The 72089-nt window shown below is 38.0% G+C and overlaps 2 protein-coding genes across 2 annotated transcripts; both read right to left on the bottom strand.

Moving 5' to 3' along the window:
• Nucleotides 1-14487: 14487 nt before the first annotated feature.
• LOC117990367 (nose resistant to fluoxetine protein 6-like) lies at nt 14488-36900 on the bottom strand. The gene is made up of 13 exons (XM_034977802.2): nt 36571-36900; nt 35813-36033; nt 26497-26711; nt 25806-25897; nt 25370-25551; nt 24741-24892; nt 23956-24124; nt 22202-22395; nt 17723-17870; nt 16896-17079; nt 16313-16455; nt 15499-15608; nt 14488-14716 (listed from the first exon to the last, which is right to left on the bottom strand). The coding sequence occupies exons 1-13, from the start codon at nt 36875-36877 to the stop codon at nt 14578-14580; spliced, it is 2256 nt and encodes a 751-aa protein (XP_034833693.1). The 5' UTR covers nt 36878-36900; the 3' UTR covers nt 14488-14577.
• Nucleotides 36901-44315: 7415 nt separating this feature from the next.
• Nucleotides 44316-50752, bottom strand: LOC117990496 (MDS1 and EVI1 complex locus protein EVI1-A-like). The gene is made up of 4 exons (XM_034977942.1): nt 50087-50752; nt 47743-47937; nt 45001-45249; nt 44316-44486 (listed from the first exon to the last, which is right to left on the bottom strand). Exons 1-4 carry the CDS (start codon nt 50750-50752, stop codon nt 44316-44318), a joined length of 1281 nt encoding a protein of 426 aa, XP_034833833.1.
• Between the last annotated feature and the right edge of the window lie 21337 nt (nt 50753-72089).

The following is a 72089-nucleotide window of genomic DNA, read 5'->3' as shown; positions in this document are numbered from 1 at the left end:
CTCCGTGCGCCCAGTTTGGCGGCAAACGGAGCGTCCGTGACACGTCGTGGTGTGCGTGAGCTGCGCTAGAGTGAGTGAACCTACAGCCAGCCGCTAGTATGAAGCTTCCCCTCTGCTATATATCTACTCGTGTGCCGGAGTGGCCAAATATCTGCATCTTAGCAATTTATTAAAGTTAACCCCACCCCGCCTGTGCAGTGAACTGTATTTATGAAAATTGTGGTTATCTTCTCTTCTTTTTTAAAAGTCAAAGTCAAAGTCAAATGATTTATTCAAAATAGGTAATAAATTACTCATTTTGATAGTCAGACGTTGGATTTGTTAGATATAGTGGTGATAAATATTACTCAAACTTAAAAGTAAAGCTACGAGAGTTCCAAACGCGCCCAGGTCTGAGAAGAGCCCACAACAAAATCTAAATATATAAAAGGAAAAGGTGACTGACTGATCTATCAATGCACAGCTCAAACTATCAGACGGATCAGGGGCATGCAGATAGCTATTATGACGTAGGCATCCGTTAAGAAAGGATTTTTGAAAATTCAACCCCTATAAGGGGGTGAAATAGGTGTTTGAAATTTGTGTAGTCTACGCGGACGAAGTCGCGTTTCTACCTGTGTCCGTTATAGACTTTGAAACCATCCAACCGATGTGTCCCAGACCTTCATTAGAAAGGCAATAATGCGAAGATGGTTTTAGAGGTTTATTAGCGTACTAGCTTATGCTCGCGACTTCGTCTGCGTGGACTACACAAATTTCAAACCCCTATTTCACCCCCTTAGGGGTTGAATTTTCAAAAATACGTCATAATAGCTATCTGCATGCCAAATTTCAGCCCGATCTGTCCAGTAGTTTAAGCTGTGCGTTGATAGATCAGTCAGACAGTCAGTCAGTCATTCAGTCAGTCAGTCACCTTTTCCTTTTATATATTTAGATTAGCACAGTAGCACACACCGCTAGTAGTAATATAAAGTTACTATTTTTATACTAAGTATATATTAAAATGCGAAAGGGTGACGTCTGCTAGCTTTTCACGGCTCACCCGTTTAAACTTTTTGGCACATAGAAAGCAGATTGCATCCCAAGGACAGACATAGGTTACTTTTTGTCCCGGAAAATCAAAAATTCCGACGGGATTTTAAAAACCTAAATCCACGCGGGTGAAGGTGCGGGCTTCAATTAGTAATACATAACACAAAGTTACTATTTTCAATACTATTGGGTAAATATTTTAGTAAAATTTCATATAGGTATGTAATTAGACATTTTATTGCTACGATTTTGTAGAAACCTGTCACTGTCGTCACTTTATAGTTCATATTACTTCTAAGGTTCGGGAATGCCCTGAGTTGATAAAATAGAACAATAATTGTAGATAAGTTAGTAATTTCGTCTAACTTAAGACTAGCTAAAATATCCGAGATTTTTTCAACAAAATAATATACTTACGTAACGCAGCCAGTCAAAGAGATGGTGAATGAATTCAATGAAGTTATCTTTAACAATACTTTTAGTACGATAACTGGCACAACCTAATTTTAGAGTATTCGCACCCTCTTCTTACTGTAATATGAAAAGGACAGAAGCAGTTTGACATTTCTAAATTTAATTTTTAGATGGTAAACCCGTGATTTTAGCACGCACTCGCGAACCTACTGTTTAAATTTGTATTGTGCACTAAAATTTAGAGTCTTTAAATGTGAAAGTCATGTTCCGTTCCTTTTTTAGCATTAGTAAAAAGAAAAGGATGCAGCTACTCTAAATTTAGTTTAAAAAGAGACTAGAGAATCGGGGCCTAACTACCTACTATTATATTATATTCTAAACTTTTAGTTGTAACTACAATAGGCTACTTGACAATTTTTTTAAGTTGGTCTTAAATGGTTAATATTTGTCCTATTATATCAAAAAAATTAACACTATATTTTTTTGCGCCCTAAAAACCGTAAAACTTTAATTTAAAAAAATATTTTTCTTAGACAGGTGAAAACACTGTCGGCCATGTTTGGCCGATAGATTATCTGTGCTCTGACGTCATGCATTTGTAAACAACAGTATAACCCAGGGTTATACGGTTATACTGTTGTTTACAAATGCATGACGTCAGAGCACAGATAATCTATCGGCCAAATATACTGTTGTTTACAAATGCATGACGTCAGAGCACAGATAATCTATCGGCCAAACATGGCCGACAGTGTTTTCACCTGTCTAAGAAAAATATTTTTTTAAATTAAAGTTTTACGGTTTTTAGGGCGCAAAAAAATATAGTGTTAATTTTTTTGATATAATAGGACAAATATTAACCATTTAAGACCAACTTAAAAAAATTGTCAAGTAGCCTATTTGACTATTTCTTTACCATGTAACTTTTTGTGAAGATTATTACTTACTAGATGTTTACTTACTACATTTACATATTTTGGTTTTAAATTTTAGCTAGCTTATGCTCGCGACTTCGTCCGCGTGGACTACCTACACAAATTTCAAACCCCTATTTCACCCCCTTAGGGATTGAATTTTCAGACATCCTTGCTTAGCGGATCCCTACGTCATAATAGCTATCTGCATGCCAAATTTCAGCCCGATCCGTCCAGTAGTTTGAGCTGTGCGTTGATAGATCAGTCAGTCAGTCAGTCACCTTTTCCTTTTATATATTTAGATAATTCAGGTCAAATTACAAAAACTCCATCCATCCATCGGAACATCCATTTTGGATAGCCCCGGCCACTGAGCGCGGGGATTATATATCGCATTCCTACCAACTTAAGCCCTTACGAGGTTCCATGTCACCATGACGACGGAGAACAAGGGACCGGCAACTCTTCATTCCGCCCACGGGTGTACGCCAAGTAGACCCACCACTACGTGACTACGTGCTCCAAAACACCGCTAGAGGCTTCAGGAACCACAGCATGCCTATCGTCGACCAACTCGAGGACCATACTGTGAGCCACGGACCAACCACATTGCCCTAGTAGATCAACTGAAAGACAATATTGCCTTCCATAAGAATTCAATCAATCAATCAGCCTGTTTGCGTCTACGGGTGGACATAGGCTTTCCCAAGAGAGCACCACCACACACGATCTTCTGCCTTCCTCATCCACCCACTTCCCACTACCTTCTGAAGGTCGTCAGTCCAGCGGGTTGGAGGTCGTCCCACACTGCGCTTGCCGATACGCGGTCTCCACTCCAGAAGACGTCTGCCCCAGCGGCTATCGGTTCTGCGGCAGATGTGGCCCTGGTCTGCCCACTCCCACTTCAGCTGGCTAATTCGTTAAGCTGTGTCAGTCACTTTGGTTCTCTGACGGGTTTCTTCGTTACGGATTTTCTCCCTCAGAGATACACCCAACATAGCCCGCTCCATAGCACTCTGAGCGACTTTGTCGCAAGGACAAGGCCAACTGTCAGTTCTCCACGTCTCAATACGTCATCACAGGTAGGATACACTCCTTCCACTTCCATAAGAGATGAATTGAATGAATGGAATAAATTCAATTGAAGAAATACATGGATTGACCTCTGTGAACGAATCGCTCACCAGCTCTCTACCTAAGTTTCTTACACATGTAAAATCAACGTTCTAACCGGTAACCAGCGCCAGTGTCTCGCAAAAAACAAGCACATGCGGACAAAGCATGAATTCAGAGTTTCGAGGACGCTCACTTATTTGTGGAGTGAGTCAATGCCGCTGTTTCTAGGCGGCTAACACTATGGTCCAAGATCCCACTGCCGCCAGACGTTCCTTATTTTCTGAGAAACAAAATGTGTGGGATAGAGTAGCGCTAGTACCTACCTATGTACTTTTAATGTAAGCATATTTGTTAGCTTGTACCTCAGACCAAATTAAAGTTTTTTTTTTTAAATTTCTTTATTTCAAAAATAATTGTATAATTATTGTAAATAATTGTAAATTAAATAATTGTACATTTTTTCGCTTTACATCCAGAAACTCTCTTGAGTTTATGTGGATGTTGCACATTCCTCTTATAATACTGAACGAAGCTAGATAATAACAAGGTACAATTAATCAAAACTGAACATGAAATCGATGCAATTATAATAATATTAAGTAAGTAAAATGTAGTTCGGTAATTACTTAACGAAATGTTACTGAACAGTGAACACTCGCGATTTACGTCTATCAGTTGCTAAAGTCACGTTACAATATTACTCACTTTCTCTGAGTGTTGATTTTTATGTACATTTCGTGAGTATCATACTTAATATAAAAATTGCGACTCAGAGTATACGTAGGATAAACTATGTTAATTTTTGCGAGCTTTAAGCAGAAATTACCGCTGATAGGAAGTGTCTGGCAGACGGCAGTATTGAATATTAATTATTAACAATGTTTTGTAAAACACATGAAAATCAGCAGTCAGACTTTTAGAGAAGTGAGTTTTTCTAAATAGGTACTTTCAGTATCTGATAAATATAAATTGGCCCACGACACAAGCTAGCAGATATGCGTACGTTAATAGTACCACACATTTAGTTTCTCCGAAAATAAGGAACGTCTGGCGGCAGAGGGATCTTGCTCTACTAGCTACTAAGTATAATTTTTCGAAGCCTTAATCGTTCAGGCCTTGACGTCTATACGAGATTTTGTCTATAATTTTCAGGGTTCCGTACCCTTTACTAGGACTTCCATATTTAGGTACTAACCTAAATATGAAAGTCTGTAAACGTGTGGGCTGTGAACTAGTAGACAGACAGGCAGACAACCTTTCGAATTTATAATGGGTATTAAAGTGAAATAATTTCAAATTCCAAAGAGCGCATCCAATCAATAAAACAACAAATTATTATCACGCGATGTGTGTATCGGATATTAACATAGTTTTCGATTTCATAACATCGATATCGGATAACCAAAACAATTCGACTATCAATCAGTCAATGGCAACCGATTTACTATAATTGTTATTATTTACTAGCTGATGCCCGTGGCTTCACCTGCGTGGATATAGGTTTTGATTTTCCAGGACAAAAAGTACTTAGCCTATCCGTAGTAGCCCGTCCCCGACATGCAAGATATCTCAGTAGGTAAGTACCTACCTACCTATCTAACGATGAACACAATGAAGGGAGCAAATCACTACCCAAGTAGGTACCTACCTACCCATTATTAATGGGAATGTTGTTAGTTGGTTTAGTGGTTTGTTGATTTATTGGTTTGTAGGTTTATTGGTTTGTCTTTCAATCATCATTTCAATGTATTTGTGTATAGACGAGTGACACAAGCTTGACACAAGCTACTTATTATGCCGGAAAATCAAAAGTTAAAAAAAAACTAAATACACGCGGACAAAGTCGCGGGCATCAGCTAGTTAAATAATAATTTACATTTGGATTGCAAGTTTAACCATAGTCAAAGATCAACCCCTAACCCAAGCCATAATTCATCCGAATCATCACATAGCCGGCGACTGAGTGCGTAATACGCTTGCGTACTCCTATCTCATCCCCTATGTAGGTCAGGGGGTGGGGGCGTGGGCGGCATCCACTATATCGACCGTCCCCGGCGTCCCCTTCCGCCCACAGATAAAAAAAATGTTTATTGATGCTTCACGGTAAATGCGAATTGAGAATATGACGGCCATCTTTAGGTATGTGTTGAATGTAGGTACTAAGGGATGCGGGTGACAGGTAGAGGTATTTTTCTAAAGTAAGTAGGTAGGTAGGATTTTATGATTTTTTCAATTGAAAAAATAAACAATAAACTTTGATATTGGTGATTGGTGATCGGTGATAGCCAAGTGGTTAAACGTCCGCCCCCTAATCGGAGGTCGGGGGTTTGATCCCGAGCACGGACCTCTAACTTTTCGGAGTTATGTGCGTTTTAAGTAATTATACTTAAATATAAATAATAAAGAAGGAAAACATCGTGAGGAAACCTGCATGCGTGAGAGTTTTCCATAATGTTCTCAAAGGTGTGTGAAATCAACCAATCCGCACTTGGCCGTCGTGTTAGACTTTGGCCAAACCCCTTCTGGTTTCTCACTTTGAGATGAGATCCGGTCGCTGTAGTGAACTGGCGATGGTTTGAAAAAAAAATCCCCGGCGAACTGCTTGATTTTCCAGGATCAAAAGTAGGCTATGTCCTTTCACACAAACGACTTTCTTGCTTTCTATTGAGATTTGAGAATATCTACTCGTGTGTTTGAGACGGAGCCACATAACTTCCTTCCAGGGGGGTGGGGGGATGCGTAAAGGCATTTTCCAGACAATAGACGCAGGTGTCTATTTTAATTTCTAGTTTGCCTAATATCGAGTACCTAAATCGCCAATTTTTTTTCTTAATTCTGATAAAATATTATAAGCCCTTGACTGCAATCACCTGATGTGATTTAAGTGACGATGCAGTATATAAGATTTTATGTATAGCATAAGTAGGTAAGTATTACTTAGTTTCAGCATAGTAACCTATAGATACCTATCATCCATACCTATGTATGTCTATTGCCTACATATCTGTGGTGTTGTGTTGCGATACGGCCTTCGTCTCGTTACCACTTCCGGATATCAGATGTTATTATCTGCTTATCTGTTAAGTGCACGATGTAGATAGTTTTTGTCGCCATACGTTGCCAATATAGCTAGATACTAGGTACCTTCCCTTCATTAGGTATACATCATCATCATCATGATCAACCAATAGACGTCCACTGCTGGACGTAGGTCTATTATAGGGACTTCCACACGCCAGTCTTGCGCCGCCTGAATCCAGCGGCTCCCTGCGACTCGTCTGATGTCGTCCGTCGATCTAGTGGGGTGTCTTCGCTTCGCCTTCCAGCACCTTGGGACCCCGATGTCTATCGGTTTTTTTGAATCGGTTTGCCAATTCAGCTTCGCAACCCGCTGAGCTATGTCGGTTACTCTGATTCTCCTACCGATCTCTTCGTTTCCGATTTAATTACGTAGACTAGAGAAACTCTTGCATACGGTATACCTCTCTCTATCGCCCGCTGAGTGACATGAGCTTTCTTATGAGGCTCATATAGTTCTCGGATCCAATTATAGGTAGGTATGCCATACTAACATCAGCTCCTCGCGACTTCGCCCAACCAAATTACTTGTAATTTGGTTACTTATCGTCTTATAATATCATCGGCTCAACACTGAGGGTGAAATCTATAAAGCGCACTCTGACGTACTTAGTTAGACTTAAGACAGAGTTAAAACGAGACAGAGCTATATCTCTCACATAAATCTGACTCGTTCTGACTCAATCTTAAGTCTGAGCAAAGTCAAAGTGCGCTCTATAGATCTCGGCCTGAGCACGGGTCTCCTCTTTACTATGGTAGGTATTATTTTCCGTAAATAGACTACAATTTGCTTCACTAATGTCACGTAGCAAAGCACACAATCTATAGAAGATCATTTATTTGTTATTCATACAGTAGTCTTGTTACAATAGTCTCGACTCGAGCCGACTAACCGGTTTACGAATATCATAATATGAACAAAAACACCTACTAATTTTGTAACTCTAATTACTTGTAAGTTATAAGTATCCTACTAGATGATGCCGCGTGGATTTTTGTTAAAAATCAAGTGAGAACTCTTTGATTTCCCAGGATAATAAGTAGCCCACGTCCGTCACCGGAATGCAAGCTTCTTAGTGAGAACATAATCAATCCAAAACCTCAAGATCCTATACTAAACCTATATGCCGGTCTATAATTTTATTGATCAAAATAAAACTTAAATCATTTTTATTTGCTAAAAAATATCAATGGTATTTGTAGGTTGACCATAATTCACAGTTTCATCGGATTTATCCCGTTTCTGACGTTTATCATAAGTCAAATAATTTGTTTTGATTTACCTACAGATTCGTGTAAAATTTTTAATATAGTGTATTTAGAAGTATAATAGTCGTGTTAAAGTTTCTAATTATACTAATTAGTAATTATTAACTAATTCTTATAAGAATAGATACTGCGTACTTTTATCCAATTGAAATATTAACTAATTGGTACTAAAATGAGTTTTCAATGTTTTAGCCTTCACTGAAGACCTAAAAGTTGTAGACAACTGGAAATCCCATTTAAGTAGGTACATTAGTGAACAAAAGAAACATTGTGAAATGTTCGTAGGTATTTAATATTAATGTCAAACGTTGATAATAATAAAAAAATATTCACAACATAGCATACCGTTAATATAATGGAAATATACCTATTATGCATATGTTACCGGCAGTGTGTGTAATTCGGTCATTCTATAGGATATTACCTAGCTATTCCATGAAATACCGGGTTTGTTTTGGCAAAGTATAAAATATGTACTACGAAATATAAAAAAAAATTATACATTTCCTAAATGTTTTAGGTATTCTATACAATACCAGACTATACAGATTGACAGTAACACAAACATCTACAAATTAAGGTAATAAATAAAATAGTTTTCTATTTCATCATGAATCACTTAGGTACGAAATGTATTTGAATACATTGCTATTTATTACTTAATCTTCCCTAAACCTTGAACTTCATTGACAAAGGTTACGTGAGGTGTAAAGCGCCGTTTGCTAGGTATTCCATTTACGTACTTATCTTTAATTCCATTACCAGTGGGTGCCTAGGTTGGTATTAGTAGCACACATTGGTAGTACATAAACAACTAAGAGAAGAGTACTACTTTGTTAAAAAACTCCGCGAAGAACGGTTTTTTTGTATAATTTAAATTAATGATTTTTACTATAAAATCTATGATCAAATATGTAATCAAAGTGATTATATTTATCTCACTTTCCTTTTTAACTTTGCGTAGTTCTAATTGATGTGTCAGCCATATTGGATTTGTCATGACGTCATAAAACCTAAGGCGGCTGTATCGCACTAATACGAAAAGATACTCATTTAAATGTTTGGGAGTACAGGTAATAGATGAATGTACAATCACAAAATATAGGCTGCTAAAACCATAAACTTTCCAGAGTCTGTTAAAAATGCCTAAGCAACAAACAAAATTATGCGCAGCTGGTTGTCAGGGTCGATTTTAACAACTTATGTAACATCCTTGATCCTACCTTCGTTTCGGAGGCTTAGGTCTTTAGCAAAATTGTTATGAAAAATGTATTACCGAGCAGTTTGTTTACGCGATTAGCGCTCGCCGCTGTGGTGACGCGGGCACGTAAAGGTTCGTACGCACCTGAGCGGCGCGGCGCGGCGCTTCAGTCCGACTGCAGAACGCTTCACCTCAGGCCGCTCGACGGTGCCTACCGCACTACAACTTCAGTACGCGGCAGCTCGCGTCACTTGCGCGTCACTTTTACACCCGTTCGCGTACGAGCAACAACGTCGCAAGATGAGCGACAGTGAAGAGGATTTGATTATTATTTCTTTGTTGTGCAGAAGAAGAACGAATTATCGAAGAGAAAAAACCGGCCAAGTGCGAGTCAGGCTCGCGCAATGAGGGTTCCGTACTACAGTCGTATGATTTCGATAATTCAAAAACTATGATGCATAAAAATAAATAAAAATCTGTTTTAGAATGTACAGGTGAAGACCTTTCATATGATACCCCACTTGGTATAGTCACTCACTTCGAAAGTTGAAAATACTAATTATTAGTTCATGACCACAATTTAATTTTTTTTGTGTGATCTAACCCTAAATTCACGGTTTTCAGATTTTTCCCCAAATGTCAGCTATAAGATCTACCTACCTGCCAAATTTCATGATTCTAGGTCAACGGGAAGTACCCTGTAGGTTTCTTGACAGACAGACGGACAGACAGACAGACAGACAGACAGACAGACAGACAGACAGACAGACAGACAACAAAGTGATCCTATAAGAGTTCCGTTTTTCCTTTTGAGGTACGGAACCCTAAAAAAGAAGAAGAAATGGATTGCTGACATACCAAAGTCACGCTATCAAGAAGGATATCACATTTTGTTTCCTCGCCTTCTTAATGACTCTGTACCATTTCACATTTACTTCAGAATGTCGAAGACAAAATTCTATATGCTATTGCCTAATAGTTTTTGTGGAAATTACATTAGAAACAATAGGTATACCACACAGGTCGGTAATATAATCCTACAAGAAACCTATGTCCAGCAGTGGACATATCTATCGGTTGATGATGATGAAGATGATGATAGTTTTTATGGAAATTATAAAAAAATATTTATGCATATCCATACTTATATTATTATCAACGCAAAAGTGTATTTGTCTGTCTATCTACTAGCTTTTCACGGCTCAACAGCTTAACCGAATTTGATGAAATTTGGTACAAAGTTGAATTACATCCCGGGGAAGGACAGGCTACTTTTATCCTGGAAAATGAAAGAATTTCCACAGGATTGTTAAAGGCCCATTTATATGAAGTTTGGACCAGAGGTAGCTTGCATTCCGGGAATTGACAGAGGTAGGCAACTTTTTATCCCGGAAAATCAAAGAGTTCACACGGGATTAAAAATCTAAAAAAAAATGCAACTAGATGATGCCTGCGACTTCGTCCGCGTGGATTTAGATTTTTCTATAGGTGAGCACATTTCCGGGAATTACCTACTAGTACCTATATACCTGAGATAGATTATACCCTGTAGGATAAAAGTAGCCTATGTGTACCTACACATAGGCTAGTTTTATCCCGAAAATCAAAAAGTTTCCACGGGATTTTTAAAAAACCTACATCTACGCGAACGAAGTTGCGGGCATCAGCTAGTCCCTTAGGTTCTGTGGAAATTACATTAGAAAAAGCATTTTCGCAAAATGTCTTTGTTTTATGTGCAATAGAATATATAAAATAGGCAGGTAAACACAGGTACATATTATATCTAAATACCTATATAAAAGAAAAAGGTGACTGACTGACTGATCTATCAACGCACAGCTCAAACTACTTGACGGATCGGGCTGAAATTTGGCATGCTGGCTAGCTAACTAGCTAATATGACGTAGACATCCGCTAAAAAGGGATTTATGAAAATTCAACCCCTAAGGGGGTAAAATAGGGGTTCGAGATTTGTGTAGTCCACGCGGACGACGTCGCGGGCATAAGCTAGTATAATATAATACAAGTACAACAATAGGTAGGCATATTTCCGAAACTATTAATTCTACCTAGATGAAGTAGGTAGGTATAATATGTACATAATATATTATAGTTATTTAATCAGGATTATTTTTACCATTGATGTTTTCTCATAACGCTCGGAGAGACATTTATACATTTAGACACTGGGAAGGGGGGAAGCCGACATCCTAGGGGTTGGGACCTTTGAGGATATACTTCTAAGAGCATGAGGAACACGTCATGTGTCAAAAATTAAACCTACGTTATTTATTTTGAGGTCTATCTTGCCGATTCTTGCCTGTACTTTAAATACCTAACAAGATGCGCGTGTATCTTATTCGAGCGACGTACGCATACTGAAGCGCCGCGCCGCGCCGCTGGGTATGTCGCACTAGCGTCACTGCACTGCGCGTCGCTTCAGTGCGCTTCAAAATATTCTCTCCAGCCGTGCCGCGCGGCAACGCGCGGTGAAGCGCCGCGCCGCGCCGCTCTAGTGCGATATGCGCCATACAAAATGATAGAAATGATATTTTGAAGCTCTGTGCCGCGACGTGAAGCTCACTGAAGCGCCGCGCCGCGCCGCTCAGGTGCGTACGAACCTTAAGACTGACGCAAGGTGAAGCGGCCAATTTTCCTTTCCGTCCGTAGATCTATTTTGCAATTATCGTAAAAAAAAAACATTCCCAAACCAGAAGCGTCTTTGTATCCGCTAATCGATCCACGCTTAATCCGCGAAGGCAGATATGTACCTACCTATAAATAATATATTGATTACAAACATTTCTCCATCCGAAACATATTGAAATCGGACTGGAGGCTATCGAGAGTTATATGATAAATTACCTTTTGCGGATGTGATGGGGTGGTTGTGGGTGCACTCGCGGCGTGAATTGCGCATTTAGCCCTCATAGAAATAGTTTCAATAAAGAGGGCACGCAAGACTTGCCGACGCGGCGGCGCGCGGCAGAATCGCGCGGCCTCGACCTTGGCCGTCAAACCAGCGCATGCGCCCCGCGCCGCCCCGCGTCTCTCCTCCGGCAATTATGTCATTATATTCGCTGCTGTTGTGTTGCCAAACAGAGACGCGCTCCGCTGGACGCTGGATAGATTCCTAACATATTTCATGTAGCGATCTGGCTTCGATACATTTTGATACAATATACTGATTTGATATCTTTACAAATCCAACTTCGTTTACATCAAGAGACATTATAGAGCACGGGTTACGTGCAATGATTAGATGCATCATCCAATATGCAAATATGTAGATAAAAATATATAGGTAAGTAGGTACACTTATGCTTTGTATCTGCCAAGGTCTTCAATGTGTGTTAGGTAGTAGGTAGGTACGGATAGGTACAAAATGTAAGCAGGCAGGTGGTGAATAATATGATGTCAATTGATCATTTATTTATGTTATGAAAGATTTTCCTCAATGGTTTTTTTATATTACTTTATGGTTAATTTATATTACTTTGGATTACATTACTGATTACGTTGATTCTATGTAGATAGATATTCAGAGGAAAATTACGTATCTACTTTTTTAAAGCTTTACTGTTACACAGTTCTAAGCAGCTATATTAATACTATTATGTATTCTGTACTACAGGTTTATCAGTTGTGATTTGTTATGTTGCATTACTTACTCAACATAACAAACCGATTCATATACCTACTTGATTTTGTTTTGAATATACAAACATTTAGTACTTAATATGTATATGGAATATATACACGTGCTTAGCTGTGATACAGTTTTATGTCAACGACATGTAGTTTATTCTAAAGCATATAAAACATTTTTATTTTAACCTTTTGAATAAAAAACAACGCCTGCTTTTTCACAATAATAATTAAGAATTTACGATGAAACCCTTGAAACAATTTGTTCTAAGAACAAATTAACTCCACTAGAATTCCATTGATGAAGTCCCTATCTATGATCTGTGACGTCATCGCCATCGTAGAATTATTCGTATATAAATACATCAAGACATTTGAATAAAATAAAATATAGGTAACTGTTAATTTTCTTATTCAGGAAAGTCTTCAAAATTATGTTATTATGGCAACTCTATCTCTGATCATCTAAGATTATGCCCAACGCCTGTGATTTACATTTTACAACCAAAAAATATATTTATTTAAAAATGTACTTACCTACATATAAATGATAACTAAAACAATAATGTTTATGTACCTACGTCTTTCGTCTATTTATTTTGTGGTAATATTCGCAATGTATTCTAATAATAACGCCAACATCACCCGTGGTCGGTGACGTCATATCGTGCTAATTGTTGATTTACCTGCAAGTTCTACGTAGGTAATAAATTGCATTCTGTCCTAAGACTTTAGTTTCATAATTCCCACTATTGGACTTACCTACCTTTGACCTAGCCTAACAATAGTGTCTCACATTATACCTACTACCTACATGTAAACTCTCATTGTCCTATAAAAAAATTGGATTCCAACTCCTCAACTCTAATAGGTGTACGGGACCTGACCACAAAAATTTATTAGATTCAGAAACTGTCGGTTATAAATTGATATTGGAGGTATCTACCTACCAAGTAAAAACTTTTTTGAACTCAAGGGCCCCACTTGACCCCACTCCTCAGCCCTGGAGCTGTGAGGAATTGCATTCTTAAATCGTGGTGATCAGTGATGCCAAGGATGCGTTTAAATGTTTTTACGAAATTTGGTAATGAGATATCTTGCACCCCGGGGACGGACTACTTACTACGGATAGGCTACTTTTTGTCCTGGAAAATCAAAAGTTCCCACGGGATTTTTAAAAACCTAAGCCAACGCGGGCGAAGCTGCGGGCATCAGCAAGTAAATAATATATTATTTGTAAACACATGACATCTATTGAAATCCACTGTACCTTCGTTCCTTTAGTCCGCCAAAAGTTGTCACAACTTACTACATAAGTAGAAAAGACCCGCATTACATAGCGCATAGCTTTAGCATCGTAGTACAGGTACAGTTACATAGATGGCGCTGTATTTTAATTTCGTTCATGGAATTACGAAATACTTTTTATTTTTTATGACCTATTTTTTATAAGTGAATTTTTAATCTCATGGGCACACTGTTAAAAACTTTTCATTTAAAATAAATAATATCATGTTTTTTACTTATTTTATAAAATTACAATGCTGGAGTTTGCGAAAGGTTTTGAAGATCTAATATAGATATATCTAAATAAGTATATAAAAGGAAAAGGTGACTGACAGACTGTCTGATCTATGAACGCACAGCTCAAACTACTGGACGGATCGGTCTGAAATTTGGCAAGCAGATAGCTATTATGACGTAGGCATCCGCTAAGAAAGGATTTTTGAAAATTCAACCACTTAGGGGGTGAAATAGGGGTTTGAAATTTATCGGACGAAGTCGCGAGCACAAGCTAGTTCAAATATATTTCAATAATTTAAAACATTTTATTAACTTAATATTCTAAATATCTAACAACCTTTAAGTACATTTTTTTTCTAATTTCTATCTTTCATAACTTTATCACATTTTCGAAGATATAACTTGTACAGTTGATGGTAAGTTGTCCTCCAGGTGCCCAGTCTCTGATGTTACCTTATCATTAGTTTTATTTGGACGGTTATTCTCCACATCTGAGTTTCTTCCTTCATGTCGACTTCTTCTGAAAAGTTAAAAAATAAAATATTGTTAAGTTATGTTCAAAAAGGCAACAAATAATATCTTATATAGTTTCACGTAGACCATGAGGCAAGAAAACAGTCCCGGAAAAATCTGAAGGATTAAAAAAAATCTAAAATAATTGATGGCCTGACCCATTTGGTAATACTAAAGGCAATAACATCCAGAAAATCGTTAGGTTATATTAGTCTGTTAGGTCCGTTATAAAATAGACTAGAATAGGAATATTTTAAATTCAAATAAAGTCGTCAAAAGAAATTACCACAGGTTCGAAATGCCATTCCTACCAAGAAAAAACAGCAAGAAACTCGGCTGTTGCTCTTTTCAAATGTTCAATTTTCAATAATAAAATAGATGGCATAAGTAATTGCAGCCCGGCGCATTGCTGGAACGAGTTAAATTCACGCTTTTTTTTATCATTAATTTACATAATCTTCGATTGTAATAAGATGATTTTTTAAAGAGCATGTTACACTTACGTGGAGATTGTAGGTATGACACGTGATTAGCAATTTAGTGATCGACGACTAGCTTATGCTCGCGACTACTCAAATTTGAAACCCCTATTTTACCACCCTAGGGGTTGAATTTTCAAAAATCCTTTTTTCGCGGATTCCTACGTCATATACTTATCTGCATGCCAAATTTCAGCCCGATCCGTCCAGTAGTTTGAGTTGTGCGTTGATAGATCAGTAAGTTAGTCAGTCACCTTTTCTTTTTATATATTTAGATAAATTTGAATTAAATAAAACAATTCGGAATTACCTCGGACTCAGGCAAATGGTAAGCACATTCAGGATCGGAGCTTCGACGAAAAGTTTAATGAGAAGAGCAGCTACGGAACCCTCGAAAATGACACCGAAACATGAAGTCAGCTGTAATAACAAATTCATCATTTATTTTTAGGGTTCCGTACCTCAAAAGGAAAAACGGAACCCTTATAGGATCCCTTTGTTATCTGTCTGTCTGTCTGTCAAGAAACCTACAGGGTACTTCCCGTTAACCTAGAATCATGAAATTTGGAAGGTAGGTACGTCTTATAGCAGACATTCGGGGAAAATTCTGAAAACCATGAATTTGTGGTTACATCACACAAATAAAATTAAATTGTGGTCATGAACAAATATTGCTATTTTCAACTTTCAAAGTAAGATTACTATACCAAGTGGGGTATCATATGAAAGGGCTTTACTTGTACACTCTAAAACTAGTTTTTATTTATTTTTAGGCATAATAGTTTTTGATTCATCGTGCAAAATCTCGATAAAATACGATTGTAGTGCGGAACCCTCAGTGCGCGAGCCTGACTCGCACTTGGCCGGTTTTTTTGATTGTGCAAAGTTTAGACTCAATCAGCGAATGCATAATTAGGTACCTAGTACGCGACAGGTTGAAATGGCAATCGGGTTAGGAACGCCCCGCACACACGCACAGCCCTTACGTTAACCCGGTGTAGGGGACAGCGCGGATGACGAGCGGGTGTGCGTGGCGTCCCCCACCTCATACCCCGATTGCCATCTCGACCTGTCGTGTACTATACATAGAACGGAAGACTAGATAGAGTATGATAATGACTTACGGAATTAAAACTGTCGAGATGCTGAGGGTTGCGGGTGACGTAGACGTTTCTGGCTATCAGCAATGTGTGGATCAAGTAGAGTCCGTAGGTGAGGCGACTCAGCGGCACCCATGGGAACCAGCTCAGGAAACCATTGATGATTGCTGAAAATTAGCATACTCTCCTAATCATCTACTCAAAACCAACATACAGGTCCACTGTTTGGCATAGGCCTCTTTAGAAAGGAGGTTTTACAGAAGTTTTAGATCTCGTAGCTACCCTATGTGCGCTGAGGCTGCCACCGAGGGGATTTTAGTAGGTAAAAATCCTATATAACCCGATGTCTTTCCCAGGATATAAGAGAGAAGAAGAAACACACAAACACTAAAACATGATTTAGTACTGTCATGTTTAGTGGGTTAAACTCACTGCGGAAGGATCACAGAAGGATGTTTATATCGATGGCAACAAAAATGATGAAGAATGAAGATTGTGCTACCTTTTGAATTATCGAAGAATAAAGGGAGACAATTACCACGGTCCACGACGTTTCTAGCGGTTCGATAACAAAGTACTGGGAATAACTGTATCAATCAGCACTTACGCACATGTCCAAGGGAGCAGCATATGACGAGTAAGGCAACGCTGCTGGCCCACACAGGCCGGTTGAGAGCAGCGTACACTGCGCTCTCCAGCACGTTGTAGCTTCTCCACAGGAACATGGGTCCCGTGAATGTTACCACGGTCATGACCAAGATACTCAGGGTTGCTCCAAGGATCGCCCATTTCTGGAATCACAATAAAGCTAACTGCACTAGATTTTTTTTTTGCGACTTTTGTAATGTTCAAAGGCCAAATATGAAAAACAAAATTGACATTTGCAGTCACTTTTCGTAGGATACTTTTCATGAAAAAATTATTTCGCACTCTCTCTCTCTGCCCAGCTTCGCTCGGGTGAATTTCATAGGACTCAGTGGTTTGATATGTCAAGTAGTCAATTTCTAATTTTATACTAGCTTATGCTCGCAACTTCGTCCGCGTGGGCTACACACATTTCAAACCCCCATTTAACCCACTTAGGGGTGAAATTTCGAAAAATCCTTTCTTAGTGGGTACCTACTCTTTACAAAGTACACACCTTCCAAATTTCATGTCTCTTAGTTCAGCGGTTTAGGCTGTGCGTTAATATATATGTCAGTCAGCCAGTCAGTCAGGACTTTGAATTTTATATATATTTATGATAAGTACTAGATGATGTCGACGATTTCATCCGCGTGGATATATGTTTAAGAATCCCATGAATAGGTAAATACTATTTGATTTTCTGGGATAAAAAGTATCCTATGTCAATGATCTCTGAAGTAAAGGATGGCACTTATTTCTAATTTAGTTAGAGCCATTAAATCGTGAATCATGTCATGAGTGACTTACCTGTGGAATCTTTTTCATGTTGCCACTGGCGGTGATGTGCGCAAATATGTAGCCACTGAGGAAACCGATGAGGTACGGAGCATATCGGGTGTGGCTTTTGATATACGTCAGGTGGAACTGCTTTGGCCCTCGAGGGTTCGAGACAAAACTGCAAAGAGTAACACTATGTTAGTATATCGCCAAGGTAATATATCGTCCGTACGTAGTCGAAATTCCCCGGATACGTACGAAGCGATTTGCCTCCTAATTTTTTAATTCGAACCGCCAAGATTAGGAACACCCTTCCAGCATCAGTTTTCCCACCGAATTATAATATGGGTACCTTCAAGACAAGAGTGAATAGGTATCTTCTAGGCAATCGCGCTCCATCTTAGGCTGCATCATCACTTGCCACCGGTCTGATTGCTGCCAAAAGCGCTAGTCTATAAATTAAAAAAAAAATTATATTGAAATTTTTACTTGAAAATCAGTACCTCAGTACCCTCATTATTAATGCGAAAGTGTGTTTGTTTGTTGGTTTATTGGTTTGTTGGTTTGTTTCACGTGATTTTTGCAAAGGTATATTAAAGAACTGGGGAGCGACATAGGTTACTTTTTCTAAATCCACTCCGACACAAAGTGCACAACATTTGCACGTGTATCGACTGTGGAAAAAATGTTTATAGTAAACTTTAATTAAAAAAAATTCTTTAATAATAATTATTAAACATTGTTATAGTTTTTACATTACATGATATTATTACAAAACATATCGAAGAGCTGGCAGCTACCTCGGACAAAGAATTAGCCTAGCTATCCAAAGGGGGAACGCTGCCAGTATCTTCGGAACCTTGCCTAAAGGGACTCCTTTTAATAATATATTTTAGTTATAATATTATATTTTTTAAGGTTTTAGTTTTAGTTTAAATTATTAATTAATTAACGTTTAGACTAGTTTTTACCCTGAAGGTATGTATGTATGTATGTATGTATATACTTTATTGCACCACAGAAACACAAATGACAGGTTACAAAAAGAAATCTTAATAAGTAGGTACAAAAAGGCGGTCTTATCGCTAAATAGCGATCTCTTCCAGACAACCTTAACGCTAGGGAAAAAACGAACAAATGGACAAGGTAAGTCATAATAGCTATCTGCATGCCAAATTTCAGCCCGATCAGTCCAGTAGTTTGAGCTGCGCGTTGATAGATCAGTCAGTCAGTCAGTCACCTTTTAATTTTATATATTTAGATTACTAGCGACCCGCCCCGGCTTCGCATGGGTGCAATGTAGATACTAATGTGGTGTCAGTGAGGAGTGATTAATAATAATAATCCATACTTCCATACTAATATTATAAATGCGACCACCGCAGACGGCTGCGAATTAAACTATACCTATAAACCTTTCTCTTGAATCACTCTATGTGTTGGTATAAACCGCATTAAAAGCCGTTGCGTAGTTTAAAAGGTCTACGCGTTCAAACCTACACACAGACAGAAACGACTTTATTTTATATTTACTATGTAGAGATTAGCTATTATTTAGCAAGTATAAGCTGTGATAGCCTAGTGGTTAGGACGTCCGCCTTCTAATCGGAGGTCGGGGGTTAAACACCACTTGCTTTAACGGTGAAGGAAAACATCGTGAGGAAACCTGCATGCCTGAGAGTTCTCCATAATGTTCTCAAAGGTGTGTGAAGTCTACCAATCCGCACATGGCCAGCGTGGTAGACTATGTCCAAAACCCTTTTCACTCTGAGAGGAGACCCGCGCTCTGTAGTGAGCCGGTGATGGGTTGATCATGATGATAATTATAGTATTCATTTTCTTTTTGATATTATCGAAAACAAAACGCAATTCCGTGCATACAAAGTTGCCGGATAATTATGGGTACAAAAATAGGTACCTATTATTCAGTGGATTGAATGGATGTGTAATCTTGGATAACTAATTATAAAATTAACGTCGAGCCTCATAGTTTTCAGTACCAGGTATTTTCCGTTATTGCGAACATTATAAATGCGAAAGGCACGCAACATGACAAATGCTGTTTTGAAACACAATGTTGTAGGTATTTACTACACATTGATGTAGGAGAAATTTACGAGATTGATTTACGAAATATCTGTGGTTCCATAGTTAACTATCTTCAAAATTATAAAAAAAGACGCTTTAAAAATAAATGAAAATAAAATAAAAAATCTGGTCAATTGCAAGTCGAACTCATTTCGGTCCCTATTGCAATTGTTTAAATAATATTTTTTGAATTAAGTATCTATCCAGTTACCTACCTACAATAAGGTCCCGTCGTGACCACAACCCGTGGAATTGGGTTGTAATATCGACAAAAAAACTTCATATTAATCGTGGTATTTACCGATTATCTACATTAAAATATGTCGTGAAACCACAAAATAAGCTTAAAATCATTACCTACAATAAGGGTTGGAAAGTAAGTAATTATTTAAATTTAAGGACCCGAAAGTGCTAGAGTGGTAACCTCGCAAAGCGCAGTACTTGAAAGACGCACCACTAGGCTAGTAGGAAGTAGGAGGACAGATGACAGAAAGGAAAGGGATTTTCACAGGTAGGAGAGGGTTATGATATTTTCCTTCCAGGGGGGTAATAAGGAAAAAATTGCAGTAGCGACAGCAACGCGACAGCAGTAGCCATGCTATAGTTCATTTGCTGTCTCTCTTCATCTTCTTCTTATTTTTCGTTGTGGCTATTGCTGTCTCTCTCTAGCCGGACGTTTGACAGCAATGATCGCGAGATTTACGCCTGTCGCAAGCCTGTCGCGATATACGTAATGACGCCGCGCCGATCGAATTTCGGCCACGGCGTCACAGGTACCTACACTCTCTATTCCCTCAGTCTCATAGCCCGATGGGACGGAAATCCGACACGACCGGAGAGAGATCAAGCGCAGGACCGACGGTTTTACGTGCTCTCGGACTCCGAGGCACGGGGGTGTTGGTGCTAAGAATATCTTAACAGATAAACCCATTACCATGCTACCTATTATAACTAGGCATAAGAAAGCTATCGGTTATAATCACTACCCCTATTATAAATGCGAAACTGTGTTTGTTTGTTGGTTTGTCCTTCAATCACGTCGCAACGGAGCAACGGATCGACGTGATTTTTTCCATGGGTATAATTTAAGACCTGGAGAGTGACGTAGGGTACTTTTTATCCCGGAAAATCAAAGGATTCCTACGGAATTTTTAAAACCTAAATCAACGCGTACGAAGTCGCGGGCATCAGCTAGTAAATAGGTACATAAAGTTTTATTTCAGACATATTACAGTCCATAGATGTGTTAGTTACAATGTTTTACTTAAGCCTATATTAGTGCTTACCTATTCCTAGTTCAAAGTGTTTGTAACGATCATAACTTAAAAACATTGAGGGTCAAACCTCTGTGGTTTTTACAATGCGTGCTACCTATTATGTGTAATTTTCTCTTGTATGTTAATAATAAATTTAAAAAAAAAACTAAGTTAGTAGGTACTCGTACTTAGTTCTAACTAAAAACTACCTTTATATATACCTACCTAACTACCTTAATTATAATAATTGTGATGTTACAGACATTCTAAACAGATAACTTTTTTTATTGTTAAATTACATGATATTATTATTTAGAAAAAAACTTCATCTTATATTGAATTCATTATTTAATTATTTATTTATATATGTTAATCATTAGGAACACGCATGTTGCATTATAATTATTAATGTTCTTTTTCCACGTGATTTCTTTTAATAAGTATATCTTAGTTAGCCTAAAGCTATCTTCGGGATGCAAGCTATCTCTGTATCTTTTCCCAAAATCGATAAAGCGGATGGGCCGTGAAAAGGTACCAGAATAACGGACACACTTTCGCATTTATAAATATTAGTATGGATTACTATAAATATAAATAAAATACTTACTCGTGAGTAAACAGCTGTATAGCGGGCAGCGAATTGAGATAGTTGATGATTCCTATTTCCTGGCGTTACAATGGCTACTAAAAACACCATTAGAACAGCTATCTCTCCACTCGGAGACACGCGACAGACGGATACTTTTATATTTATAAATATTAGTATGGATTAGTATGAATAGAAATAAAATACTTACTCGTAAGTAAACAGTTGTAGAGCGGGCAGCGAGTTGAGATAGTTGATGATTCCTGGCGTTACAATGGCTACTAAAAATACCATTAGAACAGCTATCTTCCCCACTCGGAGACACGCGACAGACGGATACTTTTATATTTATAAATATTAGTATGGATTAGTATGAATAGAAATAAAATACTTACTCGTAAGTAAACAGCCGTAGAGCGGGCAGCGAGTTGAGATAGTTGATGATTCCTGGCGTTACAATGGCTACTAAAAATACCATTAGAACAGCTATCTTCCCCACTCGGAGACACGCGACAGACGGATACTTTTATATTTATAAATATTCGTATGGATTAGTATGAATAGAAATAAAATACTTACTCGTAAGTAAACAGCTGTATAGCGGGCAGCGAGTTAAGATAGTTGATGATTCCTGGCATTACAATGGCTACTAATAGCACTATTACAGCAACTATCTTGCCCAGTCCATGGTGTCGCTTGTAGAACCAGTACAGGATAACTGTGACGATGAAAAAGTGGTAGTCGCAGGGGATGTACCAACTTATCACTAAACACTGAAAAGTATAAAGATAACATTAAAAAGATATCAAATAGCCAGATAACTTTAACCTTAGATCATAGATCTATAAACGGGCTGTTTGGGCAGCGGCGCGCGCGGCGCGCAGTCTTAACTGTGACGCGTGCGCGAACTGGCTCCCTTTGAAAAAGGGCCCCAGATGGGTTCGAAACTAGTTGGGTTAACGTCCTAAAGAGATATTATTTAATATAATGGAAATCACTCACGATAGTTTATAAATAGGTAATAAGTTACACCTTTTGATAGTCGGTTGTTGCATTTGTAAGATAATATAGTGATAGTGATAATTTCTACACGAACTTAAAAACTAAAGCTACGAGGGTTCTAAACGCGCTCAGGTCTGAGAAGAGCCTTTGTTACAAGTTCCCTAACTGTCGTGAACTGTGTTTAATATGTCCGGATATCTATTGATTAATAAACAAAAATATGATTTTGTATTTGGTGGAAATAAATGATTTTATTTATTTATTTATTTTTATTATGTCATCGAAGACGATGATGTGGAAAAATACCTCATCAATTCAAATTAATAATTTACATTTATATTATACAGTATAATATGATATTTATTTTCTACATAGGTAGGTTTCTATATAGTAATAGGTATCTAAGTACATACTAAGTAAAGCCTTTAATTGCTCAACAATATGTAGCAGAACCGGAAATGACTAATCCCAGACAAACGGCGCAACTGTGTGCTCATCTATCTCATAGTTAGTTAATTTTATATGTCACTAGCTGATGCCCGTGACTTCGTCCGCGTGGATTTAGGTTTTTAAAATTTTAAAAATCCCGTGGGAACTCTTTGATTTTTCGTGATAAAAAGTTGCCTATGTCCAAGCCTATGTCACTCTCCAGGTCTTTATCTATATCCATGCAAAAAATCACACCAATCCGTTGCACCGTTGCGACGTGATTGAAGGACAAACCAACAAACTAACAAACCGACGAACTAACAAACTAACAAACAACCACACTTTCGCATTTATAATAAGGGTACTGATTGAGATGCACTTTTTTGTGTCGAGTTAAGTCCGGTAGATGATCATAATGTGATGGAATGTTTGAGGACTGGGGTCATGGATTTGAATCACAAACCGGCCGTTTTGAGTTTTGTATAAACCTACAATATTGTCGCGTCGTCGCTGCCCATCTAATTCTGATACGTGGAAAATCACAAATATTCGGAAGAAAATACCTACCTACTAAATTTGAATTTATTGAAAAAAATGCTTTATTTTTGATCAAAATCACATAGCTAAAAAAGAACTTAACACACAGTCACTTGATTGGCTGTGAAAAAATGTAAACAGCGAAACAACCAATCAAAGGGCAGAATTTTTTAACGATTACGATAACGATGAATACGTTTTTCTTACACAATCAGTTGCTGACCAGAGACAGTCTTAGAAATTCTAAATTTACCAAACTGTCCCTACCGGTATAATACCCGGTATAACCCGGGACCTCTATTATTGTTTCAAAAAATAACCTACCCTAAACACAGAACAACGAATTATTATTTTTCCTTGCTTACAATATTCTGGCTGTCAACGTAATTGCTGATCATGAGAAGGTTCAGCCACCAGTTCTCTCGGCATGGCTTCGTGTCCTCAGCAATGGCTCTGTTCCATAACGGCCCTGATCCGATGTAGGGGTATATCGCACAAATGAAGAAAATTACTACTGCGTATGTCACCACCAATCTATCAACATATTAAAAGAATTGATTATACACTGCTCTTCTGGGAAGAATCATCTGGCAACCCCCAAACTCGGCGGTTCCTCTGGTGCTGCAAATGTTCATGGGCGGCGGTAATCACTTAACATTAGGTGACCCGTCTGCTCGTTTGCTCGCTATCTCTAAAAAAAAATTTTAAACCTTAAGGGCGTCTGGCATGGGGTTTCCACGACACTAAGTGTCTGGCAATGCATGACGTGATTTCTAATACTATTCGGAACTAAATATTAAAAAAATAGACCTTATATTCCTACTTTGACGCAAAAAATTTTACATCTTTGTTATCTGTTATCTCCCAAAGCCATCACGATCCAAACTTCATAGTCGCTGATCGTTCCTGCCTGTCTGTGTTGGGGACAACACGCAGAGAAACTTTCAGCTTTTATAAAATAACAAAGTTCTGACACGCGCAGGCTCTTAGTCCATTATGACGTAGACATCCGCTAAGAAAGGATTTTTGAAAATGCTACCTTTAAATGGGATTAAGGGGGTAAAATAGGGTTTGAAATTTGTGTAGTCCACGCGAACGAAGTCGCGGCATAAACTAGTTTTTTTTAATAAACGTAAAGTATGTACTATACCTCATATATCGTTTAAAGAACATAACGAATAGATTGGGAATTCTGCCGGCTTTTGCGAGAGCAGTCGCCGTCAGAAACCCAGACAGCATGAAGAAGGTGTCCACGACGATGTCTTCGTGTAGGACAAACAGTCCTGTTACTGATAAGGCATCCTGAAATTGAATTTATGGGTTGAGGACTCAAGCACTTTATGAAGAAATTTCAAAAAACATTATCCGATCTATCGGGGACCCAACCTTTAGCAGCTACCTTGGCCAAAGAATTAGTTAGGCCATCCAAAGAGGCACTGCTGCCAGCATCTTGGGTACATGCGGTGGTTTCAGTGAGGTTTTAGATTTAATTTAATGAATTTTAGTTTTCATTAAAAATCCTACAATGTAAGACCACATTGAAATGTAGTCAAAGATGTGAAAAAAATAATTAAACTTTACGAGAATTTACTTTAATTAAGGTACTTAGCAAGTGTTACATATTTAAAAAGATTTTTCACATGCTAGGCGGGAAATGGTTCATCTCTATTCCCCAGGATCTATGTTTCAAACGTTAAGATCAATTTTATGCGGTAGAGCCGTGAAAAGGTAGCAGACGGACAAACAGACGGACTTTCGCATAATTGGCAATTTCATTACCTCATCCACTTTGAATCCATTGCTGACCGGTCCTCCATTGAATATCCCATACTGATGTCCGGCGACAATAATGCACATGGACAAAAACTTTATGCCATACACCACATCGGTCCCTTGATCGGTCCTTTCGAGAAGCTTACTGGCGTTCCATTGTAGGTCGAATGCCCGTATTAACTGATGTTCTGAAAACGAAAACCCAAAAAGTAATTTTTGCAAAAAAAATGAGCGAAGTTAATATAAAAATGGACTTTAAAAATCGATATTCATGCAGGACTAGTACTTATAAAAACTATTCTGGGACTCTAACACTAGAAAAACCGTCATAGATAATATATGTATAGGTAAGCAACCTTTAAAGTCTCTAATCTTCTTGAAAACATAAAATAACAATAAGAATAACATATTATAGGGTAAAATAATCCAATATGCAACTCACTGATACTGCTTTCATTCGATTGCTTCTTTTTGTACTCGCAGTTCAAAAATGTGCATACCAATGCAATAACCACCAGACATGCTGTCATTCCACTAAAATGAAAAAAAAATTAAATCCTTGCAATTATTAATTATTAATGAAAATATATTTCTAGTACTATTTATTAGATAACTAGCTGATGCCCGCAACTTCGTCCGCGTGGAATTAGGTTTTTAAAATCCAGTTGGAACTCTTTGATTTTCCGGGATAAAAAGTAGCCTATGTGATAATCCAGGGTATAATCTATCTCCTTTCCAAATTTCATCAAAATCCGTTCAGCCGTTTTTGCGTGATTGAGTAACAAACATCCAAACATCTAAACATCCAAACATCCACACTTTCACATTTATAATATTAGTAGGATATATAAATTTCTCTTATTACTAAATGCTCCTAGTGTCCCCAGATATTTTTCTAATTTTACTTGACAATATTTCTGAGAGTGTAATGATAAACGAGATTGAACGTAATAATGTAATGTATCTAGATAAGAAAGTAAATAGATATCCTACTTAATATCGTTCGCTCTGTGGAAATTGTACACACCCATTTCTCTCTTTCGGTCATCAGTAATTTGAAATATGAAAGAAAAAGACAAAGCATTATTTTATGTTTAGTAGTTTACTAAAAGGATTAATATAAAAATACGTACATAAAAGCGTAAAACAGGCCGTCAAAGCGCAAAGGTTCGTCTGCCTTCTGACAGCTGTCCGTTACAGAGATGCGCGCACGTAGCCCAACGGCACCAAGGTGGCTGTGTGCGAGTAGCACGCTAGTTAACTTTTCCACTGATTTGGGCTGACATACTGCTGGAACGCATACTCCCCATGTCAGCTTGTTTAGTGGCCTCTTTATCGGTGATTCGTACTAGGAATAAAATGATTATTTATAAAGCCATCATAAAGCACCTTATTCATGGAAATCACGTCAAGCATTGCCAGACACTTAGTATCACGCAACCTCCTGCCAGACACCCTTAAAGTAGGGGAAAGGCGTACAAAATGACATACCCTCCGCTAAATCAGTCATAAATCTTTATTTATTAATTATTTTAACATTATTAATCAGACTTTTTATTCTTTGGTTTATTATCTATTAAAATTAAAGAGATCAATCAAATTAATACAAATACAACGAAATTATTAAACTTTTTAAAAAACATGAACAAAAACCATTTTGTCCGTCATAGGCGGGTAATATGACATACATAGAGTGGACAAAATGGCATACAAAAAATAGTACATTAAGAAGTGCAGAGTTCGCAAATAAAAGAGTTTGTCTTTTCTGGAACGTTTGTGCAAGATGCATGAGCCCATTTTTTACAGTTCAAACATTGCAGCCACACCTCTTTTGGCTTGGACCTGGGGAACAGGTCATTGCAATAGATGCAAGGGCAATCTTCTTCATCGGCGATGGCAGAGGTACAAGTTTGCAAAGAACTGAAATTTGGAACTGGCGAGATCTGACTAACTGGAACTGTGGCAGTTTTCTCTTGGTGCGTACTAGTTGTTGGATCGTCAATTAAAGACGGCCTTATAGTAGCTAAGTGTCCAGCCTCTGATGTTGAGGGGAGATTTGGATTGTCAACTGCTGATGTTCCCTCTTCAAACACAGTTGTAGAACCTTTAGTGCAGGGGGCTATAGTTTTATTCTGTTCATTACAGTGTCTTCTTAGCATAGCTTTTGGAACACCATATATTTTAGATGCCCTTAAAACCAGCCCATTTCGTGTTTATTAACAGCATCAATAGCTTTCTTCATTGAGGTTTTACTTCAGCTCTGACGGTCTGTCTGTTTCTGATAATTATGAGGCATATTTATTGATATTGATATCTAAAAAAATAAGAAAATAAATCAGGTGGGTAAAACGACATACTATGTCATTTTATCCGAACAAAGGGTGTGTCATTTTGTCCACATAGTAGTTTTATAAAATCAACGATAAAATAAATAAAACCATTAAATAACTTTGAATTTCAACACAATCTCAGTTACAATTAATCTATTGACAATAAACAGGGACGTGAAGGGCAGAAAAGTGTAACAAATTAACTTACTTTTACGATAAAACAAAATCCAATTAACATAACTGAAAATTCGCAAAAAATTCAAACCGCTGTCTGCGTCGAATGACCTTGCGTGCGGTACTGGCGATGCGACAGGTTGCGAGATGTTTCAAAGCGGCCCTCTACATGTCGGTGGGTGTACTAAATAAACCGTGGTTTCGGAGAAATGCGACTATGTCGTTTGACCCACCTATGTCATTTTGTACGCCTTTCCCCTAAACTTAAATGTCTGTTTTAAGGGTGTCTGGCAGGGGGTTGCCACGACACTAAGTGTCTGGCAATGCATGACGTTATTTCTTATACTATTCAGAAGCAAATATATAAAAAAAATTCTTTATACTTTGACGTAAGTTGTTTTCCCCCTTCTTTAGCCGTTATCTCCCAAAGCCACCACCATGATCCAAACAAACGTTCCTACCAGTATTGGGGACACTACGCAGGTAAACTTTCAGCTTTTATAAAATAACGAAGGTCGGGCACGCGCTGGCTCTCTCTCTATATCTAACACAATGCACGCTCGAAAACGACAATGATAAGGCATCGTCGAAATGGTCGTCATTCTTGCACTGCCCGAATCCATCGATTCTCTACCACTTGTTTGATATCTTTTTTTTATTCGGATACTAGTTAGCCCTTGACTGCAATCTCACCTGGTGGTAAGTGATGATGCAGTCTATCATCTAAGTATATCGTCCGGCCACGCCGGTCTGCCAACGCTACGCTTTCCGTTGCGAGGTTGTTACCTATTTCAACACCTTGGGACCCCAATATCTATCGGTTTTCGAACCATGTGCCTCGCCCATAATTAGGTACTTTAGCTGTTCTTCTACGGATATTCTCATTTCTGATGAGGTGTAGGTATGTACCTACATCGAGCTGCAAGATGGACCGTGAATTAACGCGCTATAAAATCAACGTTAGGTATTGTCTAATACAATAGCGTGCAAAGGTTATAGATTTTTCTTAGCAATTTAAGCTAATTATTATTAGTTTACAATAATCTAAATAGGTATTAATTATCATCAGCGTAGAGGTCAGGTTAATGGTAAGTTTAGGTCTTTTTAGGTCATTTTAGAGTTACGTACATCCCAATGAAAAACGGACCCCGTATAGGGTCACTTGTGTGTCTGTCTGTCCGTCTGTCACAGCCAATTTGCCCCAAATATCCTGGACTGATTAATTTGTTTAGTACTCTTATAAATTTCATTGATTTAAATACGGATGTGTAACGTACCTACCTAAATAAAAGCATTTTGAATAAAGCGGTCACTTTTGAGGGGCAAATTAGAAAAAAATAATTGTTCAAACTGCTTTTTCTAAAAGTCTCAAATATACTTGTCCTATATGTATACCTATTTTAATCATTAAATATATAGGTGTTGGCGCGTAGAAGTTTCGAAATAATAAATTGTGCTGCTACAAATAGACTTTAATTTCGGTTTTACAGTATTATAAAAAAGGCAAAACAGTGACAACAGTAACAGTGGTTCAAATCGTATTCGGTATGTATCTTGTCTTGACGTTTTTGAAAAGATTGACAGCTTGCGAATTACGTGGACCAATGATATTAGCCCACGGCCGTGATGTGTTTCGTTTCACGCCGAAACATGCCCCCGGCCTTGGAACGCTGAGCTTCCAAGACTATCCTCGTCAGGGTCGACTAATGGGCAGATCTTCGTATAGGCTCGCCTCACAAGTCCGGATGCAGTTTGTATTTCAGCGACCCTTGAGATTCCATCCTTCCCAGGTATGTTTCTGATGACTCGTCCGAGATGCCATCTCAACGGCGGGAAGTTATCCTCTTTGATGATGACCATAGTGTTGGGTTTAAGGTCTTGCGTGTTCTCTCTCCACTTGGTCCGTGTTTGCAGCTCGGATATGTATTCTTTCGACCAGCGTCTCCAAAAATGTTGTCGAATTTGCTCAACTCTCTGGTACCGATCGAGTCTATGCGTGGGCGTATCCTCCAGGTTGTCGTAGGCAGGTGCGGTGAGCGTACGGCCAACCAGGAAATGAGCGGGACTAAGAGGAAGGAAGTCGTTGGGATCGGACGACATTGGAGTGAGAGGGCGAGAGTTCAGGACAGCTTCAACTTGTGCTAAGACGGTGCTGAACTCTTCGTATGTGAGATGCGCGTTACCGACCACGCGGCGAAGGTGGTATTTACACGAGCGTACTCCACGTTCCCATAATCCCGACATGTGACTGGCGTAGGGTACGATGAACTTGAATTTGATTTTTTGTTGATTTGCGTATTCGATAATGTCAGAACTACAACGTTCTAAAAATTGAGCGAATTCGTTTTTAAGTCCGACCATATTTCGGCCATTATCGGACCAAATTTCGGCAGGTTTTGACCTGCGGGAGACGAAACGATGTAGTGTGAGACAGTAAGCTTTAGTAGTAAGGTCACTCACCAGCTCTAAATGCACTGCGCGCGTTACAAAACATATAAAGATACAAATATATGCCTTTGTAGTTTTAGCTCCCCTACCTTTTCTGTTAAGAATGTACACTGGGCCAGCATAGTCAACGCCGCACCGATAGAACGGAAAAGTAGGTGTAATCCTCTCGCTGGGAAGATTTCCCATTAGAGGAGTGAGCGTTTGACCTCGCAGGCGCTTACACACAACACAGTCGTGAACGACTTTTCTAGCGAGATTTCTGCCTGCAATCGGCCACCATGATTCACGGAGATGAAAGAGAAGCGCCTGCGGAGCAGCGTGTAGCAATGATTTGTGTTCGTTCCGGAAGAGAAGAAGAGTGAAATGATGTTTGCTTGACAGCAAAATTGGATGTTTTTTATTATAGTCGAACTCTGAGTAGTCCAATCTGCCACCGACTCGCAGCAGCTTATCGTCATCAATAAACAAATTTAATTTACTTAAATTATGTTTATTCTTCAGTGCGCGATTGCTGGATATTGACTTGTACTCGACTGGAAAAGATTCCAGTTGAGAAAGCCTAATCAACAAGTTATCGGCTTCTCTCAGCTCATCGACGGTAAGAACACCCGACCGTTTATTCAGTTTATTGCGCGTATTATGTAAAAACCGTAAAACATATGCAGTTGAGCGTCTTAGCCGACTGAACTGAGAGAATCGTTCAAAATCGATAGCAGATTGCCCTTCAGAGCTCGACTTATCCTGGACTACTAGCGCGGTTATTTCACTACTCTTCATTTCCGGCAAGTCATTTGATTGCCTTTCGTGCGTGTAAAAGGGTGGTACGTTTTCGCAGTCAAATTCACGGTCGCGAAGGAAGGATGGCCCTTCCCACCATAAATCAGAAGAAGAGAGCTCCTCGAGATTCACAACCCCACGCGAAACGAGGTCAGCTGGGTTCTCTTTCCCGCTTACATGACGCCACGGAAGCTCCTTCGTCAAATCGTGAATTTCTATCGTCCTGTTTTGAACGAACGTTTTTAATAATCTTGGCGGCATGCGCAGCCAACCTAAGACGATCGTCGAGTCCGTCCAAAACATTACGTGGTCGAAGTTGTAGTGAAGCGAATTGCGAACCTTGTTATAAAGGCGAGCACCCACTAGAGCGCCGAGAAGCTCTAACCGTGGGATGCTAACAGTTTTTAGCGGTGCGACTTTCCCTTTTGAGCATAGCAATTGCACTTTGACCGTATTCGCGGTTACGGTCCTTATGTAAACGCACGCGCCGTACGCGGTTTGAGATGCATCGCTAAAAATATGTATCTCGGTAGATATAGAATTAGTATCCATAACATATCGAGGGACGCGTATTGTGTTCAAGATCGACAGCGAAGCGAGAAACCGGTTCCACTGACGCGCGATGTCCGTAGGTGCGCTGTCGTCCCACTCCAATTTTAATAACCACAGCTGTTGTAATAACATTTTTGCAGTTAAAATAAATGGACTTAGAATTCCTAACGGATCGAAAATTTGAGATGCGTATGATAGAATTATGCGCTTAGTTATAGGTTGAGTACTATCAGACTTAAACTCCGTATTGAAATAAAATTCGTCGCTGTCATTAAGCCAACCAATACCTAATGTTTTATGATTTGTATTCTCCGCGAGTATTTGTTTAGAAGCGCGCGACGATGACACGGTCGCGGGTTCGCATGTAAAATTGAAAATCCACTTACGTAGCGGGAAACAGCCAGCTTGCAACGTCTTGGTTGTTTCTTCGCACAATTTTATCAAGACTTCTTTATCATCCGAACCCGTGATCATGTCGTCTACGTAAAAATCTTCATTAATTATTCGTGAAACTTCACTATTTGTGGTTTCAATAGCGAGTTGTTTTAGGCAGCGACAACTTAGAAAAGGCGCGGACGCGGTTCCGTAGGTAACCGTGTTGAGGCGATAGACACCTAGTGGCTGCGTGGGTTCGTCGCGCCAGAGAATCAGCTGAAGATCTCGCTGCGTTTCATCTACAAGGCACTGTCGGTACATCTTCTCGATATCTGCGCATGCGACGTACCGATGTTGCCTGAAGCGCAATATAATTGAAATTAGGTCGCCTTGGATGGGCGGGCCTACCAGCTGAAGGTCATTATAGCTGATTCCCGAGCTAGAAACGGCCCCAGCATCATAAACGACCCTAAGCCTGGTACTAGAGTGATTTTCGCGGAATACACCGTGATGCGGCATAAAATAATGAGGGGTTCCGTAGGTCGAAACGCGAGTCATATGACCTAGGCTCTCATATTCATGAAGAAAGTCTGCGTATAGTTTCTTGTAAGCGGGCGCGCGTTCTAACCGCTTTTCTAACGCCAGGAAGCGTCGTTCTGCCTGTGGAAGTGATTCGCCCAAAAGGTCGGGTGATGACTTAAGAGGTATACTCACAATAAACCGTCCCTCGTCATTGCGCGTCGTAGTACGAGTGAACAGTTCTTCGCAAGCATGCTCAGCATCTGTGCGATCCCGATCCCGAGGGAACTCCTCGATCTCCCAGAATTGGCGTAATTGCGTGTCTATGGATTGCGTGAAGTTACACTGGATAAGACTATCGTTGCGCGTATTTAATACGATAGGTCCTGATATTATCCAGCCTAAATGCGTATTTTGTAAATAAGGCCCGTTAGGTAACCTTATATTACCTTCGTGTATTAATTCCCAAAATATATCTGCGCCGATTAAAATATCAATTTTTCGAGAATCAAGAAAATGCGGGTCTGCCAGCTGTAAACTATTAGGTATATGGAACCTCGCGCGTTCATAATGTACAGCGGGCAGCGTAGTTGAAATTTGCGGCAATACAAAGCAATGTAGTTTAGTGGCGTAAGTAGATATGTGTGATTTTATCTCAATGTCGCATGATTTAGTACATTGCGTCACTGAGTTACCTACACCTCTTATTTCGTGAGTGGACTGTAATAATTCTACCCCTAGTTTTTTACTAAAGCCTTCAGTTATGAAGCTGCGTTCGCTTCCGTTATCTAATAATGCATTTGCGAGTAAATAAACATTATTTCGAGCCCGTACCTCGATGAGTGCAGTGGACAATAAAACCGGTCGCAAAGAACGATGTGTGCGTTTATCGCTGTGTGCATTATTTGCATAGAACACTGCATCCGCGGGGCAGAGGAGCGGCGCGGTGGGGCTTGAATCGACACTTGCGCCCGCGCCGGTTAGTTGCTGGTTATCGAATGTCGAGTGCATAGTTAGGGAACCGCTAGTGTTACCTATCGGTTTTGTATCACCCGGGGGATGGTTTAAGTCATCCGAAGGGTGGATTAGGGAATTATGCTTCTTAAAACACCGACGGCAACCACCGAATTTGCAAAATTCAGCAGCGTGGCTACTATTTTTCATGCAATTTTCGCATAATTTCCTATCGCGAAGAAATTTCAATTTCGATTCCAAATTAGAGTTAATGAATTGTGAACAAGCGTAAAGTTGATGGAAACCGTTGCACATAATACAGTTCTTTGGCGCGGAGTGACGATCGTGCGGTTTAGTGGTGGAAACATTGCATTTTGTGGATAACTTCGTTCGGTCGATTTCGTTTGATCGATTTGCTCGATTATTTTTCGTGTCTTTTGACTCCTTATTAATTTGTGACGAATGTGAACCCTGCAATGTTTCTAGCATGTCCGCACGATTTTTTAGAAAGTTAATTAAATCGTCAACCTTTAATTTTAATTTGGAATCGTTATTGTTTGTTATCAAAGTGCCTTTATGCTGTTCCCACTCGCGTTCAGTGGTTTTATCTAGCTTAGACACCATGATATAAATAACTAGCGAATGCCACGAGTCCACAGGTTCCCCTAGGATCTTTAATGCGCGTATATTTTTCAGAATTGTGTCACTAAGTGTTCGAATCGAAGCAGGGGATTCTTTACTCAACGGTTGAATGTTGAATATTGATTTTATGTGATTGTGAACTAATAATCGGCTATTATTATAGCGATTGAGTAAAAGATCCCATGCGACGGAATAATTGTCAGATGTGAATTCTAATGCGTCGATCACTAGCTCGGCACTACCCTTTAGCGAAGACTTCAGGTAGTGGAATTTCTGGATACTGGTTATTTCATCTGAATCGTGCACTAATGATTGAAATGTATCCCTAAATTCCAGCCAGTGCTCGTATGACCCATCAAAGGATGGTAATGTTATGGTAGGTAGTTTTACTGAGCGTAACTGACTATTTTCGCATGTTTTCGAACAAGTTGTGACCTTACCGCTGCTACTGCCATCACACCTATTAACTAATAATTCAGCCTGTGACAATGTGCTATAGTAGCAGTCCTCGAACTGCTCTCTTTGAGTTAATTGATCATCGAGATCAGCTTCATTGACACATTCTTCTATCCTAGACTGAATGCTATTAAACTCGCGATAAAGATTCGTGGCACCTTCAATGCGTAACTTTAAATCTATTTTGTTTTGAGGCGTTGCGACATTTGCATCAAAACTATTAACGTAGGTTCCAAATTTGGTTAATCTACCTTTAAGGGTGCCACGTTTTTTAGTTAGATCGCGTACTAGTAGTTCTAACTTATCATCGCTGAGCCCTAGTTGCGGAGATTTGTCACGATTTGCCATTTTGGGAAAGTGGAAGTACTTACGTGAGGATACTTACCTTAAATAGCAGCTAGCGGGTTGCACATGAACGTATGCGAAGTTACAGCACAATATTATACAAGCGAAGTAAGGGAGGATGATTCGTGGATAGGTTGACCGTATCCTGCGCGTCTCGAAGTCAGCCAGCCCTTGCGTCTTCGAATTGATGATTCTTGCGATGAATCCTTATCCGTTATTCCATAGGCCGTAGTATGCGTTTATATCCGGTTCGAAGGACCAAAAATTATGTTGGCGCGTAGAAGTTTCGAAATAATAAATTGTGCTGCTACAAATAGACTTTAATTTCGGTTTTACAGTATTATAAAAAAGGCAAAACAGTGACAACAGTAACAGTGGTTCAAATCGTATTCGGTATGTATCTTGTCTTGACGTTTTTGAAAAGATTGACAGCTTGCGAATTACGTGGACCAATGATATTAGCCCACGGCCGTGATGTGTTTCGTTTCACGCCGAAACATAGGTATATTAAAATAAACAGTTAAAGTTATTTGAAATCATATGAAAACTGACCATTCCCCTACCCCTCTTTTCTCTAAACTACTGAGCCTAATATTTTGAAAGAAATAAAGAAAATAGTTCTTTATTCAGGAAAACCTATTAAAGTTTTCTTTTCATCCACCCGCTCCCCGCCATCTTCTTCAGGGCATCGGTCCAGCGGGCTGGAGGTCGTACTACATTTCGCTTACCGATAAATGATCTCTACTCCAGAACACGTCAGCCCCATCGGCCACCGGTACATGCGACAGACATGACCTGATCATTGTCACTTCAGCTTGCTAATCCATTGTCCTATGGATCACCCCGTTCAACCAATATTAAGTTTTGGTCCACTCACCTCAATCACATTGAGCGCAGACTCGTACGGGTTGAATGGATCAGCAGACTTCTTCACAGCTCGATCGGTCCTTTCCAGCTCGATATCAGACAAGCAGTACTGTGCCCTGAGCTCAGGGTGCTGCTTGTACCACGGCGCCCGCATACACTCGTCGAAGTTCCCCAAGTGGAACCGGTTCCCGTATAACAGACCTTCTGGCTCGGATGATATTGAGTCCCAATCTACAAATACGAATGCGAGTAAGTCTTTACAGCTGTATGACTGGAGGACCTTTCTGCTGTGGTACCGCAAGGCATCGCCAAGGTCTGCACCCGTACGTAGTCGAAATTCTACGGACACGTACGAAGGATTTGCCTCCTCGTTTTTAATTTGAACTGCTGAGATATGGAACGCCCTTCCAGCATCAGTTTTCTCCTCCAATTTTAATATGAATACCTTCAAGTCAAGAGTGAATAGGCATCTTCTATAGGCAAGCGCACTCCATCTTAGAGTGTATCATTACTTGTCAGTAGGTCTAATTTTTTTTAAAGAATATTAGCCATGTTAAATGACTAATATTCCCCTTTCCTCTCCAACTAAGCGTCAAGCTTCTGCTAGGAGTAGGTACGACAATAGTGCAACGGGCGGGGTTTGAACCGCCGACCTTTTCGGTTTTCAGTCCACTCTTTTACCCGTTGAGCTATTGAGGATTGTAGCCAAGTACCTTTTTCCTTTTGAGGTACGAAAGTTTAAAAATATATTTGGTAATATTTACTTACTCCAAACCGCCCACAGCGTGAAATTCTGCAAATTACGCAGCATCAGCAACGTCCTCTCCAAACAAGGCTGCTCCGCATCCGACCAGTTCTGATTCTTCAACGCGAACAAAACATCATCCAGGTATATCCGACTTTCGTTCACGTTAAACGTTTTATAGATCTCATGCTTTTTATTAGTTTTACTTTCAGACAAATTTGCATGATTCTCCGACGATGTAGTGGCATCAGTAATTTTTGTTGAAGTCACAACCGAAGATTCCGTTAACACAAAGTTAATCGCAACTAATAATATTAATAACGCTTTCATGTTGTCCCTCCGAGAGCTGTTTGTTTATTAACTAGAGTTCAACCGAGATGGTAGGTATTTCATTAGACTAAGTGGAAAAAATATTGCATAATGGAGTCAGGCAATCTGGAGTCATCAGTAATTATAATTGCTATATCTATTGTGTTAGATTTTTATCGATCGCAAGACCGTCTTAGCGAAATAAAAATGTTTTAATAGAAGTTGATTGAATTAAATGCAAAGTTTTGAATCGACGTAGCTCTGTCCTTTAGTTATTGATCTGCCACTGGAGAACAGTTTTTCACCGGTGAAGAACCAGAAGCAGTCGCCGTAAGTAGGTACTTTTACGTCATTAACATTTACGTTTTAACTCAGAAGAGCAGCACCATTTAATTTTATTTCCATTTTTTTTTGTGATGTAACCACAAATTCACGGTTTTCAGATTTTTCTCCTAATGTCTGCTATAAGACCTACGTCTACTTGCCAAATTTCATGATTCTAGGTCAACGGGAAGTACCCTGTAGGTTTCTTGACAGACAACAAAGTGATCCCATAAGGGTTCGGGTTTTCCTTTTGAGGTAAGGAACCCTAAAAAACCAGTAAATGCCATCTGTAAAATTTTTGCTAAGCCTCTTCGAAATCCGAATTCTCGATGGCGCATTGACTTAGGTACCGACTACGGAGGCACATGAATGAATACATAGAGCAGAAACAAAGAGGAGATGTTGTATTAAGATTTCCCTATGAAATATCGAGTGACATTTTGCGGGGTGAGGGGTTGTGGAACGCCGCCCACTTCTCAATTTTCCATCTGCGGGTTAGTAGCAAAACTACTCGCTTAGCGACCTAACATCGATGTCACTACATAGTTCAGCTATCTCACACTAGATGTCAATAATCTAGAACTATTTTAATAATTACGTATAAAATTACTTACAAATGAAATGTGATACCATTCATAGCATCAGAACGTCTGTCTGAATAACTTTGACACGATAAAACACAACACTTCATCCTTTTGTTCTTAAAAACGCGAAAACACACCGATAATACGAGTCTCAATATATGTGAACCTGACGAACGCAGACAGCATACTAACTAAGGCCCCGCCCACAGTGATGACGTCAGGACCTAGTTGAAAATCACAGTGCACAGTTGCTTAGGCCAACTCCTCTTTGTTTCTGCTCTATGAATGAATACATGGAGTATACGGAGGGTACGGCGTGGACGGATGGGCACGCTCGGGAAACCAACTTGTACTCCGTGTTTTCACCAGATGGCTCTGTACCACTGTGTAGTAGTTAGTTACTATAATTTATAGACGGCACGTAGGTACCACCCCATAGAGCAGAAACAAAGAGGAGTTGGCCTAAGCAACTGTGCACTGTGATTTTCAACTAGGTCCTGACGTCATCACTGTGGGCGGGGCCTTAGTTAGTATGCTGTCTGCGTTCGTCAGGTTCACATATATTGAGACTCGTATTATCGGTGTGTTTTCGCGTTTTTAAGAACAAAAGGATGAAGTGTTGTGTTTTATCGTGTCAAAGTTATTCAGACAGACGTTCTGATGCTATGAATGGTATCACATTTCATTTGTAAGTAATTTTATACGTAATTATTAAAATAGTTCTAGATTATTGACATCTAGTGTGAGATAGCTGAACTATGTAGTGACATCAATATATCGATGTTAGGTCGCTAAGCGAGTAGTTTTGCTACTAACCCGCAGATGGAAAATTGAGAAGTGGGCGGCGTTCCACAACCCCTCACCCCGCAAAATGTCACTCGATATTTCATAGGGAAATCTTAATACAACATCTCCTCATTGTTTCTGCTCTATGTACCACCCTATTTCAGACGAAAAATGTACATTGTGGAATTGTGATATTAGTTATATTTTTTGGGTATTTTATATCCTAAAATCCTAATATAATAATGTGCGATACCTTTTGTGCGATAAACAAAGGGTTCCCACATAATTTTGAAAACTTTATTTTGTATGCAAAATTCGTTAAAAAATGAAACATATTCCATTTAATATTCCATTTAATATCGTTATTTATTGAGTCATACAATCATTTTCTAATAAATATATCTACATTTAAATACATACATATATTCCGCAATAAAATAACGCCTACTCACTACCTTACGAATAAGTGCATTTTACATAACTACATACATTTCTCAATTGATCCATCATATTATTTGTGAATACTTAACACTCTAAAAACTCTATAATGACAAATCTAATATTAAATTACAATAATTTAATTACCTACCTACCTAAGTAGTACCTAAGTAGTAGGAAGTACCTAATTCAACACTTATAGTCCGTACAAAATGACTCCTCACGCGCCATTTTAACTCTATGCGTCAACTGTCATGTCAAAAGTACGGTTCACCTTTAAAATAAGGATTAAAATCGTACTTTTGACATGAAATTTGACACAAAAAGTTAAAATGGCGCGTGAGGAGTTAAATTTTACGCGTTAATATAACACTTGATAAACCTTGTGTGAGGTAATGCGTAAGCTAGAGTTAAGATAGTTTTAAGGCCGGCCGCATATTATCAGAAATTGTCTAAAAAATTTAAACGCGCACCCCGCTGGAGGCACGTTTCATATTATTATCGTCGCGTCAAAAACAGTAATGGAACATTTCAAAATAATATTTTGCTATTTTGAGTAAGTAATTGGGGTTCAAAGTTTACAGTTTCAAAGAAATACAGTTTAGTTGGCTTATATGTAGTTCATTATAAGATTTTTTATTCAGTAATATGCAGGTTTATGACAATTTGTTTTTTGAAATTTGACTTTCGGAAAGATTATTAAATCCGACCGACGACGATATACATTTTTGATTTTATAGTAGACGTCATCGCAGACACGCAGCAGACTGTCAGAATTTTGCTAATTTAGACCGATGTTTCAGATCGAGAACTACAGAAAGCTTTCTGACAGTCAATTTCTAATAATATGCGGCCGGCCTAATTTTAACTCGGAGTCTTACATATTTTTGTAAAAGCTGAAAAGAAAAAGCTGCATTTCTTTTACTTAGTTTAAAAATGTTATTTTGAATTGCCCTGAAAAATTGCGTTGCTTACCTACTTAATTTATCATCTAATTTACTTAGTAAAAAAGTTGTACCAACTAATAAAGAAATAAAAGCAAATTATGTTTTAATATATAAAATGACTTTTGATAAAATGTAAATATAATATTTTATATATAATGTTTTAAAAAACTTACCTAGTTACAAGTATAGTAAAATATAAATAGGTAAGTATATTATGTAGAAATATTTAAAGCGTGCAACAAAAGTTTTTGCAAGCTTAATTATTTAGATATACTTACGTGTTAAAATAAACCACTCTGTGAAAAAGAATAGAAATAGATTTAGTTATTAATCTACTAGCGCCATTTAATGTACAAATCTTTGGAACGCGTTGCGAAGAACACACTGACTAGATTCCCACTCATATTTTTTATGAATTACTAGGTATTCCTTATATTTTAATAAAAAATACTTTATATTTTAATACTAATTATTAATAATCTTAATAGTATAATAATCTAATATGTACCAGATACTAATTTAAGTTTAAATACAATGATATGTTTTAGGCTTTTGTTTAAATATATTGTAATATTGTTATTAATATTCAAAACATTTTCTTGGCATATTATTGGAGTCATGGTTTGCTGGATATTAATTGAAAAATATATTAAGTATACCTACCACCAGTTTCCTTTTCTTTCCTCAGATTTTTACGACTTTCTTTATGACATATATTATGCTCTTCGTAAAGACATAATAAAATACTAAATAGCAATAAAACTACTGATAATTAATTACTTTATCTCTGTCAGGAATGTTTTAGAATAATGATAATTAAACTCGACTACAGTTATTTATTTTAGATTGAAAACATCTTAAAACAAGATTGGATGACTAGAGACTAGACTAGAATTTTTTTAAATTGTTAAAAATCACATTTAGTCTTAAGCTAAATTTTTAGTTTTAGGTATTTTTTTATAATTCAAAGTAAAGTTTTTTGGACTAGATTTAATTTGATGACTAGATATTTATTTGGTTATTAAATAAATATTTATTTGTTATTTATTTATAACAAAATTTGTGATTCGAATTAGTTTTTATAATTTAAAATATAGTTTTTTGGACTAGATTTATTTTGATGACGAGATATTTATTTGGTCTTAAATAAATAATAGAATCAGTGATTTGTTTTAGTTAAGTTTTTATAAGTAATCTAAAGTTTTTTGGACTAGATTAATTTGATGACTAGATATTTATTAGTTATTGTAAATAATAAAATTTGTGATTAAGTACGTTACTTATGACTAAGTCTTATTCTATTAAACTTATTTACTTTATGACTAGTATTCTTTATGACTAGATTATAACTGAGATTGAGTAAAACTAGAGATCGAATTAAATATTTAATAATACTTCAAAAGATGTTTTTTTTTTTTACTATTTCATACATACCTACAAAATATTATGACTAGAAAATTAGACCTTAGAAACATATTTTATTAATTTATTTTAATTATTTTATTTATTAAGGACAAGTGTACAAATGTGAGATCTTTAACATAGTAGTTTAATAAAAATAATATAAATTTAATTGTACGCGTAGGTACAATGTGTAAAAAATGTAGAAAAAATCTGGCCTTAATTTAAAAATGACTAAAACGACTAGAATTCGAATTAAATTAGGTATAAAAAAATCATTTTGACTAGGTATTAATATATTTTTATGTTATTTCTGGTTTTTAAATTCTTATAATAATTAAAATGACTGTAAAATGACTAGAACTGTACAGTACGCGGCAGAAAATAATGTACATCGACCTATAGAAATAGATAGCGGATTTGTAGAGCATTGTCTCTGTCGTTGAGACCGACAAAACGTCAGCCGGAATGTCATTCTAAAGGCCTACGTACATTACTTTCTGTCAAGTACAGTATTAAAATTACACCTAAATATGTAAAAATAGTTGGATTGTTAATCCAATAATCCATAATTTAAATTATGGCGTGCCTTAGAGTATTTTATTATGTAATCGACAGAGGCAACCTACCTCAACTACAAATTTTTCTGTCGTGGGCGGTGAAAGAATTATGAGATGCCGGGCAATGCATCTAAAAATATGCTCCACAATCGATCGATTAAACGCGAACCCTTCACTACAATCACAATGCAATGGGCCTAATAAAACTATCTTTGTTAAACTGTACTGTTGTGTGTAAAATAATGTACGGAATCTTCAGTGAACGAGTCCGACTCGCCTTTGATTAGTTTATTTAACTTTCGTTGATAATACTAATAATGCTCAATAACTAATGAGGTATGCATAATATAATGTAATAAACAGTTGAATAAATCATATTGTTTTATGACCATTTTGTTTTTGCGAACATTATTCTATGGAATGTGAATGTGAGTATAATTTGTAATTATGCCATTCTATTTAAGAAAAAAAATGGTCACACCTAAAAAAATGTAACGCAATGTACGATTTTTCTTGAAAAACAAAAAATAAAAAAACCTATTTAAAATAAACGAATTGTTTGTGATGCTACATCTGTATTTACCTTGGCTGGGCATTAATAACAATATTTGAGGCATTTTTGTTCTTTACGTTCTTTGGTAGTTTTTTTTGCTTAAGTTGCATTTTATCGGTTTCGAATCCGTCCATCGAATAAAAGATTAAGGTGTCGGTTCCTTACGGGTTCAGTAAAAATTGATGAGATGGCACGTCAATGCATCTAAAAATATGCCGAACAATCGATCGATTGAACTGACCTACGTTGACTTGCGATCGAATTGTAATTTGCTAAGACAACTTACTGTCTCCAACATGTCTCCATAGCAAAATAGAGTAGTAATTTTATTTTTGTATAATATGCCAAAGAAAATGTTTTTCAACTAGACTCTATTTAATAAATAAAATCTACACGTTATGATACACATTATGTACATATTAATATTATATTATATTGATATTTGATATGTTATAATTAATTTTGATAATAAATATTTTACTTATAATTCTTTGGACACTAAAAATAGTTACAGGCAAAATAAATATACCCACCTATTATATTTAAATTTCGAAAAATTAAACTTAATAAACTTTTGAAAGTAAGCGCAAACTATGTGAATAAATAATAATTAGATGTATGTATGTTTTGCTACGATCTGAGATTACTTATAGGTACTATTTTATAAAATCATTTGATAAGTTACATTTTTTTTTACTTTTTTAGCAGCGCCGCTGTCTACACAATATTTTTAAAATTATAATACTGCAATGGGTAGCACATAGCACTATTGCATTTGCGGTATACTTTTGATTTAGAGCTATGATAAACACTTAAATTAAATTCATAAATATTTTTTTATAATTACGAAAGATGTTTCACATCTTCGTTTTATCTATTTATTTTGGAATGTCGCTGTAGGAGATCATATTATATGTACAATAATCTTAACTTCCTAAGTATAGTAATTAGAAAAGGCTAGATTTAAGTTTTATTGTAATATTTTCATTAAAAAATAAAAAATAAATAAAAAATATAGGATTTAAACTACCGTGAGTAATTTCCATTATAAATACTATCTGTCAACTAAACTAACTAGTCGGGCTAACGTCGACTACACACGTGAGTAAAGCCGGGACAGATAGTATTTATAATAAAAAATATAGGGGTAAAAAAAACTTCCTAATAAAATATTTTATATCTATGACTTAAAACTTACTTAATGTAACAAGACAAGAATGAAATGTTATACTTATTTACATACCTACCCTTTAAGTTGGGTAATGGTTGACTACTGAATTTTTAAGCTTTTGTTCATTAAACATTTAAGTATGCACCTAGGTATCTAGCTGCAGTTATTTTAAGACAAGTGTTTATTTGTAGCGCTCTTAATACAAACAGAGTTTGATTTATATTTAAATAATATTAACTGATCAAACTCAATGAAATTTTTAGACACGTTATAAAAATTATTTTCTGTGTAGTTTTCAGATTTCCGTAAAAGTAATAATATTATGTAAGTAAGAAGTTTACCTACACGGGTTTTAAATCACACAATATTGAGGCCGAGTTACTTTTGCATTAAGATAATAATCTAAATATATAAAAGGAAAAGGTGACTGACTGACTGATCTATCAACCCAGAGCTCAAACTACTGAACGGATCGGGCTGAAATTTGGCATGCAGATAGCGTTTATGACGTCTATTATGACATCTGCTAAGAAAGGATTTTTGAACCTTGAGAAAATTTTTGGAGAGCATCAGTACCTATTAACTATTTTCAGTTACCTATGAGAAGTATAAAGAGCGTGTCCGTAAGACGAATATGGGTACAAGCTATTAGAGATGGTGTAAGGAAAGCGCGGCACAGGCCGCAGGACGCGGCGTCACCCGTCCCCTCCCCCTCCGCCCTCGTCCTCAGACCCCGTGACGTCAAGGCTTCTGGAATCTTCCGAGGAATAGTTCGAAGGGCAACGTCTGACGTCATCCCAACTTGGGTCCGGCTGGGAAGGAAGCTTGTTCCAGAACGTGTTGAAGGTGCTGTCTTGTATCTGTTCCTGCTGAGAAATAAAAAAAATGAAGATTTTGAAGAACTTCAGATGTCGAGAATTTATTTAAGTACCTACCTAAATTAACACAAAAAGAAAACCAGCCAAGTGCGAGTCATACTCGCGCACCGAGGGTTCCGTACTACAGTCATATTTTTTTGATATTTTGCACGATAAAAATCAAAACCTATTATGCATAAAAGTAAAAAAAAACTGTTTTAGAATGTACATGTAAAGCCCTTTCATACTATGACACCCACAGTATAGTAATCTTATTGGTCCATGAACACATTTAATTTTTTTTTGTGATGTAACCACAAATTCACGGTTTTCAGATTTATTCCTTTTACTTGTTCTATAAGACCTACCTACCTACCAAATTTAATGATTCTAGGTCAACGGGATGTACCCTATAGGTTTTCTTGACAGACACGACGGACAGACAAACAGACAACGAAGTGATCTTATTTAAGGGTTTCGTTTTTTCTATTGAGTGGAACCCTAAAAATTGGTAGGTACATACCGGTTGGTAAGGATACTCCACATGGACCTGCCGGAACGCTGACGGTTCTTTCTCAGCATCATTCTCCGGTTGTTCATGAGCCACGAGATGCTTCCTCAAGTACGCCTGTCTTCTGAACAGCTTCCCACACTTGTGGCAAGGAAACCGCCCAGCATCAGGCGTTGGAGCTTCGCGCCGCTTGGTCGCACCAGGGACTCGAGGTTTGTGCCAGCGTCTGTGCGATGCCAAGTTTGCTGGGCAGTTGAACACCTGAAACAAGATTAAGATGTTGTAGAACAGTGGTCCTTTCCTTCCATCCACGTTGGTAACTAAATTCTAAATTCAAAATTCAAAATAAATTATTCTTATTCTTAAAAAAAAAACTATTTTTCGTAACCAGCTACGAAATAATATTAATACTTTGTCTTTTGGTAAATGGTTATTCTTATTCATCAGGATTGCTGCCAGTATTTTTGGCACCATGAATAGTAATTAGATAAGGCTAGCTTTAAGTTTTCATAACTGAATCAGCATATGGTCATCGCTGGCCGGTCGTACCAACTTTTAGTTAGGTTGTTTCCATACTAATATATGAGATCTCAGCACAATTCGAAAACAGCGTCTACCCATTAGCCTGCACTTGTCGTATACATGGAGTCACGTCTACTCATGTGCTGGAGACCTAATATTATGAAAACCTGTCAATTTACAGTAGGCGGCAGAAAGAAATTACACCGGCCGGCCTTTAGAATGATATTTCGGCTTTGTAGAGCGTTGTCTCTGTCATTCATACTTATATGATGTTTTATAGGTCTCAACGACAGAGACAATGCTCTATCTGCTATCTCTTTCTAAAGGTCAATTACTTTCTGCTGCGTACTGTAGCTAGTTTTGTCTAAAAGTACCGTGCCGCGTGTTTGGAAATTTGTTTTTCAGTCATGATAAATAATAATCTTCGCATTACAATAATTAATTATTATTACAAATACCGTTGCATTAAGGTCGCAGTAGGTAAGTAAGTACATTCGTGTCAGAGATCTTTGCGTACGCAATTATGTTCTCTTTATTTAGATGGTGCATTGCAGCCCGTTACTTTGCTTGCGAACCATATTATTTCTCACCCTGTGTCGTATCCTCATTGCTGTGAGCATTTGCCCACAGCAATGAAGGAAGGGATGGGATTTGCGTCATAATGATATTTAATTTTAGTGGGCTCTCCGATTTTACACATTTATTTAAATTTAGTGGGCTCTCCGATTTTACACATTTATTTAATTTTAGTGGGCTCTCCGATTTTAAACATTTTTTTAATTTTAGTGGGCTCTCCGATTTACACATTTTTTTAATTTTAGTGGGCTCTCCGATTTTAAATATTTATTTAATTTTAGTGGGCTCTCCGATTTTCAACATTTAGATAGTATATCGAGAATTCTTTAGCGTAAAAGCATTAGTGAAATAGTTGAATGGGTAGAGAATTGGATACGAAACGTAGAGTAAGTACCTACCTACCTCGTGTCTAGTTTTGCGAAATTTCGATTAAGAAGGTATAGTTTGTAAAATAGGATTAAATACTTGTGAGTTAACATATATCTAGAGCCTCAATAGCTCAACGGTTAAAGGAGCGAACTGAAATCCGAAACGTCGTCGGTTCAAACCCCACCCGTTGCACTATTGTCGTACCTACTCCAGAAGTCGTAGAAGTCGTGTCGAAGAAGAAGACAAGCTTTACGCTTAGTTGAAGGGGAAAGGGGAATATTAGTAGTGATAAACATGGCTAATATTCTTTAAAAAATCTACGTTGCAAAAAAGTTACATTTGAAATTAGAAAAACGGAAAACTTATGGAACATCACGATGTCCGTCTGTCTGTCACAGCTTTTGCTCACACACACACAGTTTTTTCAGAAACTATGAAAGCGGTAGGCTTCGATAAAGAACTATATTCTATATCGATGGCTGTAGGTAATGCTGATATAGCAGCAGTAGGTTTTATCTTCTATGTATATAAAAGGAAAAGGTGACTGACTGACTGACTGACTGATCTATCAACGCACAGCTCAAACTACTGGACGGATCACGCTGAAATTCGGCATGCAGATAGCTATTATAACGTAGGCGTCCGCTAAGAAAGGATTTTTCAAAATTCAACCCCTAAATGGGTAAAATGAGGGTTAGAAGTTTGTATGAAACTCTGTCCGTTTTGAAGTGTCTCTAAAGATATTTTGTAGTTAATATTTTTATTTTTTGCAATTAGCAGTATGACAAATTTTATTAAATCTTATAGTTGAAGATCAAACCCAAGGGTGTAAAATAGGGGTTTAAAATTTGTGTAGTCCATTCGGACGAAGTCGCGAGCATAAGCTAGTTTTAAACTATATACAGACAAAACTCCTCTAATTTTTCACCTATACAGATAATTAATAATTAAATTGCCCCATCATTGAGATAACCGCTAACAATCGTCCGTCACGCACCAACTGAAGCATCAATTAAGGTTTACAAACATTATGAGCATTTCGCTTGCGTTCCAACGCGGTAGTTCCCATGGAAATGCGCCAAGTGTTTGCAATCACCACCCTCCCTGCCCTGTTATGCGTTCCCACACTGCACGAAACCTTTTATCAAACGCCATTGTGTCAAAAAAATAAGTGGAATCGGTAATTAATGAAAAATTCGAATAGTTTTGTTGGAAATATCGATATCTGCACCAGCGTTAAGTTACACAAAGGTTAAAAAAAAGTTACATAAAAGTATAAAAAGTTACCTTGTCACACTCCGGACAGCGATACTCGATATGCACGATCCTAGAGCACCGATGCTGCGCCAGCGCGAACGCGTCGCTGTACAGCCTTCGACACAGCCGGCAGATGTAGCGGCCCAGTCGGTTCTCTATAGTGGCGATCAGTGCTTTAGCCTCGTCTGTCACTTCTACCACGTTGAATGCAGGGTCGATGTCGCCCTAGGAGTTTTATAGAGGATTATTTTTGGGAAAAACTTTTCAGTGACTTCAATATTATTTAGGTTCAGTACCTAATTGAGAAAAAATTACACCTCTAGTTGTTTTGTAGACTATTTGAAATGGTTTTATCTTAAAACTTAAATACTATTGTCATAAGCGCTTAGGTGTGGAATTCCCCTTCCAGCATCCGTGTTCCCTGGCACGTTTTTTTTTTATTCAGATATAAGTTAGCCCTTGACTGCAATCTCACCTGGTGGTAAGTGATGATGCAGTCTAAGATGATAGCGGGCTAACCTGGAAGGGGTATGGCAGTTTTTATTAAACCCATACCCCTTTGGTTTCTACACGGCATCGTACCGGAACGCTAAATCGCTTGGCGGCACGGCTTTGCCGGTAGGGTGGTAACTAGCCACAGCCGAAGCCTCCCACCAGCATAACGTATAACCCAACAAGCCTAAATACCTTCAAAACACGGGTGAATATAGGCATCTTCTAGGCAAGCGTGCTCCAACCTAGACCTCACCATTGCTTTTCTAAGCAAAATAAGAAATCACTTTGCAAAAGCTGAACTTTCTATAATTAATAGGTTTGGTTCAAATGTGCTTTTTTACCCCTTTAACGCAAATGTTTAGCTTTTATCAAGACCAATTACACAAAAAGAACGATTCGTATAGAGCTAATTCAGCGATAATAAACAAAAGTGTTAGGTTGGAATGCCAGGAACGGATTTATTTCAAATCTAATGTCGCCAAGACCCACCCCTCGCTGTGAACGTTGCGGTTTGCCCTTACAGCTGTTATTAGCAAAAACACAACGCTATATGGCCTTAGTCACACTAGCCACACGTTGCAAGACAAAAAGACATTATTGTTTTTAATATGGAACTTGATGACGCTAGGAACTACCTGTAGGTCGATTTCCTAAAACCTGCATCAATCATTATTACAATCTCAATTGTTGTGATTGGCTGATTTTGTGCGATTCTTGTTGGAACAATGCATTGTAGCCAATAGTGAGCGAGCATCAACTAATCAGAGGTGATTGCGATCGTGACATTGTAGCTGTCATTCTACCGCAATCGAGCAGCTGGCGTTATGATGTCACATAGTTTGAATTTTAAAATAGAAAATGGGAGAAATTATAAGAGAAGCTCGCTCGCGAGAACCGGCTCGTTGGAAAGCCTGGAGCACCGCACATACGTAAGCTTTGCGTGTTCTATCGCCTTTACATTGGGGAGTGCTCTAAGGAGCTTTTTACCACTGGAGAGTGACATAGGTTACTTTTATTTTTAAAAACCTAAATCCACGCAGGCGAAGTCGCAGGCATCAGCTAGTGGTGATAATAGTCCATACTAATGTTATAAATGCGAAAGTGTGTCTGTCTGCTAGCCTTTCACGGCCCATCCGTTCAACCGATTTTGACGAATTTTGGTACAGATATAGCTTGCATCCCGGGAAAGGACATATGCTACTTTTTATCCCGGAAAATCAAAGAGTTTCCACGAGATTTTTAAAAACCTAAATCCACGCGGATGAAGTCGTGGGCATCATCTAGTTAAAACTAAAGCTACGAAGTTTCCAAACTGAGAAGAAGCCCACAACAAAGTCAGGCAGATTTCAGTCATGTTGTCTTAGCAGACATACCCAACAGAACAAAAAGTCGCAAGTTTACTCTTGCACTAGGCGATTTCACAGCATTTAATTGTTATGGCGATAAGGAAAGTCGCTCAAGTAATGGTATGGTTAGAACGTTTAATTAACAGTTCCTGTGCAGCTTTGCCGGTTGTTTTGGCACGAATAAATGATGAGGTTTCCTTTCGAAGGTACAAATTATGTGCAAGTATTTCTATTTTATTTCTTTTGTATCGGCATTAGCCTATTTGCCTACTTAGTGTAGTATATGATTGATGAGCAGGGTGATTCGCTAACTCAGCTGATTTGACATTTATTTTTAATCCATTGAAGGCATGCTACGAAATATTATTTTTATATCGCTCAGTGAAGCAGCGATGTAGAACTAACTAATGTCAAATCAGTTGTAAATGAAAAGCCATCAGCCCCTACATAGATATTTAAAAATTGTATTACCTACTCACTACATTTATAATTTTATCTAAATCTTTGATGTGGTGATATAAAATAATATTTACCTTTCGGACAACTAGCGTTTCATCTTCCGCAAGATCTCGTATGATTGTCCCACTGACTGGAGATGTCTTATCTTCATCGAACATCAACCTTCTTACAACTTTGCTCTTTTTCAACGGCTGTATAGGCTTCGGAGATTTCTTCGGTCTTTCCTCCACGTCCCTAATTTCGACTATATCTGGGGAACTTGATTCGCTTTTCTCGCAATCTTCTTTAGGAAGACAACTGCGTAGCTCTTCGAAGAACTGTTTAGTGAATTTGAGTTTCTTAGCTTCGGGTGAATCACTATCGTTTGAAATATCATCATCGGATTTCCTTTTTTGGATTATGTCTAATGACTCATCGTTAGCATTGTCGTCTGTGTCTTCGAAATGTCGAAATATTTTTGGTTTATCATTTTTTTCATTTTTATTACTGTCGAGGGATTTTCGTTTTTGAGCAGGAGGGGGTGTGCATGGAGGGGTTATAGGAGAAGTTGTTTTGAGTGATAAGTCAAGTGGTACTAAAGGCTCATTGTAGTATGCTAGATATTGCTGCAATAAGTTCGGGTGTTGCTGGGGGATGATGTCGTGGAGATAATTGCTGGATATGCGTACTGGTGGGGCAGCATATTGCTGGTAAAATCGGGAGGAAGCTAGCCGGTGGAAGTGTGGTAATGCCGCTTCCATGTTCACACGTAGGGTATTGATAAATCCTGGTTCGTCAAACTCATTTTTTCATCTGTTTGGGTTTGATTTTGTTTAAGTCTGTAACAAAAATAATAAACCCGTTAAAACACTGTTTTTACTGTCATATAATGATAGAATCTGTGATAGCCTAGTGGTTAGGATGTCCGCCTTCTAATCGGAGGTCGGGGGTTCGATCCCGGGCACGCACCTCTAACTTTTCGGAGTTATGTGAGTTTTAATTAATTAAATATCACTTGCTTTACCGGTGAAGGAAAACATCGTGACGAAACCTGCATGCCCGTAATGCTCCATAATGTTCTCAAAGGTGTGTGAAGTCTACCAATCCGCACATGGCCAGCGTGGTAGACTATGGCCAAAACCCTTCTCAGTCTGAGAGGAGACCCGTGCTCTGTAGTGAGCGGGGCGATGGGTTGATCATGATGATGATGAATGATAAGGAAAGTCGTTACAAGGAAATCATTCTGGAAAATCTAATTTGGATGCAAATTTGAAGGAGTGCTTTGGTCTAGTTAGAATATAACGAATATGTAATCTTCAGAATGAATCCTTTGTGAATCCTACTCGTACCTACGATCTCTAGATATACGCAAACAAAGGAGAAGATTCTTACCAACCAAGTCAGATATTATACTTTATTTTTATCATCCATATTCCATAGTAATCCATTCTAAAATAATAAATACGAAGGTGTGTCTGTCTGCCCATCAGCCTATTCCGCTTAACCGATTTTGACAAGGTACAGAGATAATATATATTATAGAGTGACAATAACAAAAAGAACAACGTTCCATCTCGTTTAGTAGTAGTCCATTTCTCTGATTGTAGCAGTGCGCTTCAAATAAGAAATTGCTCCTTTAACAAATTGTCAACACAAAGGTGGTGAAAGGTGGGGTAGATAGTTTGATTATACGTCGTAGCGTATCTCCTACACGTCCTTTCAAATTACTTTTGTAGTGATTCGTAGACCTTAGGGTGAATCGTTTCATTTTACCTATTCTACTATAGCTGATTTTCATGACTTTGTTTGGGTAGATTTAGGTTTTTTTAAGATTCCTCATTTCTCAAAACCCTTTCTTCGTCCGGAGAACCTACATGCTAAATATTCAAAAACAGTTATTGTAGTTCAAAATACACGGAACTATTTTATGTTTAATAATAATAATAATAATGTTATTTATTTCAGGCAAACTGTACCAATATTATTACAGAGGTCAAATATAAAATTAAATTAAAATTTAGATTTTAAGTTTTAATTTAATTTATTCTAATTAGTTTAAACTTTAGAGGTAGGATGGATACTTTTCACTGGCTGCATTTCCGCGCTGGACAGCTAGGCTGATCCGTTGCGCAAAAATAGACTCCATGGCCCCCGGGTCTCTACGGCAAACGGAACAAAAATGTAACTCGCGATAAGAGAAGCATACTTGCGCCGCTTGCCGTTTTCTGACAAAAATTCAAAAAATTCAAAATTCAAATAATTTATTCAAAATAGGTAATGACTAACAAAATAGGGTCACTTTTTGATGGTCAGTTGTTGGATTTGTAAAGTGGTGATAATTATTACGCGAACTTAAAACTAAAGCTACATTTCTGCTACTTCTAAAATGGCTGAAAACGTCATGCAAATTTTTTTCTTCTCCAATTGTATATTTACTAAATGTAAAAATTGTATTTATTTGCTTAGAACATTTCAAAATTATTACGCATAGGTATTTAGTAGAGCTAGAAAATAAATAAATGATGTATAGTATACACATTGGGGTAGCTATGATAATTTTAAGGTAATCCATATAATAGCTATCGATTTGTATATCTTTAAAAATTGAATAATTGTAAGATCATAACTAATATTCTTCAACTAATTTCGTAAGGACAGTTAAGAGCTTATTTATGTACACAAGTTTTTGGGCGATGTTTATCGGGGCTAACTACTTTCATGGGTAGGTATGTTTTTACACAAACTAATTTTATTTTTCCCAATAAGCTGGATAATAGAATGCTGTCTAATTACTATCGCCGAGATCGCTCCCACGCTCCCCTCGTGTGTTACCCTCCTGGGGCTTACCCGTCTAAAGCTGATACACCACCAGCTAAATAAAGCAGATTTTATTAGGTACACCTAGGCAATTTTTCCCCTCTAAAAACTGATAGATCTGCACGTTTTATGTTGCTATTTGCAAAGAAACGGTGGATATAGCTTAGTGGACTTAGTACTCAGTAGACTACGGTTTGCTACTTCAGGGGTGCCTGTTTCAATCGTAGGTACGCAGCTCTAGCTTTTCTGAGTTATGGTGCGCTTAAAGCAATGAAATAAAGTAAAACATCGCGAGGAAACCTGCATGCCTGGGAGTTGCCAATAATGTTCTCAAAGGTGTATGAAGTATGCCAATCCGCACTTAGCCAACGTAGTGAGCTATAGCCTTCTCATTAGAAAAAGATGGCAGATGAAGGACCGCGAGAAATGGAAGAAAACTGTGGAGGAGGCGTGCAGGGTGATTCGCTAACCAGTGTCTAACAAAGCCACCAAGCTCTTTTGACATTGGTTGGTTCTACATTGCTGCTTCATTGAGTGATATATAAAAAAATCTTCAATGGATTAAAAATAAATGTCAAATGAGCTCGGTGGCTATCATTCAGTGTTAGACACTGAGTTCAGTTCAGGCGAATCAGTAGCCAGGAGTAGGTAGGACTCACAAAGAGTTGTAGTGCCGCAGGATGACAATGACTTTCGCCTGTAGACAAGCAGCTTTAACTAAACACACGACCCTCTTTGCGCACTTCTTTCTATGTATTTTGGCTAAACAAATAGCATGAATAAGTAATGCGGTAATGGCTGCATTATGGTTAGGTTGATGGTGCAATTATATTTTAAAATGCAAATAAATGCGAACCGAAGAATAGGGTTAACACTTAGATAAAGGGTAATGGGAAAATAGGTCCAATTAAAAAATAAATAATTTATTTAGTACACCACATTTAACATAGATATCTGGACCTACCTGGAAAAAAGCGCCAAATTAAGAAATTCCTCATTTTTGAAATCGGGTATTAATAGTCTCACGAAAAATTACTTTATCTATACGTGAGGTTTTCCATAGAATATATTATGCTTTTCGAATAAGCAACGCTTTATCGGTTTTCTTCATAAAATATAATATTATTTGAGCCTTGATATCCAAAAATATAAAAGTAGGTATGTACCTATGTCATGTCTCAGGCATGTAGGGTACTTCACGATCATCTTTTGTTAAAATGCACATACCTAAGTATTATTTTGTTTATTTGAAATTTATTTTATTTATTACTAGCTGAACCGTCCCGGCTTCGCTCGGGTGGAGTTTAGAAAATTGATGGGGAGGTTGAATTAAATTTTTCTCGCCGTAAGAACCATCCTCGTACTTCAAGGAATATGTATGTATGTCCCGCCCGTAAATATTGATCGCAATAGCATGCTCCCACGCGTGACTTGGAGAAATCATGGAGAGCACTCGTAAGAGTTATTTTGGGGAAAAAATAGAAAGATGTTTTTTTCTAATAAAATTTCATAAGTACCTACCTTTGAATTTAGATTAAACTTGTATGTTTAGTTTAACCGAAATGAGATTTTAAAACTAAAACGTACAGTATTTCTTTCTACAGAGGTTAAAACTCTATTTCTGTCGAAAAGAGAAGTAGGTAAGTTGGCATGAAAAAAATATGAAAGTATCTTTCGGCTGGGCGTGTCCTCAGAGATAAGCTTGGTGGGCGGGCGGGTGGGCGGGATTCCAAATGTGATCCTTTATTAATATTACACTTACACAACTGCGATATAGAGGGTTATGTATTTGAGCAGAATCCACGCGGACAGAAGCTGTTATTCTAATATTGTGTTTAGTGTAAAAAATTATAGTTTTCTTTTATTATGGAGCTGAACGATTTGAGAAAGTCCCCCCGACTTCGTCCGCGTGGATTTAGATTTTTAAAAATTCCGTAGCAATTAGGTATGTGACTTCCCTGGTTAAAAAACCTTTATGTTACTTTATAACTATATTCAAACAAAAATAACGTGGATCCGTTGCTCCGGTGTGCCGTGATTGAAGGACAAACCAACGATAAAAAGAAACACACTTTTGAATTTACCTAATATTAACATGCATTCATTCATTGGATTCATTCTATTCTATCTACTAACCGTAAAAAAATAAGTAGGTACTTTGTGAAAGTTTATTTGCTAAAGTGGTTTTTTAGTTATCAAACAAACTTAAAAGATATTATCTTTACTTTTGTCTGCGACAACCCTGAGCATCTAATAAATAATTTTATTCAATTTAACATTAAATAATTTTGTAACATTTCAATCTAAGGCGTCAATTAACACCTCGGTTTAGTAATAATTATGTATACAGATTATAGGTGTGCCTTTATTGCAGGAAGGTTAATAAAATATTCAGTAACAGCTACGACTAGTGATTACGTGACCATGATCGTTTTAAGTAAAGTAAATTAGATTTTAGTATCCGGGAATAGGAGATATACATATAATTTACGTTTAAAACATTACAAATCTTGTAGTGCAGTAAAAAATCTTCAAAGTTAAATAAAGCATCAAAGTAAAAAAAATCTTAACATAGCAGTACTACTGAATTCTACCTAGTAACCTAACATAAAACAACATTAAATTAAAACTAAAATAATTAAATCTAAAACCTCATCGAGACGACCACAGCGAGGCATTGTAGCCAAGATGCTGGCAGCATTGCCCCTTTGGATGGCCAAACTAATTCTTTGACCAAGATAGCTGCCAGCTCTCGGGTCCCCGGTTGACTCGATAACCCTTTTAGAAATTTCCTCAAAATATGATTTTTACTAAACAATTTCATTACAGTGAAAAAACTGTGTATATGGTACCTATATACTTAGTTTAATTAAATAATAATGTCGACTCTCGGATACTGTCAACGGGAGCAGAGTACGGAAACAACGGAAAGAGTTTTTAACAATTTTGTTCATTTACCGCAGTCCCCGTTGAAGGGGAATAGATAACGGGGACAACGGGATAAGTTTTTAATAATTTTATTCAAATCCCGATGTCCCCGTTAAACGGAATAGACAACGGGGACAACGGGATAAGTTTTTAATAATTTTATTCAAATTCGATGTCCCCGTTAGCGGTGATACGGCTAACGGGGACAACGGGACTACATGGGCCCCATGGCCCCTAGTTCTCCACACCAAAAGGCCCGAATATGAAGCTCCCATCAAGGTTTTCATATTTGCGCCTCTTGGCCTGTTCGGCGCTGATGGCCGCTGCACCAGCAACCTAAGCTAACTGAACTTTATTTTAAAATTAACAAATTAAAAATTAGATATAAGTAAGTAATTAGCTTTGCGCGTTGTAGCCTAGTGGTTCAGATGTCTTGTTCATAATAATTGTCAAGTATCAGCCTGGTTGGCCTGGCTTTCCAGCGCGGGAATGCAATCAGTTTTCTTCCACGCGGGCATGATTTGTACAGTAATTCTAGCTTTAAGTTTAACATTTTCAATAAAAAAAGTTAGGTACTTGTTTTTGTTTGTTACTAACTTATGCTCGCGTCTTCGTCCGCGTGGACTACACAAATTTAAAACCCTATTTCACCCCCTTAGGGGTTGAATTTTCAAAAATTATTTCTTAGCGGATGCCTACGTCATAATAGCTATCTGCATGCCAAATTTCAGCCAGATCCGTCCAGTAGTTTGAGCTGTGCGTTGATAGATCAGTTAGTCAGTCAGTCAGTCACTTTTTCCTTTTATATATTTAGATTTTTTGATGCAGGCATTTTGCCGATAAATTTACTTGGCGCTTACTCAAATAGCCATACCTTAATATCACCCTCGCTAGTTATAATTATGGTAATTAAGAAATTTTCCTTTTAAAACATGTCAAAATGAAATAAGTAGTTTTTACCATTTATATTGTTATTTTAACTGCACGATAAGCGAACACCAAATGTCACCCGACATTTAATTCAAGGGTGCGATTTTAAAACTAGTTTTTAGAGTTCCGTAACCGAATGGTATCAACGGGACCCTATTACTAAAACCTCCGTTCCGCCTGTAAGTCTATCAGCGTCATCTGTATTTCACGAACCGTAGAAGGTAGAGAATTGAAATTTTCACAGAGTATGTATGCATGTATGTAGTATTTGTATTGTTATAATTTTTATTGTGTTTTACCTACACTTCAAGGAAATTTCTAAAATCAAAAATTGAGGACCGACGCGACAGCTTAATGGCAGTAACTTAGTAGTCAGAGTGTCGTCGGGCGCGATCCCAGGAAACACGAGTTCGATTCATGCCGGTCCGCAATTTTTGATATGTATTGAACGTTATTTGTATGGCTGTTGTGACAAAAATAATAAAAATGTATTTTAAAAATGACCACCATGCAAATTTAAAAAAAAATTAAAATGTACATAGTGTTATATCTTGTACGATGGTACGAAACCTCTCGTGTGTGAGTCCGACTCGCACTTGAGGGATATTTTTTGTAAGTAGGTACCTACAGAATTTTTATATTTTAAACGCGTGACAAAGGGGTAAGTTGTGCTTGAAACGCGTAGATCATTATATAAATTACTATATTATTATAGAAGACCTACTTGTTCTATGAAACTGTTTAAATTAGTATGACTGGACATCAAGTTTCAAGAGAAAAAACAAAAAGAGAAATCGCAAAAACTTTTGTTTGGAAAAAAAATTGTTGAACAAAAAGTTGAGAAGCAGAAGCTTTTCTTATAGATCGCATTCCGAATACCATTTAATTGAAAATTACTATCAGTGATCTGTAATCTTTGATAGCCTAAAAAACTTGGGGTGCTCAACAGAGCAAAGCGGTACTTCGCGCCTGAGCATAGGCTCCTACTCTATAAGGCGCAAGTCCGCCCTCACCCCAGTACCAACTCCTTCCATTTGATCGGATCCAAAGGCGGGCTGTTCGACTTGTGGACGATCCCAAACTAACCGGCTCGTTGGAAAGCCTGGAGCACCGCAGAGACGTTAGCTCTCTATGCGTGTTCTATCGCCTGTATAATGGGGAGTGCTCTGAAGAGCTTTTTGACCTCATTCCACCCTCTTTTTTCTACAACCGCACCGCGCGCCACCGTAAGGAATTTCACCCTCACCATCTGGGTGTCTGGTGCACTTCGACCGTCCGCTGCGCCAGATCCTTCTTTCCACGCACGCGCAAACTGTGGAACCAACTCCCACCGGCGGTGTTCCCACTAGATTATAACATGGGGTTATTCAAGGGGCGGACCAACAAATTCCTAAAAGGCCGGCAACACATCGGCGGCTCCTCTGGTGCTGCAAATGTTCATGGGCGGCGGTAATCACTTAACATCAGGTGACCCGCCTGCTCGCTTGCTCGCTATATCTATTAAAAAAAAAAAAAAAAAAAAGCCTAGTGGTTAGGATGTCCGCCTTCTTATCGGAGGTCGGGGGTTCGATTCCGGGCACGCACCTCTAACTTTTCGGAGTTATAATCGTTTTAATTAATTAAATATCACTTGCTTTAACGGTGAAGGAAAACAACGCGAGGAAACCTGCATGCCTGAGAGTTCTCCATAATGTTCTCAAATGTGGTAGACCTGTGGCCAAAAACCGTTCTCACTCTGAGAGGAGACCCGTGCTCTGTAGTGAACCGGTGATGGGTTGATCATGATGATGATGATGATGAAAAATTATCAGATGCAAGTCGTAATAAAAATATTAAAAACATTCCTGCCAAAAAATGAACTAAAAACAAAAATATTTCACATTTAAAAATAGCGACTCATAGCTACTAGGTTATATTGATCTTTTTTTTCAAAAAAATTATATCCAGTGTCACTCGGAATGTTGTAAGGATGTTATCGATACACGTACATCGAAATCAGTTCAGGCATTTAGAAGTTATGGTGGAACAAAGGAACTCACAGGTACATACATACTTACATAACCATGAAAACATTACACTCCTTCTTAAAAGAATCGATAGAACAGACTGACAGTTTTATTCTCAGAGTTCGGTCGATTATAGATACTCAGGAGTCAAAAACTTAAATCTACGTGAACAAAGACGCGAGCATTATGTAGTCACACTAATATTACAAAGGCGAAAGTTTGTATGTGTGTGTGTGAGTAGGTATATGTTTGTTACTCTTTCACGAAAGGAGTTGGATTTGGCGGAAATTTGAAAAGAAGATAGATTGTAATATACGCTGGATAAACACATTCTTTTTATCCCAGAAAATTAAAAAGAGTTCCCGCCGGATTTTGAAAAACCTAGATCCACGCGGACGATGTCGCGAGCATCAGCTAGTATTTCATAAATTTCTTGACTATACAGGTTTCAGAAATTGTCACAAGAATATAATAGAATACCTACTTATATTTTTATTCAAATACATAGTTTCACAAGTTTTAGAAGTGCTTTTGAATCGTCAAAATAATTTACCACTGGTTCCAAATGCCTTTCCTACCAAGAAAAACCAGCAAGAAACTCGGCAGTTGGTCTGAGAGGCCCTACGAGCCCTGTTATCCTACTAGATATTAGATACGTTCTCTCTCACGATAAAGTGTTGACTACTTCACGTCAAGTTAGGCTAAAGTTTACCTATGCAACCAAAACTTAGCCGACTAACACTAAGTACTAAGTTATGAACATAAGATATTCAGTTACCCTGTAAAAGTTTGACCTAACTTTGATCGAGAGCAACAACTTGGCTATGAAACCGATACTTTTCACTTTGTTTTGATAGTGTTATATGTGTATGGCTTCATAGTTACTCTATGGTAATATAATTTGAGGTTATGATAGCCCGAGTAGCCTGATTTTTTTCCTTCTTCCTACAATTAGAGGAAGAATAAAATGAAACTACAAATCGACGCGTGGCGCTCGCCTGACTTCAACATTACGTGTATGACAAAAATTTTTTTTGAGTTTTATAGTTTATAGTTTTTTAAAACATTTTTTTTCAATTTATTAAAACTGCTGTATTAAATTTAAAAAATCATAACTCTATACCTACTGGCCTAAAATAATTAATAATCACTTTTTCCGTTATTATTTATCGCTGTTGCTTTAACATTTTGTAAAAAATTCACCCATAATAATTATGCGGCCAATAATGTACTGAAATGAGCAGGCCCTTATAAAATCTAAAAAAAAACTAAAATATATATATATATGTAATTATATTATTTGTAGAGACTAGAAACCGTTTTAACTAGTAAAATAAATTATTGTTTACATTTAGCTAGAATAAAATTGTAAACATATTCTTATATCGCAAAAAGCCCTAAAAAAAGTTTTAAATAAAAGCTTTGTGATTGTGATAAATAAAGTTTAACGAATATTCCGATCTTCTTCGATACATCTTTTAAAAGATTTTCTTTTTCGATTCTTATAAGATTCTTATTGTAGATTTTTTGTAGTCTACCTGAGCAATATTGATTGATAAATACGGTTTTTCAATAAGAAATTCTGAATATTATTTATACATTTAACAATCTAGAAAAAATTACAATTAACAAAAATGTAATAAATTATTTACAAATGCTATCTACCAAAAAAAAAAAAACACAAAAATGTGCACCATCCAAGTGATAATAAAATTAATGGGCACTGTGCCCAAGGCACTACGGCATTGGCGCTATAGGTACTCTCTGTATTACCCGTCTTAGCCGTTGGCCTAAAATAACCACCAGCTCTCGGGTCTCCTCAAGCTTAAATGCGTGAAACAATTTCAAGGATATAAAACTTTTCGTATGAATTTCAAACTAAAGCGCCGCAAAAACATGGCCAAAACTAACGCACTAAAAATTTGACGAACTTAAGACCAAAAAAAATATTTTAACGAAAATCAAACATTGGAATAATTACAAAAAACCATAGTCCACCTTCCACGGGGCATTTTACAACATTCGCGAACTGAAAGTTTAGGGTGTTACTATGGTAAGATGACTCATAATGCCCTTACCTGTGTTGCTGACTCAGCCGACTCACCCCTTGCACCTTCAACTGGCTTTATTAAAAACAGATAACTGTTTGACGTGTGTTTGAATTTGGAACGTTTAATTTGAAGTTAGGTATTGGGTTGGGGTGCGCGGTCGTCCGCTCGGCGGGGCGGTTCGGAGTAGACTAGACTGGCTGGTCGGACAGGGTGCGTTCTTGACGCGGGCTACGAGGCTATGGTTTCAACCCTCCTATAAGGTGTTACTTTTTGAATAGTTTATTAAAAATAGTATATTAGTTTCATTTTCTGTAAAGCTTTTTGAAGTCGAATTCGTACTGACGTAGAAATATATTTTGTAAGGGCACCATCTTTCTGTTCTTAATTTTTCACACTGTTTAGGGTTCCGTACCTTAAAAGGAAAAACGGAACCCTTATAGGATCACTTTGTTGTCTGTCTGTCTGTCAGTCAAGAAACCTACAGGGTTCTTCCCGTTGACCTAGAATCATGAAATTTGGCAGGTAGGTGGGTCTTATAGCTGGCTTTAGGGAAAAAATCTGAAAACCGTGGATTTGTGGTCACACCACACAAAAAAATATAATTGTGGTAATAAACTAATGATTAGTATTTTCAACTTTCGAAGTGAGTGACTATATCAAGTGGGGTATCATATGAAAGGTCTTCACCTGTACATTCTAAAACAGATTTTTATTTATTTTTATGCATCATAGTTTTTGAATTATCGTGCAAAATGTCGAAATGCTTAGACCTCATCATTGCTTTACATGTCACATGCTTTAAGCTTGATGCTTAATGGAAACCTACATGCCTGAGATGTCTCAAAATGGTCTCAAATGTGTCTGAAGCCTGCCAATCTGCACTTGGCCAGCGTGGTAGACTTTAGGCAAAACCCTTCTCACTCTGAGAGGAGACCCGGGCCCTGTAGTAAGCCAGCGATGAGTTGATCATGACGATGAAATTAAACCTAGATTTTAAGTAATAAGACAGTTCTTTTTGAAGCAATATAGAGAGACATTTTCGCCAAGCGAATAATCTCTGTAAATAAAGATTAAAAAATAAAACACCCTGTAGAGTGCAGTGAGCCATGCCGTATACGCACGAGCCGCCAACAATGTGTTTCGCGACCCCCATACATTCACCATGGTGTTTACCGAGTTTTTTACTCCTTTACCACCTATTACCACCTTCAAGATAACGCCACAAACTGGAAGAAGAAGTAGAATACCTACTTATTAATATTGTACAGGAGCTCAACACTTGCAATTATAATATGATCGCACTTTTCGCACTTTCGAATTTTGTTACAAATTGAATACTTATTCGGTTTTAACCGTCTTCCAAAAAGGAGGTGGTTCTTAATCCGGCCTGTTTTTTTTATGTATGTACGTTGATTTTTTCCAGGATTATTTTTATCTATTAGTATGTAAACTAAATTTGCTAAGTGCTATGTATAATAATCTCTTTCTCTCTCCCAGATTAGTGCGTTTCATCTAATCATGAGGATAAAATGAAGACGCTCTTGCAATTTATATGCAATCTGAGTTTTTCGATGATTGAATCGAATATATTTAAAAATACGGTATTTTTATCAAATTTCTAATTATATACGCTTAGAACTAGCTGCTGCTCGCGTTTAGAATTCGCCTGTGTAGATTCTTCTAATTTTTTTATTCATCACAAGTTAGCCCTTGAATGTAATCTCACCTAGTGGTAAGTGATGATGCAGTCTAAGTCTGAAAACAGGCTAATCTGGAAAAGGCATGGCACATTTTTTGCAACCCATTTATGCCTGATCGATTTCTACGTGGTATCGTACCGGAACGTTAAATCGTTTGGCGGTATAGCTTTGCCGATAGTGTAGCCACGGCTGATAACTCCCGCAAGGCCAGATCAGAGACTATTTCAAAATTATGAAACCCCGAATTGCACCTGTCAGTAATTGAACCTAGAAGTTAGGACTTCCCATTTATAAAACAGCGCTTACCTACCACTTCGCTAGGGAGGGAGGAATTTATGTAAAGCCGGTTAGTATTTGCTACACACACACAGCTTATTATGGGCTTCTCCTTGCCGGCTTCATATTCTATACACCGCATTCACCATCTATCTTTTTCTTTAGTCTTCGGAGAGCACCCGCATCTTACATCAGCTACTTGTCAACAAATATACCTGTCCCTGTCTCTAACAGTAGTTCAGAGCAGGTGAAGTATATGTGGAGTCATGAACTTGGTACAATTCAAGGTAGCTGCTATCGTGAAAGATAAAACTGTTTTTTAATGTTTCGGAATTTAATTACAAGTGCGGTTATCTTTTTTTTAAAATTTTAAGTTCAAAGAATAAATTCAAATGGCATGTGCTTAAAGTAAGTCCTAAACCTAATCCTAATTCCTAATAATATTATAAATGAGAAAGTGTGGATGTTTGGAAGTTTGTTACTCAATCACGCAAAAACGGCTGAACGGATTTGGATGAAATTTGGAATGGAGATAGATTATACCCTGGATTAACACATAGGTTACTTTTTATCCCGGAAAATCAAAGAGTTCCTGCGGGATTTTGAAACGATTTTCGATTTCCAAGCGGACGAAGTCGCGGGCATCAGCTAGTAGATTTATAGAAGATCCTAAGAAAGATTCATATCGGTAGAAATTTGTATTTTTTATTAGTTACCCCTTGACTACGATCTCTTTTGTTGATAAGAGATGACACAGTCTAAGATGGAAGCCGTTTTATTAAAACCATACCCCTTATCGGTTTCGACACTACATCGTACCGAAACGCTAAATTGGCGGCACGGCTTTGCCAGTAGAGTGGTAACAAGGCACGGCCGTAGCCAGCTACTACTAGACCAGACCAGAGACAATTTAGAAATTATAAATTCTATCAAATAATAATCAAATATTGTTAATAAATTTAATTTTACAAAACTTCAAATAATACCTGTGCATTGCAAATAATAAAATTTCTCTCTAAAATAGAACAGGAAACGCGAGATAAAATCAAATAGTCAGAGATGGTCTGGGCGGCTCCCGCCCTGCGCCGCCCAGCCGAGGCGCCGCCCTCCGCCCGCCCTCGCTGAATAATTGGACGTAATCGAATCACGCTGTATTTAGAGCAAGATCCTTGGACCGCCAGACCTAACCCTCGTAGCTTCAGTTTTTAAGTTTACGTCTTTTTATCACCATTACATCATCTTACAAATCCAACAATTGATAATCAAAAAGTGTACATCAGTACTGAGTACCTTTATTATAAATGCGAAAGTGTGTTTGTTTGTTAGTTTGTTGGTTTGTTGGTTTGTCCTTCAATCACGCCGCAACGGAGCAATGTAACAACGTGATTTTTTGCATGGGTATAGTAAAAGAGCTGGAGAGTGATATAGGCTACTTTTATCCCGGAAAATCAAAGAGTTCGTACGGGATTTAAAAAATCCAAATCTGCGCTGACGAAGTCGTGGGCATCAGCTAGTAATTAATATTCAATACTGCCAGACACTTCCCGTTGGTGGTAATTTCCGCCAGACGCTTGTAAAATAACATATTTAATCTTACTTATAGTCTGAGTGATTTTATTTTAACCGACTTCAAAAAAGAAGGAAAGTTCTCAATTCATCGGAATCTTTTATTTTTGTATTGTGATACTTAGAAAATATTCATAAAAATCAGCACTCAGACTCTAAGACAAGTGAGTAATTAATATTTTTACATAACTTTAGAAGCTGATATCTTTAAATTGGCTATCGGTACAAGAAAGCGAAAATGCAAATGTTAAAAGTACACACTAACACTATCCCATACATTTTGTTTCTCTGAAAATAAGTAACGTCTGGCGGCACTGGGATCTTAGACCATAATCGAATCGCACTGTATTCAATTAATGCGACTAATTGTGCGATTGTTTCGCGCGACGGATGCTGCGAATGTCTGTATTCAGAGATATCTTTGCTCCTATTTTGTCACTAATTTGTTCATATAGATGAAGTTATGAATAGTTTGCTCGTCGCATCGTTTTGTTAGTATATTTCCCAAAAACTTTTCAGATATAAAATACGGTACCTACCGAAGGAACTGAAAAGGGTATTTATGTTGAAATTCTTTTTGTTTTGAAACCTGGTCTTATGTATTACCTCCTAAATAAGAAGTTCAGGATTCGATTCCTGGCTAGGTCAATTTAATATATTTTAGATAGCAAAACAATATTGCAACATTTAATTGCCATGTTCCTGCAGCCGAGGGAGAAAATATTTTTTTTTGTAAAGTCGTCAGCCGTTAATAGTTCATTCAGTCGTAGGGTAAGACTGACCCCGGGTTTGTAGGTTCAAATCCCACCCATTGTACCCACCCTAGGTACCCACTATGATTACCTGTCCTCCAAGGTTTTGTATTGTGCTTTTATGTTCTTCTACCATAAAGATGTTTCGCTTTCAAAAAAATCAGTACCCATATTATAAATGCGAAAGCATGTTTGTTTGTCCTTCAATCACTTCTCAATGGAGCAACGGATCGACGTGATTTTTGCATGGGTATAGTCAAAGACCTGGAGAGTGACATAGGCTACTTTTTATCCCGGGAAATAAAAGAGTTCCCATGGGATTTTTAAAGACCTAAATCCACGCGTACGAAGTCGCGGCATCAGCTAGCTTTTTAAATTTTTTTATTCCATTACAAGTTAACCCCTGACTGCGATCTCACCTGGTGGTAAGTAATCAACCCCTAAAGTGGTAAAATAGGGGTTTGAAATTAAGTCGCGGGATTAAGCTAGGTAATTAAATGCAAGTTAAAAGTAAGTTTCGTGCCTTTTGGTGTGGAGACCTTGGGGCCGTGGGGCCTGGGGGCTCGAGCTCTTTTTGAAGAAATTGCGAAAAGAGTTATCGAGTCAACCGGGGATTCGAGAGCTGGCAGCTACCTTGGTCAAAGAATTAGTTTGGCCATCCAAAGGCGTAATGCTGCCAGCATCTTGGGTACAATGCCTCGCTGCGGTGGTCTTGATGAGATTTTAGATTTAATTTAATTTATTTTAGTTTTAATTTAATGTTGTTTTTTTTTAGATTTAAGTTTATTAATAGTTTATTTGTTAACCATTGATAATAAAATATTATCTCGTTTTAAGTTAAAAGTTAGTAAAAAAAACTTAAATCAGTATAACTTTTCCGAGTCATGGTTTGAGGTCCCTCACCCCTCGGGTATCGCATGTGGCGTTGAGCGGAACAGGGAAGCCCCACAGCCCACTCAGCACGCGCCGGAAGCCTGCGCCCGCGCATCCTACTCCACACCGTAAGTACACCTAATTAAATACAAGTACGCGCCTTGTATCGATTACAGTGTATCATCATCATCATCATCCACCAATAGACGTCCACTGCTGGACATATCTCTTGTAGGGACTTCCCCACGCTACGGTCTTGCGCCGCCTGGATCCAGCGGCTCCCTGGGACTCGTCTGATGTCGTCCGTCCACCTAGTGCAGGGTCTTCCAACGCTGCGTCTTCCGTCATTCCAGCACCTTGGGACCCCAACGTCTATCGGTTGTACAAACTATGTGCACACCGTAAGTACACCTAATTAAATACAAGTCTAATAGGTCTGGTGGGAGGCTTCGGCCGTGGCTAGTTACCACCCTACCGGCAAAGCCATGCCGCCAAGCGATTTAGCGTTCCGGTACGATGCCGTGTAGAAAACAAAGGGGTATGGGTTTAATAAAAACTGCCATACCCCTTCCAGGTTAGCCCGCTCCCACCTTAGACTGCATCGTCACTTAAGTACCTACCCTCAGGTGATTGCAGTCAAAGGCTAACTTGTATCTGAATAAAATAAAAAAAGTACGCGCCTTGTATCGATTACAGTGTACACGGCAATGAAATACCTAACTAGCCAAGTGGTTGAAGCGTCTGGATTCTCTATTACGGATAGCGGATTTCAAATTCACTCCAGGCCTTCATTTTTGAAAATTTAAAAAAAAACCGGCCAAGTGCGAGCCAGGCTCGCGCAACGAGGGTTCCGTACTACAGTCGTGTTTTTCGACATTTTGCACAATAGTTCAAAAACTATGATGCATAAAAATAAATAAAAATCTGTTTTAGAATGTACAGGTGAAGACCTTTCACATGATACCCCACTTGATATAGTCACTCACTTCGAAAGTTGAAAATACTAATTATTAGTTCATGACCACAATTTTTTTTTTGTGTGATCTAAGCCTAAATTCACGGTTTTCAGATTTTTCCCCAAATGTCAGCTATAAGATCTACCTACCTGCCAAATTTCATGATTCTAGGTCAACGGGAAGTACCCTGTAGGTTTCTTGACAGACAGACGGACAGACAGACAGACCGACAGACAGACAGACAGACAGACGACAGACAGACAACAAAGTGATCCTATAAGGGTTCCGTTTTTCCTTTTGAGGTACGGAACCCTAAAAACACAAATATTTTTAAAATAGATTGATTACCTACCTATTTAAACTTAAACCAGAAAAACTCTTATATTATTATTTTATTAATTAAATTACTTATAACTTTTTTTTTAAGTTATAACTTGGCCATTTGCGTCAATATGGACATAGTTAATTATAATGATTTGACCTATATAGAAAGACTAGACTCCTTAACATAAAACAATTATACACATACAACACATGTCTTCTCATTAAAAAAATTACTAGTAAAACTGTACATACCAATATAACATTTAAACAAAAAACTATCAACTATAATCTTAGAAATAAAAGTAAATTACACACTTGGCAACCACGAACAAAAACCTACGGAACTAAAAATATAATGTGTGAGGGTGTACATATGTTTAATAGCTTACCTGAAGTGTAATAAAACAGACTAAAACCATTGTTCAATTTAAGAATAGGCTAAAGAAATATGTTGCGGACTATATTGTTTAACTAGAACTTGTAATTTGCATAAAATTGAAATAGTTAATAAGTTAGATAAAAAATATTATAATTAGGTATAGACATAGTTAAGTAATTATAGTAAAATTTAAAAATTGAATTTGTAATGCATGCGTCTGTGTTAGTAGTTACTAAAATGTATATATAATTAATCTTAATGTAAGTGAACAGTATGTTCTTTTTGAGAATAAATTCTTTAAACCGATTTACAGACATGCTTGATTAGCAGAGGCGTCTTTACCTATGGTGCAGGGTGTGCGGCGCACACGGGCGCCGGGTCTAAGGGGGCGCCGAGCGCCCTCTAATGCGACACCTCCAAAGATGCGTCGATGCCGGCGCTCTCAAAGATATATCTCTGCGCTCGTGTTATGGCCGACGTCGTCATCATTTAAAATTGCACCATTTGCATCCGAATTTCCGTTTGAAAATATAACTGTTAGTATTCCATTTTGACCCTGCTCCTACTAGACTAGAGGGCGCCAGGGTACTGGTTGCACACGGGCGCCACAAGGGCTAGAGACGCCTCTGTTGGTTAGGTATCCCAATAAGCCCTACTTGTGAACGAAAATGGTGCAAATAGGTGTGTTAACTGTGAACCAATTTAAACTATCAATAGGTACCTACACGGTACACCTCATGGATCCCTAATGCGTAACGAATTACCTGCCAGTTCCCACGATGTCATCACTGGCAATATCAATAAATTTCACCAATTACTTCAAAGCCGTAATAGTGTAGTTACTACTAACGCTTAGTGGTTATCAGCCGCACTCAGAGTCGCTTAATCGTTACTTAAGGCATTCCTTATCCATACTAATTCATATCTTAAGTAACGATTAAGCGACTCTGAGTGCGGCCGTATGACGTCGCACCACCGAGCTCATTTTACATTGGTTGGTTCTACATTATGCTTTACTGATTGATATTAAAATAGTTTTCCGTAGAAAGCCTTCCATGGATTAAATATTAATGTCAAATAAGTTCAGTGGCTATCATCCAGTAGACACTAAGTTAGCAAATCGCCCTTTTTTTATCTCTCTTTCTCTTATATCTGCGATCAGTCCCTGGACTATAAACAGATTGGAGGTTCGTAAATGTTCACAGTTTAGGCTTTGCACATCCAGCGATGTGACATCCCTTCTTCTCTCCCAAATCGCCCTGCTTATAATAAAAATTTACTCGCAGGAAACCGAAAACAGGACCTTCCACCGCACCGCTCGCACTGGTGACAAAGAAAAAGTAATCCAGTTAGGGGGAGAATTGACACATTATTTTAGGACATATAAAAACAAAATGTCAATTAGAGAGAATTAGGTAACTACTACGTGACCATTTTTCACGCTGCGACGTGGTGCAGTTGTTTGCAGTAAATTCTCCCTTAGGAAAGGTGTGCGCTCACCGGCCGGCAGTAGGTAGGCACTTCAAAGTGTCAATAGCCCACATCCTTCCGACCGGCGTCGGGTTCCCACGACCACACTGCAAGCGAGGGCATTGACGGGAGCCCTGACTTCATATTTGGTTTACATTTACTTCAAAAATGAGGGATTGCTGTAACTGTATAGTTTTAATCACCTCCCTTGGCCTTTGTTTTATGTAAGCGAGAAATAGGTAGGTAATGGTGCTGATTCTCTAGGCGTTTTTCTAATTTTAAAATGTCTAATATTAGACTTAGAGAGGTGTGTTATTCTGAAAACACACTTAAATGACAGGTCTAACCTAAAATTGAATTTGACAGCACTAAACTATTCAAATCATGAATGAATCTATGTATCTTTTAGACAAGTGACACCTAAAGTTCTAGACACCCTAGATAGACTGTAGAGTGTAGATATAACAATTAGACCTAGTTGCGCTGGTCTATAAAAAACAAGTATTTAATTGCCCTTTGAGTTGGTTTATACAAAGATATTCAGTACCCGTAGTACAAGATTTTACGTCTCACCAAACCAAACCAAATTCGAGAGTCGAAATACTTCCGCGTTGTGTATCATCGTGATCAACCCATCGCCGGCTCACTACAGAGCACGGGTCTCCTCTCCTCTCAGAGAGAAGAGTTTTGGCCATAGTCTACGACGCTGGCCATATGCGGATTGGTAGACTTCACACACCTTTGAGAACATTATGGAGAACTCTCAGGCATGCTGGTTTTCTCACGATATTTTCCTTCACCGTTTTTAACGCACATAACTCCAAAAAGTTAGAGGTGCGTGCCTGGGATCGAACCCCCGATCTCCGATTAGTAGGCGGACGTCCTAATCACTAGGCTAGTAATACTGGCGAATTTTTATTAGGGCGGCAGATAGGTCCTACAAAATAACGATAAATAAATAAAATATATTGCAAAGGATTCGCCGTTACATCGTATTTCGGTATCGATCTCCATGGAAATCAGTGGCGAGGGTGCGTTTCCACCAATCACGTGCGTCGTGGAGACAGATGCGCGCACGCTTCCATTGTACTCCGGCCCATTGTGATGGTTGGGGTGGCGCGTGAGAGCCAGCATGCGAGTTGAAAGGTGAAATTACTATGGTCCGTTACTCTTTTTCGTATTTTGACGACCTCTCTGGCGCAGTGGTTAGCGAAGAGTGAATAGGCATCTTCTAGGCAAGCGCGCTCCAATCGTTGTTTTTTCAAGCATGATCGTAGTCAAGCGCGAACCTATCACGCACTCTAAAAAAACGTCCCAGATTCGATTCCCGACAGAGTAAATTTGGAATTTTAAATTTTCTAAATTTTTTCTTTTCCCACTCTACCGGCAAAGCCGTGCCGCCAAGCGATTTAGCGTTCTGGCACGATGTCATGTAGAAAACAAGAGTGAATAGGCACCTTCTAGGCAAACGCGTCCCATCTTAGGCCAAATCATCAATTTCCATCAGGTGTGATCGTGGTCAAGCGTGCGCCTATAATAAATTTAAAAAAAAACAATAAGGGGAATATGGGTTTAATAAAACTGATAGGTATATCCCTTCCAAGTTAGCCCGCTTCCATCAAGTAGACTGCATCATCACTTACTACTAGGTGAGATCGCAGTCACGGGCTAACTTGTAATGGAATTTTAAAAAACGCATATCTCAGGACTTATATCGATGATTCTGTTACTCGCGTAAAAAAAAAAAAGCTAGTTACCACTATACCGGCAAAGCCGTGCCGCCAAGCTATTTAGAATTCAAGGATTCAAGGTATTTAAGTTAGAAAATGAGTTTATAAGTTAGAATATAAGTTAGAATATCATGTAATACGTACATATTAATTATTGTTAAGGAGCGCCAGCTGGCTCACCAGTTTGGCGAGAGAAAAACTATGTATTAATTGGTGTACGCTTGTTATAAATAAATTTAAAAAAAAAAGAGATTGCAGTCAAGGGACTCAAGGGCTAAGTTGTAATGGAATTTAAAAAAATCTTCAAGCTCTAGTAATGTCATGCAACTTTGAGAGGATAATCCTAATTTGTAAGGATGCATCTGAACTTATATATTTTACGGTATGAACTGTTTATCAGAGGTGTTGCCGTGACGACGCCCCGTCTGTCCGTCTGTCCGTCCTGCAGGTGCGCTGGATTTAATCAACTGATTGTAACTGACAGCTCACCCCTAATATAACTATTGCATGGTACCATCCCACCTTGTGTAATACCATAGTGAACCGTCAACAGTGTTGTCCAATTATTTCGTTTACAGTACCGAAAGGTATGGAGATTTTGACGACCTCCATGGCGCAGTAGTAAGCGCTGTGGTCTTGTTAGTGGGAGGTCCCATGTTCGATTTCCGACAGGGGTTTGGAATTTAATAATTTCCAAATTTCTGGTCTGGACTGGTGGGAGGCTTCGGCCGTGGCTAGTTACCACCCTACGCCAAGCGATTTAGCGATGATGTGTAGAAATCAAAGGGGTGTATGGTTTTAATAAAAATTACCATACCCCTTCCAGGTTAGCCCGCATCCATCTTAGATTGCATCATCACTTACAGCCAGGTGAGATTGCAGTCAAGGGCTAACTTGTAACTCGTATGGCTACAGATAAAGATCTGGACTTTCTGGAGAGTGACATAGGTTACTTTTTATCCCGGAAAATCCTACCCCGGATAACCTAAATCCACGCGAAGTCGCGGGCATCAGCTAGTATATCTATATACATACCTAATTATGTTCTACCAGAATTCCATTAACGCAGTGGCAAAGCAAGCCGTACAAATATTTCATGTAAACATGAACGAATTCTTTCATACTCCCCTAACTCATAGCGCATAATAGTGCAGTTTAGTGAATTCATAGTCGATTAGTTGGAAAAAGCGAAACAGAATGAATGCAAAGTTTATAAACTAAGAGATGATAGCTATTTCTTGTGAAGCTGAATGACATGAATCCATCGAATGATAAGGAATGTAAATAGTTACGATGGAAAATGGACAGACAGACGGAAGGACGGTAATAAGTTTCAATAA

This window comes from Maniola hyperantus, chromosome 18, assembly GCF_902806685.2.
Source record: "Maniola hyperantus chromosome 18, iAphHyp1.2, whole genome shotgun sequence".
NCBI classification, from domain to species: domain Eukaryota; kingdom Metazoa; phylum Arthropoda; class Insecta; order Lepidoptera; family Nymphalidae; genus Maniola; species Maniola hyperantus.
This window is presented reverse-complemented; position numbering and strand designations above follow the sequence as displayed.

Excerpts from the sequence above, each read along its gene's own strand:
- LOC117990496 (XM_034977942.1), bottom strand. The coding sequence starts at position 50,752 with ATGGAAGCGGCATTACCACACTTCCACCGGCTAGCTTCCTCCCGATTT. Across the intron at positions 47,938-50,086 it reads AAACGCTAGTTGTCCGAAAG|GGCGACATCGACCCTGCATT; the intron begins GTAAATATTATT and ends TAAAACTCCTAG. Across the intron at positions 45,250-47,742 it reads GCTGTCCGGAGTGTGACAAG|GTGTTCAACTGCCCAGCAAA; the intron begins GTAACTTTTTAT and ends ATCTTGTTTCAG.
- LOC117990367 (XM_034977802.2), bottom strand. The coding sequence starts at position 36,877 with ATGAAAGCGTTATTAATATTATTAGTTGCGATTAACTTTGTGTTAACG. Across the intron at positions 17,871-22,201 it reads ATACAGCTGTTTACTTACGA|TTTTGTCTCGAACCCTCGAG; the intron begins GTAAGTATTTTA and ends TACTCTTTGCAG. Across the intron at positions 17,080-17,722 it reads ACATGAAAAAGATTCCACAG|AAATGGGCGATCCTTGGAGC; the intron begins GTAAGTCACTCA and ends TTGTGATTCCAG.